The sequence below is a fragment of the Zingiber officinale genome, chromosome 7B, assembly GCF_018446385.1.
Source record: "Zingiber officinale cultivar Zhangliang chromosome 7B, Zo_v1.1, whole genome shotgun sequence".
NCBI lineage: Eukaryota > Viridiplantae > Streptophyta > Magnoliopsida > Zingiberales > Zingiberaceae > Zingiber > Zingiber officinale.
In genome coordinates, this window is record NC_055999.1 from 95913851 (window position 1) to 95983449 (window position 69599).

At 38.1% G+C, this 69599-nt stretch overlaps 6 protein-coding genes and 4 non-coding genes across 11 annotated transcripts; 4 read left to right on the top strand and 6 right to left on the bottom strand.

The window, feature by feature from the left end:
• The first annotated feature begins 223 nt into the window (after positions 1–223).
• LOC122006393 (serine/threonine-protein kinase SMG1-like) lies at positions 224–25005 on the top strand. Of its 2 annotated transcripts, XM_042561882.1 has the most exons (19): positions 224–662; positions 920–5843; positions 5923–6111; positions 6258–6372; positions 8508–9558; positions 11632–12079; positions 12568–12621; positions 12708–15567; positions 15652–15765; positions 15856–15986; positions 20624–20716; positions 20861–20986; positions 21541–21684; positions 22054–22489; positions 22562–22690; positions 23386–23458; positions 23533–23667; positions 23963–24041; positions 24263–25005. In XM_042561882.1, exons 1-17 carry the CDS (start codon positions 346–348, stop codon positions 23630–23632), a joined length of 11304 nt encoding a protein of 3767 aa, XP_042417816.1. In that variant the 5' UTR covers positions 224–345; the 3' UTR covers positions 23633–23667; positions 23963–24041; positions 24263–25005. The 2 variants fall into 2 exon arrangements, with proteins under 2 accessions (XP_042417816.1, XP_042417815.1); XM_042561881.1 differs by lacking the exons at positions 20624–20716; positions 20861–20986 and adding an exon at positions 21178–21270 and having other exon boundaries at positions 225–662; positions 21415–21684; positions 22054–22690.
• A 728-nt stretch (positions 25006–25733) lies between these two features.
• LOC122006394 (serine hydroxymethyltransferase, mitochondrial-like) lies at positions 25734–32426 on the top strand. The gene is made up of 16 exons (XM_042561883.1): positions 25734–25904; positions 26031–26081; positions 26206–26292; positions 26378–26499; positions 26630–26706; positions 27771–27895; positions 28404–28496; positions 28831–28923; positions 29046–29243; positions 29372–29476; positions 29932–29997; positions 30488–30565; positions 30815–30926; positions 31009–31119; positions 31236–31411; positions 32204–32426. The coding sequence occupies exons 1-15, from the start codon at positions 25821–25823 to the stop codon at positions 31385–31387; spliced, it is 1554 nt and encodes a 517-aa protein (XP_042417817.1). The 5' UTR covers positions 25734–25820; the 3' UTR covers positions 31388–31411; positions 32204–32426.
• A 1642-nt stretch (positions 32427–34068) lies between these two features.
• LOC122003945 lies at positions 34069–35539 on the top strand. The gene is made up of 5 exons (XM_042558907.1): positions 34069–34448; positions 34526–34603; positions 34679–34778; positions 34878–35011; positions 35105–35539. Exons 1-5 carry the CDS (start codon positions 34110–34112, stop codon positions 35333–35335), a joined length of 882 nt encoding a protein of 293 aa, XP_042414841.1. The 5' UTR covers positions 34069–34109; the 3' UTR covers positions 35336–35539.
• Positions 35540–35686: 147 nt separating this feature from the next.
• TRNAD-GUC lies at positions 35687–35758 on the bottom strand. Its single transcript has one exon. It is a non-coding gene; the product is annotated as a tRNA-Asp (tRNA).
• A 236-nt stretch (positions 35759–35994) lies between these two features.
• On the bottom strand, positions 35995–36066 carry TRNAD-GUC. Its single transcript has one exon. It is a non-coding gene; the product is annotated as a tRNA-Asp (tRNA).
• Positions 36067–36149: 83 nt separating this feature from the next.
• On the bottom strand, positions 36150–36221 carry TRNAD-GUC. The gene has a single exon. It is a non-coding gene; the product is annotated as a tRNA-Asp (tRNA).
• Positions 36222–36302: 81 nt separating this feature from the next.
• Positions 36303–36374, bottom strand: TRNAD-GUC. The gene has a single exon. It is a non-coding gene; the product is annotated as a tRNA-Asp (tRNA).
• Positions 36375–37055: 681 nt separating this feature from the next.
• LOC122004570 (pathogenesis-related thaumatin-like protein 3.5) lies at positions 37056–38062 on the top strand. Its single transcript, XM_042559435.1, has 2 exons — positions 37056–37086; positions 37159–38062. Exons 1-2 carry the CDS (start codon positions 37056–37058, stop codon positions 37902–37904), a joined length of 777 nt encoding a protein of 258 aa, XP_042415369.1. The 3' UTR covers positions 37905–38062.
• Positions 38063–38153: 91 nt separating this feature from the next.
• LOC122006395 (GTP-binding protein At2g22870-like) lies at positions 38154–42675 on the bottom strand. The gene is made up of 4 exons (XM_042561884.1): positions 42112–42675; positions 41181–41250; positions 38647–38809; positions 38154–38554 (listed from the first exon to the last, which is right to left on the bottom strand). The coding sequence occupies exons 1-4, from the start codon at positions 42641–42643 to the stop codon at positions 38336–38338; spliced, it is 984 nt and encodes a 327-aa protein (XP_042417818.1). The 5' UTR covers positions 42644–42675; the 3' UTR covers positions 38154–38335.
• Positions 42676–42986: 311 nt separating this feature from the next.
• LOC122006396 (growth-regulating factor 6-like) lies at positions 42987–45171 on the bottom strand. Its single transcript, XM_042561885.1, has 4 exons — positions 44700–45171; positions 44409–44633; positions 43980–44316; positions 42987–43887 (listed from the first exon to the last, which is right to left on the bottom strand). The coding sequence occupies exons 1-4, from the start codon at positions 45088–45090 to the stop codon at positions 43230–43232; spliced, it is 1611 nt and encodes a 536-aa protein (XP_042417819.1). The 5' UTR covers positions 45091–45171; the 3' UTR covers positions 42987–43229.
• Positions 45172–69599: the final 24428 nt, after the last annotated feature.

The following is a 69599-nucleotide window of genomic DNA, read 5'->3' on the forward strand; positions in this document are numbered from 1 at the left end:
ACGTATATCATTATTAAAAAAATTGTTTTACTTTGTAATAAGTTTATTTTGTCACTTATATTATCGGATTGATTTGTGCCATTTTTAAATTTTATTTTGATTAATTAAAACTTGAATGAATTTGTGTTAGAAATCGAGTATTGCGCTCTGCGAAGTGAACCGTGGCGAACAAGGTTTCTGATATGTTTCCAAAAACATAATTTGGAACAACACATTTAGCTCACTTTAGATATCTTTGATTATTCTTTTATCGGTGGAAACATTTCTCCTCGAGGCCGAAGCGGCGATGCTCGACCTCGAACGGAAGACGCCCAGCTAGAGAGTCAGAGAGCGCGGTGAGTGGCGATGCAAGGTCACCTCCCTCACCACCACCATCATCACCACCTCCAACAACAGCTAGCCGCTCTACTCTCCGCCGCCCTTCCCCAGTCCTCCTCCTCCTCCTCCGCTGCCGCCCCCGGGGCCGTAAGCGAGGTCGCCGGTTCCTCACCTTCCTCGTCTCAGGCGACGCCTGAAGGGCAGATCGATAGAGCCGGTGACGATTCACGGATTGGTGCAATTGAATCCCTTCAGCGCATCATCCTTTATCCTGCCAATGGGATCGTCATCTCCCACTCATCTCATTTTCTTTCCCAGGGCTTGGGCCAACTTCTTTCTGACAAGTAAGCCCTTTCCCCCTCTCCTACTTCCTCCCCCAAACCGTATAACAGTCATTTAGCTCATCCTTATTCGTTCTGTAATTGGCATAATTGAAGTATTGAAACTGTTGTAATATGGGACGACTCTTTTTCTATGAATTTCTCTATACTTTCTCCGTAAAAATTGTCAAGTATGTTTGTTGTCTATGAAGATATGGAAATAATTATATTTGAACAAATTTCACGTATGTGTATGTTATACTGTCAAAGTTATCTTTCAGGTCTTTCACTGTGAGGCGAGCCGCTGCGATTACCTATGGATCTCTTTGTTCTGTTCTGGTTTCAACTTCAGTTGGTTCAAATAGTGTCCAAAATCATGGTCTGGCATTGGCTGACAGATTCATGGCTTGGGCTCTCCCCCTTCTCGGTGACAACGGTGTTGCGAATGGTTCTGAGCAATTGGCATTGGAGAGTCTCAAAGAGTTCCTTAATGCTGGGGATGCTAATAGCATTGAACCCTTTGTCCCGCTGATCCTCAAAGCATGTCAAGAGCTTCTTGAGGATGAGAGGACCTCCCTTAGCTTACTCCATAAGCTCCTTGGTCTTCTTACTTTGATTTCTTTGAAATTTGGGAACTGCTTCCAGCCACATTTTGCTGACATTGTTGACTTGCTTTTGGGGTGGGCTTTCATGCCTGATCTCTCTAAATCTGGTAGAATGATAATTATGAATAGTTTCTTGCAATTCCAGAAGCACTGGCTGTGCAATTTACCATTTTCGCTAGGGTTGCTATCAAAATTTTTAGGCGACATTGAAGTTCTTATTCAGGATATCAGTACTGAAGTTGGCAGTCAGTTTGGGAGGTTGCTTGCTCTTTTTTCCTGTTTCTCAACAATTCTACAAGTTATATCTTCAGCCAAGACAGAAATTCACACACTTGAGGAGGTGAAAGAAACTTTGGAGAGCATGGCTCCCCGATTACTTAGGTGTATGACAATTTTTGGTAGGAAATTTGGGTTGACAAAATGGATGGGAGAATCTTGGAGATGTTTGATTCTTCTGGCAGAAATTCTTGAAGAAAGGTTCTCTAACTCCTATCCAATCACTGTTGATATTTTTTTCCAAAGTTTGATAAACATTCCATCCTTGCAGGTTAATGCATTGATTAAGACTAATTTGCAACTGTTATCTAGACAAAAGTTGGCATTAGTTCCTTCCTCTGTGAGGACTCTATTAGGATTTTTTTCCCCATTTTCTCAGTTGCGCCTGCATCCAAATCACCTTGTAGTTGCAAGCTGTGCTTCAACTTACCTTTTTTTCCTTCAACATGGGGCTGATGCTGTTGTTATTGAAGCTATTACCTTATTGATTGAAGAGTTAGAGTTGTCAAAAATTATGCTTGGAAAAATTAAAGGGTATTTTGGTGATACCAATGAGCTTTTGTTGAATTTTCTCCCAGACGACCAAGTGAAACTAGAATTAGGTTCTAGCAAGGCCTATTCGGAAACTGAATTGATTTCCTTAATAAAGTTTGATCTAAATGCATTGTTAAGCTCTGTTGCTCGTTGTTCTTCTGAGATTTTGGAAGATCAGGTTGTCATCAACACACATAGATATGAGCGATCAAAGAAGCTAGCGTCTTTGGTTTTAGAGAAGCTCAATCCTTTTGAATCTCCCTTTGAAAGTTTCTCTGAGTTGCAATTCCTTATTATTAAAATATTGAAAAAGTTAAGTGAGGCTGAGATTTCAAGTAAATTTACAATTTTGCAAGCTTCTTCGGAGAAGGAATCTAGTAATTCTGATGAAAATTTTCAAATAAGCCATCAAGCAAAGAAGGATGCTGTTACTGAATATAAAAAGAAATATACTAACTGCATTGTTAGGGCACTTGGCATTAATTTGCCTCTTTCTGTGAAGCTGGAAGCCCTTGACTGGATCAGCTCATTTAGCTGGATGGTTGCAACTATGGATAAGAATTCATGCATATTGTTATCAATATATGATCCGTATGCAAATGATAGTGTTGATAGTGATTTACTTGATGTAATTTTTGATGCAGCATATGTGAGGGAATCTAAGGTGAGATCTCTTGTGGCATCTGTCTTGGAAGTTCTTCTATTGGCAAGGCTAATTGATCATGCATATTTTCACGTTGTCTCAGAGCTTGTGCTGGATAAACTTGGTGATCCAGATGTATCTGTCAAAAATGCATTTGCCAGAATACTTCCTGTTGTGCTACCTTTGACAATATATTCGTGTGGTCTGAATGGTAGAACTAGGTTTTATGATTTGCTAATGAATTCTACCATCAAGAACTATAACTTGGCTTGGAAGAGTGTATTTGCCTTGAAGCATTCTTCAAGAAAACTACATTCGCATCAATTTGTCTCAATTATGAGTTACATATCACAGAGATGGAAGGTGCCTCTATCTTCTTGGATCCAAAGATTAATATTTAGTTGTGACTGTAAAAAAGAGCTACTTTCTAGTAAGGAGGAAAGAGACAGAGAGCCTCTTGATGGTGACACATGGAATCACAGCAAGGCTGAAGAATCTGTATTTGATAAAATATGCCCAGTCAATAACATAGCTGCTGTTTGGTGGGCAATCCATGAAGCTGCTAGACATTGCGTTGCTCTTCGTCTACGAACTAACCTCGGTGGTCCCACCCAGACTTTTGCTGATTTAGAGCGTATGCTTTTAGACATACCTAATGTACTTTTGCTAGATGCAGAACAAAGTGACAGCAAGTACATAGCACAATCCAATGCTCACCTGCTAACAATGCGTTTGCTTCTGGATTTTGTTGAAGCTTTGAAGAAAAATGTTTACAATGCCTATGAAGGTTCTTTCATTTTTCCTCCATGTACTCGGCAAAGTTCCATATTCTTCCGAGCAAATAAGAAAGTTTGTGAGGAATGGTTTTCCCGAATATGTGAACCTATGATGAATTCTGGGCTGGCATTGCATTGCCATGATGCTACTATCCAATACTGCTTCTTGCGGTTGCAGGATCTCAGAAATTTATCTGTGTCAGCCTTGTTGGAGAAACCTCGAGGGTCTTCACTATCTGAAAGTGTTCATATCCGAAACAGAATCACAGGAGATGTCTTGAAGGTTGTCCGTTATGCATCATTGGCCTTGTGTAGGAATTATGAACCAGAGGCTTTGAGTGGCCTCCAGAAATGGGTTGCAGTACAATTTTCTACCTTGTTTAAAGAAGACAAACAGATTATTCAAGGTGTAACTGGAACCTTTGGGTACTTATCATGGATAACTGGACTCGTGTATCAATCTCAAGGTCAGTATGAAAAGGCAGCTGCATTTTTCTCTCACATGCTTCAGTCTGAAGTTGCATTAACTCTTTTAGGTTCTGATGGTATACAGTTTATTATTTCACGTGTAATTGAGTGTTATACATCAGTCTCTGATTGGAATTCTCTAGAAAACTGGCTCACTGAATTACAGTCACTTCGTGCTATGCATGCTGGGAAAGCTTATTCTGGAGCCCTAACTACAGCTGGTAATGAAGTTAATGCTGTTCATGCCTTGGCACGTTTTGATCTTGGAGATTTTCAAGCAGCTTGGTCCTATCTAGATTTGACACCGAAAAGTAGCTGTGAGATTGCTCTTGATCCTAAGATTGCTTTAGAGAGGAGTGAACAGATGCTTCTGAGATCCATGCTTAAAGGGGATGGATCAGTTCATAAATTCAAGGAAGAACTAGAAAAGGCAAAGTTGATGCTGGATGAAGCATTGTCTGTTGTTCCTCTTGATGGATTGCCTCAGGCGGCAGCTTGTGCCATCCAACTTCATTGCATCCATGTTTTTGAAGAAGGTATAAGATCAAATAGCCAAGATCATGAAAAAAAACTGCCATCAGTTTTGGAGTCCTTTCATCAAGTTCTTTCCTCTCCAATCAGCAGAGTTTATCAAGATTGTGGTTTGTGGATCAAAGTTTTTAGAATTTACCGAACTCTGATGCCAACTTCTTTAACTACACTGCTTCTCTGTCAGCAGCTGATTGCTGTGGGTCGAAAGAAGAACAACTTTATGTTAGCAGACCGCATGATTCAATACCTTAAAGATCATATTTGGATGAGTTCTAAAGGGATACATACCGATCTTGCTCTGACTATGCAGTATGAAGATATCTTACTCAATTATGCAAAAGACAATCATGAAATGGCTATGTTGGATATGTGTTCTTTGATCAGCAGTGATGCATTGTCTGCCTCAGCGATATCTTCGGAAACATGTAGGATTCTAAGGGCCAAGGCATGTTTGAAACTCTCAAATTGGCTACGACAAGGTTCCCCTAATCATGATTTCAAAAATGTTCTGAAAATACATCAATTACTGCTTACTAATAGCGAATGCACATTATTTATGCGAACTGATTTGACTGACAGTGGCATAAACCCTGAGTGGGATTATAATAAAGTTATTGATGAGTTAGTTGGTGCAACCAGAAAAATGTCATGTAATATCTGTCCCACTATGGGTAAGGCCTGGCTCTCTTATGCTTCTTGGTGTTTTCAACAAGCTGAGGGTTCCCCTCTGGTCAATGAGACGGTTCTTCAATCCTGTTCTTTGTCTCCTGTTCTTTGTCCAGAAATTTCTCCATATAGATGCAAAATGACTGAAGTGGAAATATGCAAGGTAGAAGCTACAGTTAGGAGGTTTCTCAGTGATATTAATACATATTCTGCTAATGATTTGGATGAAGAAAGATCAAACTTCTCTAATCTCCAAGAAAAAGAAGCTCATATAAGTTCATTGGTTGAGCAAGCCATATATATAATGCAGGCTGCAGCTGGAGCACCTGGATCTGAGTCATATAATGCTGAATGCCCTTCTGCTGCTGTATCTTCTCGGCTGCAAGTGCTTTTTCTTGATAAAAATGGTGGGATGAGGAAACATGATGCCTTGCCTTTGATCAATGAGTTGGTCAGCATTTGGTGGTCTGTGAGGGAAAGGCAGACCTCATTATATGGGCATGCTGCACATTGCTATTTGAAGTACCTTTCATATTCTTCCAAATATTTAGCCTTTTCTCCTAACAATGTTCTAAATAACGAAAAGAAGAAGAGCTGCACCCTTAGGGCAATGCTCTATGTCCTTCACATTGTTATGAATTACGGATATGAATTAAGGGAGACTTTACCACATGACCTTGCTATAGTTCCTCTGTCTCCATTGCAGGTCTCTTGCTTTAAAGTCTTTATTTTTTTCTTTATATCCAATGATTTCTGATAACTTGCAATTATTATTTCATTAATAGGAAGTCATTCCTCAACTCTTTGCTCGTTTAAGTTCTCATCCGAAACAACATGTTCGAAAGCAATTGGAGGGACTTTTAATGATGCTAGCAAAGTCATGTCCTTGGTCTATAGTATACCCCACACTAGTTGATATGAATGCTAATGAAGGACAACCACTGGAGGAGTTGCAACAGATACACGACTGCTTGGTAATTCACCTTTCCTAACAATTATAAGTTTTTTTCACCTTTGTCTTACATGCATATGCATAATTGGAGTTCATTTGCCCAAAATGATTGATGAATGAAGTTTTAGTCCGGTTTCCTACTTTCTGACTAGGTTTCATTGAATGCAGTTTAAGCTTTATCCAAAATTAGTTCAAGACGTTCAGCTAGTAATAAATGAGATGGGGATGATAACTATTTTGTGGGAGGAGCTTTGGTTGAGCACACTTCAGGATCTTCATACAGGTAACACCTATTAATGCTTTTGCAGGCAATTCAATTTCTTTATTGTTTAGCTCATTTATTGTACATTTGATTTCGTTGCTTAATTCTCTGAAAGCATATATCACTGTTTGCTGTCAGACATTTGAATTCATATCTTTGCTTTATCTTTTCTGCTTGCAAAAGATGCTATAGATTTCCTTCGGTCAAACCATGGGCATGAATTTAAATGATGCATCATATGCCAACTAGATAGTGAAAAAACATTAGTATCCTTATTTTCATATCATCAAACAATTTTTGCTATAAATTAACATTTTTGGGGTGTTGTTGCTCTCTTTATGTAGCATTAGTTTTGATAGATATATAAGTTTATTATTATTTTCAGGTTAAATGAGAAAAAAAAAATAGAAAACCTAATTTGGTCTCCTGTCCTGTCTGCCTAGCTACCTGCCCTGCATGAACTGTCCAAACTAACCAATCCAATTGGATCACTCAGCTTGACCGACCAACCATATCACACAACTTGATCGTCACTGGGCTGCTTGGCCTAATCACTCCTCTTGGCTTGATTAACCAGCCTAGAGTGATTAGATTGTTAGTCAGTTTTCCAAATCGATTGACCTACATGAACAAGAATGAAGATTGGAGGACTAAGAGACGTTTATTGATAGTGCAAAGGGCTTGTGGATGAGCAAGAAAAATAATGTTTGCTCTTTTTCAAGGGAATTCATTTTCTTTAAAAAAAAAACCTACAGCCAAAAGAAAAATTTTCATTGACCAAACTGGCTTTTGTTAAGCATGATTTACTATTGCATCAAATGTTGGAAAATCTTAAAAGATATTGTCATCGGAAAATATTTTCTGGAGAACAAACTGAGCCTAAGTTTCTTAGTTGAAAATTTTGTAGAAATGTTTTCATATAAGTAAAATATAATTTGGTTCATTTTCTTATTTGTATTTTAATTTATCTCTTAGATTGATTAATTCCTTCTAGGTATAACATATTTCTTTCTTAGAATATTTTACATGTATTTCTAATTTAGTTAGATTAGAGCATTTAAATGGGGACCCTAATTCCCATTCCCCTGTTAAACACTAAAATGTATTGTTTATTTCTCGTGTTGCACCGAGTGATATAAAATTTCTTTATGATTGTTTAATTTTCGTGTTACATAATTTTTTAATTCATAAGGTATTAAACTTTTAATTTAAACTTTTAATTGAATTTTTCTCAGCATCATTATTTCTCATTAGTTGTTAATGACTTTAAATTAGCATGTTCTTTTCACAAAGTAGAGAATGATTGTAATTTCATTTGAGCCTTAACCTTTGAGGAGCATAATATATTTTATTATATTTTTGCTCGACGGCTTGGTCGCTTGACCATGCCATTGCTTGACTAGGCAGTTGTGAAATTGTGGCCACATGGTTGAGCGGCTGCCTAACTGCAAAATTGAAACCACGTGGTCAAGTGGTTGCTCGGCCGACATTTCGCGGCTAGCTCGTCATGACTGTTTGCTTTCAAAATCACAGCTACGTGGACGAGCGACCACCTGGCCATGATTTTATGGAAATCATGGCTAGCTTGGCCGCTTGGCCACGATTTCACAGTCGCTTGTTCGAGCGACTGCCAATTGGTTTGGTTCAAGTAAGTGGACAAGGCAGTGGAAGGCAGAGGGAGGGTAGAGGGGTATTTTGGAAAACTGGTGCGGATTTTGGAATTTGAAAAGGTCATTTGGGTATTTGGGAAACTCATGTGCATGGTTCAATAAATTGTTGAAGAAATTTTGTAATAACACGTACAACAAGACAACTAGTTACCTAGAAAGCAAACATTATATTGGTTTGGATGAGTTTATCAATTATCTATTATGGAAGAACATGACCTTTGATAACCTTTTGTTGACATTATTTGCATAAATGGTAATTTTAAGTATTAAGAATCTGAGGAGAACCAATTCTTTACTTCATAATCATAAAACACGATGTTGAACTTGAAACTTATGAATATAATAAAATCTAATTCTTGTTTTAGTTTTATTATATCCATAATATATGGATCTGTTCTTCGATACGGTAGTATGATAACAAATCTCAGCTTTCTCATTGCAATTGTAGATATTTAAGAATGTTTCTAATTAGTCCTATAAACCTAGATGTAATACGGCGCATCAATACGTTAAAAGTGGAAGCAGCAAGAGTTGCTGAGAATCCAACACTCAGTGATGCTGAAAAGAACAAGATAAATGCAGCTAAATACTCAGCTATGATGGCTCCAGTCGTTGTGGCACTAGAGCGCCGTTTGACATCAACATCTCGTGAACCAAGAACATCTAACGAGCTTTGGTTCCGCCAAGAGTACTTTGAGCAACTGAAATCAGCCACATTAAATTTCAAAACTCCCCCTAAATCTTCAACAGCTCTAGGTGATGTTTGGCGACCTTTTGATACTATCGCCACATCTTTAGCAACTCATCATCGGAAATCATGTGTATCTTTAATTGATGTGGCTCCGTGTCTGGCATCTCTTATGTCTTCTGATGTTCCAATGCCTGGTTTTGAGAAGCAAATATCAATGTTTGATACCTCAGGAAGCTCTACAATTGACAATGCAGGAATTATTACAATTTGTTCCTTTGGTGAACAGGTAACAATTTTATCAACCAAAACAAAACCTAAGAAGCTGATTTTAAAAGGTTCAGATGGTCAAATGTACACTTATCTTCTTAAAGGGCGTGAGGATCTACGTCTGGATGCCCGAATCATGCAGTTATTACAGGCGATTAATAATTGTTTGTCATCCTGTGATGATACTCGTGGTCGTGAACTCACTATTCGTTATTACTCTGTAACTCCTATTAGTGGCCGTGCAGGATTAATCCAGTGGATAGATAATATAACCAGCATATATAGTGTTTACAAGACATGGCAGATAAACACTCAGATGACTCAGATTTCTGCAGCTGATGCTGTCAATGTAAGCAATTTACCGGCTGTTCCTCGCCCTAGTGATATGTTCTATGGAAAAATTATACCTGCACTCAAAGAAAAAGGAATAAGAAGAGTAATCTCACGAAGGGATTGGCCTCTTGAAGTGAAAAGAAAGGTCTTTTTGGAGCTTACAAAAGAGACTCCAAAACAACTATTATGGCAGGAATTATGGTGTGCCAGTGAGGGTTTCAAAGCATTTAGTACAAAGGCTAAAAGGTACTTTGATACTTGATTCTACAAGATGATGCCAAAATTCTCCTTCCTTCAAGTTTTTGCAGTCATCAATTTCTTGCATGTAATTGTTTAATAGATCATCTAAACTGAGAAGAGTAGATGAAACTTCTTTGTCAATTTCACCTAATATCGAGCAACATTATGCTTACACAATTGGTTAAAAAAATCCAGTACCATGAAATAATGAATGAATATCTTGTGAACTATCAGTCAGGGGCTTAAGAAATTATGAGAGCAGGCTCCAACAATAACTTAACTGAGCTGGTTGCCCATGTGTAAAAATAAATAAACTTAGAACATGTATTTTGTAAATTTTTTGGAAGGACCACGAGTAAAGGCATCTGAGGCAAGTAAGCAATACCTTCACTATTTTTTTTTCCCATTTATCTTTTATTCCATCATTGACTACACTTCAGGGAGGTTCCTGAAGTATTGAAATTCAATTTTTTACCTTCTAGTGACATATAGACTATAGTCCTGTACAATTGTTATCAAATCAACTTTGTTACCCAGTGATTGCAATGAAGGAATATTGATGTAATTAACACGTCATCTTGCTAATATTACCTTGGTATCATTCACATATACCATGGTTAATCTGCAATGAACATCTCTTTTGATTGTATAATTAGCCTTTGAAAATCATTAAGTTATGCTATACACGTGCTTGTGATCAAGGTTTGAAATCTTGTTCAAAGTTGGGGTTTGGATCAATGAGAATGTATCCTGCTGTTCTGGGAATGCTGACATTGTGCTGGAGGCACTAAGGAGAAGGTAGAGAAAAGGAAGAAGATTAAGAAGAAGAGGAAAGGGGAGAAGAGGGGGTGAGCTCGGTCAATGAGACTGATGTGCTGTACTGGGCTTGTCGACACCCTGTGCCTCAGACATCAAGGAGAAGGAAGAGGAGGAAAGGAGTTAAAGTTGTTTACCTTCAAAAACCTTAGTTGAGGGAGGAATAAATTCCAAGTCAAAGTCATGGTGTTGTCACTCACGAAGGAATGAATTTGGAGTAAAGAATCGTGGAGGGTGGAAATAACTTGTCGTTGCTGTTGGTTGTGGTGGAGGAAGAAACTTGATGTGGTTGTCAGTCATTACCTTCTTTGCTGAAGAAACATGGATCGGGAAGCCGTTGAGAAATGAATGGATGTGAATGGGCATGGATTGTGTTTTTATAGGATCTTGCATGCCAGTCAGTAGGGAGACTGATAAATTTTGCTGGTGCTGATCGGCATATAACATTTTTGAGACCGTGCTTGTGATACTTTGCAACTAAAAAGGTGTTGTGGTAAGGGAGCAGATCTCCTGGTCCCTTTTTTGTGGACTAGGGGATGGACCACTCGTAATTGCGGTTGGATTGTGGCCGCGATCCGGCCACAATTGGTTGTGATCCCTTCCTGGGTTCACCGTCCCCTCTAGGTTATAGTTTGATTCAGAGAAGGACGGCCGAAGGCTGCTCGGAGGCCACTGGTGGTGGACATGGCCAGGTTGCTGGACGGTGAGCGGGGGTGGTCTTCGGGCGGTCTGGCCGCCCTCTCCGAATCAAACTATAACCTGAAGGGGACGGTGAACCAGGAAGGGATCGCAACCAATTGCGACCGGATCGCAGTCACGATCCGGCCGCAATTATAAGTGATCCATCCCCTAGTCCACAAAAAAGGGACCAGGAGATCTGCTTTCTTGTGGTAAGTATCATTACCTTTAAGGAACTTTCTTTCAGGTCAATGAGTTAGTTGATTAAGGCAGTAGCACTTTAGGACCAGTTCTCTTATCCTAGTTTTATTTTGACAACTGATGATTGGTGTTCTCTAGATTATCTAAGGTTGAACACATTGTTACATATCATGTGCAAATTGCTAGTAATTTATTGATACCTGATTGACATTTCCCCAATGATGAACTCATGTGGCTTAATTGATTGATGCAATCAACAATAAAGCTTAGCTGATTAGAATGTACTATAACTATGTGCTATTTTCTTTTCAATTTGGTGTCTTAAATCTGTTCATTCAGATGATGACCACTATAATCATGAAATTTATATGCTCTGAGTTGCAGGTTCTCTGGAAGCATTGCAGCCATGAGTATAGTTGGCTACATTCTAGGTCTTGGGGATAGACATTTGGATAATGTTCTTATGGACTTTTCCAGTGGAGAAATTGTCCATATAGATTATAATGTATGTTTCGACAAGGGGAGGAGGTTAAAGGTTCCTGAGATTGTCCCTTTTCGCCTTACTCAGATAATTGAAACTGCTTTAGGGTTGACTGGCACAGAAGGTGCCTTCAGGTCTAACTGTGAGGCTGTCCTGAAGGTTCTCCAGAAGAACAAAGATATAATACTAATGTTACTGGAAGTTTTTATTTGGGACCCATTGGTAGAGTGGACACGGGGAGATATCCATGATGAAGCTGCAATAGGTGGTGAAGAAAAAAAGGGAATGGAGATGGCTGTCAGCCTTAGTCTGTTTGCCTCAAGGGTTCAAGAGATGCGTGTTCCTCTGCAGGTAATCCTCTCAAAAAAGGATAGTAGATGCCTTTATAAAACTTGCTCCAGTGTTTTCAGAAAACTTAAATGTTAACACAAAGATTAATATTTACCTAACTTGTTTGATGATATAATGAAACAGTTGGTTGTATGTATTTTGAAGAACCAAGTATATTCATCTCCTGACATGCCTGTCTTGACAAAAAGAGTACTGTAGAACTTGTCATCAGAAATCCCTATAACCTTGTGACATTGTCCCTGTGCTAGTCATCTTGGCGTTTAAGATGGAAAAATAATATCTCAAATGACCTAAGACTTGCTTATGCTTTATTCTGAAATTATCCCAATGTCTATTTTAGTTTAGTCTAGTATAATCTTTTCATGTTCGTCTCTGCATTTTACTAACCTTATTTTAGGTGGCTTTGTATTAAGTCTAGCATTTAACTTTGTTCCTTCCAACTGAAGACATAGTGAAAATGATCTTAAATGTTTTTCTTAATATTTTAGGAGCATCATGATCATATGGTGGCTACTTTACCATTTGTTGAATCAGCTCTGAAGGTATGATGTTAATTGCTCTTACGTTGTATATGCACATTATGTGTGATTTGCTAGCACATCTCAGAATTCATGTCAAATATACTCAGGCATTCTTGGACTCATTAAATCAATATGAAGTAATATCTACCGTCTTTTATCATGCTGACAAAGAGAGAAAGAGTCTCATGCAGCGTGAGGCATCTACAAAGTTAGTGGTCACTGAAGCCACTTCTATATGTGAAAAATCCAGGACAACTTTTGAAGTCCAGGCCCATGAATTTGCTCAAGCAAAAGCTATGGCTGCTGAGAAAGCCCAAGAGGCATCTCTCTGGATTGATCAGCATGGAGGGGTGCTTGATGCTCTCGGAAGTGGCACGATTCCAGATGCAAACAGTCTATTAATGGTACGTGGCACAGAAGAGTCATTATCTCTTGTTTCTGCTGTTGTCATCTCTGGAGTTCCACTAACAATTGTTCCAGAGCCAACACAAGCACAATGTTTTGATTTGGATAAGGAAGTTTCCCATCTAATCGATGAGTTAGACAGTGGACTTTCTTGTGCAATTGAAGCGCTAAATGAGTATGCATTGGCATTGAAGAAAGTTCTCCCTCTTAGCTACATTGCAAGCAGCCCAGTGCATGGTTGGGCACAAGTGCTGCAGTTGTCAGTAAACAGCCTGTCATCTGAAGCCCTTTTACTTTCTAATAATCACGCGGCTGAGCTTATTGCCAAGAGCAAAGGGGAAGGGTTTGATTCTGTTAGACAGCAGCATCAAGAACTCCTTCATAAAGTGGAAATATATGCTATAGAGATAGAAAAAAATGCTGCTGAGCGTTCAGTACTCATGGAATCAATTGGGGCAGATACTGCAGCAAATTCAAAGGAGCGCCTTCTGTCGTCCTTCACAAAGTTTATGCAGGCTGTCAGTTTCCAAAGGAATGAAGATGATAAGTTCAAAACTCTTCCAGGACAAAGCAAATGTGATGGATCAAAAGTTGCTAAATCTCAGGAGGATCTTGATGAGAAGAAAATGAAGGCATTTTCTGTTCTATGTGTGGCTGTGATTGATTTATATAAGGATATCAAAACAAATATGACTTATTTCTCTGATAGATTCACTGAAAGGAGAACTGCAGAAATTGGTTCACAAGCTGACACTGGAACTGCTTTTATCAGATTCGAGGAGCAGATTGAGAAAAGCGTACTGGTAGCAGGCTTTGTTAGTGAAGTTCAAGAACTCATTCAAATTGTTTTACCATTTACTGATATTACCGTGGAAAACACAACTGTAGCATTTTCACAAAACTGGGCTTCTATTTTTCAGGCCTGTGTGCGATCAAGTAATCAGTTGCTTGAACAAATTACCGGAACTCTTCTTCCAGAGATTATTAGATCTGCTGTCACCTACAATTCAGAAACAATGGAGGCTTTTGGATTACTTTCTCAGATCCGTGGTTCCATTGATACATCACTAGAGAAGCTTCTTGAGGTTGAACTGGAGAGGGCATCCTTGTTGGAGCTAGAAAAGAGTTATTTTATGAAGGTTGGACTAATTACAGAGCAGCAGTTAGCTCTTGGAGAGGCAGCTCTAAGTGGGCGTGATAATTTGTCCTGGGAAGAAGCTGAAGAGATAGCCTCTCAGGAAGAAGCTTGTAGGTCACAGTTAGACCAACTTCATCAAAGTTGGAACCAAAAAGATACACAGAGTTCCTCTCTTAAAAGGCGGGAAGTCAATATTATAAATTCCTTGAGTTCTTCCCAGCAGTACTTTACATCTTTGATGAACACTGAAGAGGAAGGTTATCTGCATGCTAGAAGAAGCAAAGCTCTTTTGGCTGCACTTGAAAAGCCCTTTGCTGAGCTTGAATCAGTCAATCATGATCTGGTTTCACATGGTACAATTCCCATAAATTCAGATGGTTCCACCTACAAGCTAACTGATTCTGTGACATCTGGCTCGGCAATATCTGAATCGGTGTGGGATTTTACATTCTTGTTGAGGGATCATGCTTTTTTTATTTGGAAAATTAGTATTATGGACTCAATTCTGGACATGTGCTTTCATGAGATTTCATCTTCACTCGACAGTAATGTTGGTTTTGATCAACTTTATAAATCTCTAAAAAAGAAGCTAGAGATTCATTTGCAGGATCGTATTTATCGTTATCTAATTGGAAGAGTTGCACCTGCTTTTGTGACAGAATTAACTAAACAGACTGAACATTTGCAGCACATGGTGGAAGCAAGAAGAGAATTTGTGTTTGATCAAGCAAAGAAAGATTCAGGATCTGTAAGAAAAATTAGCCTCATGCTCGAGCAATACTGCGACGCACATGAGACTACTAGGGCTGCCCAGTCAGCAGTTTCTCTCATGACAAGACAGGAGAATGAGCTAACTGAGGCTCTTGCAGAGACTGTTCTTGAAATTGTACAAATGGAATGGCTTCATGATTTGTCATCACCATATCTATTGAAAACCAAGGTTTCTTCTGAAAAGTTTCTTGGTGCTGATAAATTGTATCCATTAGTTTTAGATATTAACCGGCCAAAATTATTGGAAAAGCTACAGTCTTCTATGTCCTTAGTAGCACGATCAGTAGAATGCTTACAAGCTTGTGAAAGGACATCAGCATCTGCTGAAGGGCAGCTGGAGAGAGCCATGGCATGGGCTTGTGCTGGTTCAACAGCTGTTGGAACTGGCTCTACGTCCAAGATTTCAGGAATTCCTGCAGAGTTCCATGATCATCTAATACGCAGAAGACAATTGCTTTGGGCGGTTCAAGAACAGGCAAGTGATATTATAAAGATCTGCAATTCTGTGATGGAGTTTGAAGCATCAAGAGATGGACTTTTCTGGATACCCGGTGAAAAAACTTCTGGGCGGACAACTGCAGATGGAAGGACCTGGCAGCAAGCTTACTTGAATACGCTGACCAGATTAGATGTTTGTTACCATTCTTTTAACTGTGAGTTTGCATCCATTGCCCTTTGCCTAATATACAAATTATAGATCTCATGGTATAAGCATTTGGTTATTATTTTCCAATCAGGTGCCGAACAAGAATGGAAGATGGCTGAAAGTAACATGGAAGCTTCTGCTAATGCCTTGTTTGCTGCAACCAGTGAGCTCCACATTACCTCTGTAAAGGCAAATTCTGCTTCAGGTGCGTGAAGATTTATTGTGGAAGTTGAACTATGATATTGGTCTTGCACTGATTTCAAAGAAATTCTCAAATACTCTCCTATATTAATAGATGACCTGCATAAGATTGTTGCTGTTATGATTGAGCACGCAATTGGGGCAAATGCAGCTTTATCTTCGTTTATCCATATTTCCAGAAGCCATACTGCTTTGACATCTGAATGTGGTTCCATGTTGGAGGAGGTATGAGATCTGAGAGCAACAGAGTAAATTTTGTCTCGTTGAATGAAATGGGTTGTTTGATTATACTGAGTTGGTAATTTCTTCTGTTTTCTTGCTTTCTAGGTTTAACTGATATTAGTGAAATAAGTTCAAACATGAGCAAGTCTGTTGAAGACAATCCTTCTAAAAAACTTGATGTGCTAAGTTTTTCAGTCAAATAAACTTTAATTTCCTATGTTAGATTGGTCTTATTACTATATAAGGGGAGTTCTATTCAATAGGATCAATTCCCATTATCTTCTCCCACAAGGTATTGCAGCCACCCTAACCCTTTCTCTTGTCGTTACTATTCCCAATGTTGATGCCCTTCCGCTGTGCTTCCATGTTGCCAAACCCTTCTCCTCCATTTTGTACTCTCCACCCAGCCTTCTGTACCTTTGCATCACCATGTGCCACAAGTTCTTCCACTGTTCCCACCATATTGGATGTTTGTTATTGTGTCTCTTGCCTAGTGTGAGCCCCTCATATCCATGTACACATATTGTTGTGCGAACTAACCAAACTCATGCTTTTCACATCCACATTTTGCTGCTGAGCCAGCCTAGACAGTGCCTGTGGCATCTGCCTCTTGCTGTGCAAGCCAATCTAGAACCATGCTTCTTTGCTTGACATCCACACATGTGTCTCCAATACGTCTTTAGTTGGCACTGATAGCTTCTATGACTTAATATGTGTTAGTTCCAAGAGATTTCTTTGATTATATTCTTCCAACAACAATCACCTCAAATTCTTTCAACAAAATGATGATCTTGTTTTTGAGCACTAATGTTCTTTCAAAACCTTATTTTGTCTTGATGGTGCAACATTCCCATAGCTTGTGCTGGTAGCAATTTAAGTCTTTTGTGCCCACATGCCTTATATTTTTACAAGTGGGTTGTCAACTCTCCCCCTCTTGTTCCCTGTATTTTTAAAAATGATCATTGTTTCCACATTTCTTACAACTATATCCAAATCTGAGCCAATCATTAGCCGTTTGGGTCAAAAAAGCTCACAACAGTAAGCGTCATTTTTTGTATTACTTCTCTGCACTTGATTGCACCACAACAATTTGCCTTCCGTTTTCCAAATATGATAAGAATATAATAACATTGTATGGCTCATTTATCTTGTCGGAGCATGTTGATTTTCTATATAATTTAAAGGTTGCCTCAATTATTATATAGCCACATAGGACATCCTTGCTTGAGGGAGCCTTGAGATATTGAAGAGTTATTAGACTTATAAGCTTGACATATAAACTGAAGAAATTAGCTAACCACACTTACAATAATGAGATGTAAGGTCTAGTAATTGTTAGATTATCAACTTATGGAGCTACAATTTGTGATATTTCTCTAGATTAGGTGATCGACTCCTTTGACCTCATATTAGTTTGATATTTGAGTATCAATAACCTATAACCTACCTTTGACCTTATATTAGTTTGATATTTGAGTATCAATAACCTAGAACCTACCATGTCAACTTCTTTAAGCATATCAAGAACATGGAGATGTAGATGTTTTTGCTTGACCGAGCCACCTTAATGCCTAGAAAATACCTTAAAGGGCGGCTCGGTGGGGAAGGGTCAGATTGCATTGGGTCTATTATACGTAGTCTTACCTTACATTTTGCAAGAGACTGATTTTGGGACTCGAACTCGTGACCTCAATATCACACGACAACACCTTTACTGATGCTAAGGCTCCCGTCACCTAGAAAATACCTTAAATAACCAAATCATTTGTTTGAAAATGTTGATGGACATTGGCTTTCAACTTCCCTATTGCTACAATTTCATCTCCAGTAATGATAATAATATCTTTATAAATAATGAGAAAATTATGCTTCTTACACTGAGAGGTAATATGATAAATTAAGTAGTTCAATACTAACAAACACTAAGTACAATCCAACTCAATGAAGAGGGAAAATGTAATTAATTGAAAGATTATGATATATTAGATTATTACCCTTTTTATATACTCATAATACGTGTTCTTTGTATAAACACAACCTAGTTGAATTTGACTGTGTTTATTTATCTAATTGAGTTTGTTAAAACTTGTTTATTAAAAATCTTACTCAAGCTTTTTATTGGGCTTAACTATGTTTATAATTTAGTTCAAATGTTGATTTAATAAATAAGGTATATTATTTTCTTCATTTTAAAAATATATTATAAATAATATATAGGGGAGCTTTGGCGCAATAGTAAAGCTGTTGTCATATGTCTTGGTGATTATGGGTTAAGTCGTGGAAATAGCCTTTTGCAATGTAGGGCAAGACTGCGTACGATAAATTCTTCCCCGGGACTCCGTATTTGCGGGAGTTTCATGTACCAAACTGCCTTTTATATTATAAATAATATAAAAGCATAAAATTTACAAGATATTCATCACATTTTTATATATCTGAATATAAAATTTTGAAAAATAAGCTTATATCAAATTAATAATTACGATAGGAGATGATGAGTTGTCTGGAACTAAGAACTTTAAGTATTTATGATCTTCTTGCAAAAGGATGGAGGGATTGAGATATGTGTCTTATATAGAATACAAACAAGATGGTTGACATGGAGGAGAGCGTCGGGTGTTCTATGTGATCGTAAGGTACCTTCAAAACTTAAAAGGAAGTTCTACAAAACGACGGTTAGACCTGCTATGTTATATGAAGTTGAATACTGGGCTATGACTCGAGCACATGGGTAGAAGATGAGAATTACAGAGATGAGGATGTTAAGGATGTTAGAGAGAGTCGGGGTTGCATCTGTTAAGGGAAAATTCCGAGAGACACGTTTAAGATGATACAAACATGTATTAGACGATCAATAAATGCTCTAATTAGGCGACATAGAACTATAACAAATATGCATATCAAACAAGAAAGAGGAAAATAAAAAATATGGTTAACAACAATAACATTTGATAAAATTTATTTAAATATAGATGATGATATAGTAGGTGATAAAATCCAATAACGTAGAAGGATTCATATAGTCGATCCTATGTAGTGGGATAAGACTTGGTTGTCATTGTTATATCAAATTAATAATTAAGTTCATTCATAATTATTGACAAGCTTTTTTCATGAATGCTAATAAGCTGAGCTCACTAGAGTTTTTATTTACTTTATTTTTAAATATGAAAGAAATATAAAAGAGCTCTTCCCAATCCAAGTATTGAGTTTGTTCATGTTCATTACAATTTCTTATGCCAAAAATGTCTAAGAATCTTTTTAAATAACTTTTAAAAATAATTAAATTTAAACATCTAAAATTTTGAAATGGAATTTTAAAGAGTTTATAAAACCCGTCGCCATTACAAAGACACTCCTTGTCATACCAAAATGGATAAAACTAGAATTGAACTATCCATGCTACAGTGTTGAGGTTATTCACTTCTTATCATACCAAATGGATAAAAGTAGAGTTGAACTTACTATCCATGCTACAGTGCTATGGTGATTCATTTCTTATCGTACCAAAATGGATAAAAGTAGAGTTGAACTTACTATCCATGCTATGGTGATTGTTTTGATCTTGACTTTTGTCGGTTTACATGTAAAGTCATGCTTCTTTGACTAAATGAACCAAGGAGGTTTTTCCATAAACACTTCATCATGATTTCTGTTAGGAAAAACTTTCTTGGTATCTAGTTGACATAATAGCCATTGAAATAGCGGTCAATGTGAGGAAAAAACAATTAAAGCAAATCTTAATCACAAAAGAAATGTGCCCATGTAATCAGAAAAATATATCTGATAGTACAATTTTGGGTTTTAAGCTTGTCCCTAGTTCAATAAGAGATATTCCATTAGTGTACTTAAATTTGAAGGAAGAATGTTTAGTTCTTACTTATCATTAGGGTGAAATACTTTAATTTCATTTATCATTGCCTATCTGTAACCCCAGATTAGATATAACATATGAGATAGTACTGAGAGAGAATTGAACCCAAATTCAAGAAATAAATGAAATCAGAATACTAAGATGACAAAGTGGAATAAAAGAAGTTATAAAAAAGAGGATGTCAGACAATGCAGTTGTGAGTACATATTCACTTAGCAATAAGAAAGTCATAATGGAGGTAGAATCTGAGGTCATGGAGGGTTGTGTAAGGAAGCGGATCCTTGAGGGATGCTGCAACTGTGGGATGTGAGGTTGAGCAGGCAACAGTTCAACCAATAATTTTAGAAGCGATGCTCATGCTACACAAATCAAGTGATGATGCAGGTGGGAGGAATCATAAGGTTGAAGAACATAAGTAGAAGTGGAGAAGAAGTCCAAATGTCTATCCGCGGTGGTGATGCAAGAGAGAATGCTGCCAATAGTGCTGACAGAAGCGAGGTTTTTGGTAGTGGCAATGCAGAAGAATCACCTGATTCCACATAAAAAAATCATTAATCTACATATTCCCCTTCTGTCTATATATATTATATCAGATAAATATATTTATATAGAGAGCCTTGGATGAGTGTCAGGGAGTCAATGATTTTTCATAATCTTAAAATAAAGAAAAGTTTGTATCTACTGGCAATATATTTTTAAATTGTTATGATCCATATGCACCATATCTTCTAGTTATTTTTTACATTCTGTAGTAATTATATTACAGGTCTTGGCTATAACTGAAGGTTTGGAGGATGTTTATATCTTGGGGAAGGAGGCGGCTACAGCACACGGTGCTCTTATGGCAGATCTTTCTAAGGTTTTTCTCTTCTGATTGATGTTTCTGAAAAACAATGTTATTAATGAAATGATATATCTCTCATATTCTCTGCATTAAGAGTTTTTTATGGCTGTCTGCTTGGTATGAAACTATGAAGCCAGTGTCATATATCTTTTTTTTCAGGCACACTCAATCATTTTTCCTCTTGAAGCTTCACTTTCAGCTGATTTGGCTGCTGTGGCCGATACATCATTCAAAGATAAGGACAATAATAAAGAGATATCTCTTGTTCGTGGGCAATCACTGTACCAAACTTATATTTTCAGACTTCGTGAAGCTTATCAAAGAGCCTTGGATGAGTGTCAGGGAGTCAATGATTTTTCATAATCTTAAAATAAAGAAAAGTTTGTATCTACTGGCACTATATTTTTAAATTGTTATGATCCATATGCACCATATCTTCTAGTTATTTTTTACATTCTGTAGTAATTATATTACAGGTCTTGGCTATTACTGAAGGTTTGGAGGATGTTTATATCTTGGGGAAGGAGGCGGCTACAGCACACGGTGCTCTTATGGCAGATCTTTCTAAGGTTTTTCTCTTCTGATTGATGTATCTGAAAAACAATGTTATTTATGAAATGATATATCTCTCATATTCTCTCCATTAAGAGTTTTTTACGGCTGTCTGCTTGGTATGAAACTATGAAGCCAGTGTCATATATCTTTTTTTTCAGGCACACTCAATCATTTTTCCTCTTGAAGCTTCACTTTCAGCTGATTTGGCTGCTGTGGCTGATACATCATTCAAAGATAAGGAAAATAATAAAGAGATATCTCTTGTTCGTGGGCAATCACTGTACCAAACTTATATTTTCAGACTTCGTGAAGCTTATCAATCTTTGGCTCCTTTGGTTCTTTCATTAACCAACTATGTAAAGGAGCTTCATTCCACACTAACCAAACTTGCACGTGTTTCCAATCTTCATGCAGGAAATCTTCATCAAGTAATTCTCAAGTTATAACTTCTTTGTGCTTAAGAATGTTGTTGGCCAACTTTGGTCGTTCTTTCCTCTTGATTTTGAAGTCATCCAAATTTCATTTATAAATACCAGAATTTCTGCTTTTACTTGATCATTTAGCTTGATATAGTTCTCTAAAGTTTGAATGAGCAAATCATTCTGTTCAATCATGGTAATTGTGGTTTTTATTGCAATATTGAGAAAACCAATGGACATACATTTGCATAAACATAGATGTGCTACTGGTCCTATACCAATTTCTTAGAATAATGTTCTAAAACAACCAACTAGATCATTTATAATATAGATACTCTTGTGCAAAAAAATTACTCTTGTGAATTATTTTTTTTGTAGGCTCTTGAAGGTCTTGGAGAGAGTCAAATCTCAAGATCTCAAAATCTTGCTATATCTGGTTCTGAACCCTCAAATAATGTGATTTTATTAAATGAGAGTGGAGGGTTTCTTGAGAGTAGTGGAGAAATTGTTGAGAACTTAGTTACAAATGTCGGATTCCTCCATGATGAAGGATGGATATCTGCGCCAGATCACACATACACCAGTAGCGAAGGCTCCACTATCATCTTAAGTGGAAGTAGCACCTTTGAGAAGTCAGACCATGTGGAACAGTGCTTTGGTAGCAATACTACTGGAGAGGATACCAGCATTAGTATCTCTGATAAAATTACTGAGGGATTTGAAACCATATCTGTTGATTCTGAGAATCAACAGTCTAAATATATATCACAGGATGTTGCCATTGGTTTGTCTTCAATAGCACCATCAGACCTAGGTGAAAGCATACAAACCCTGTCTTTATCTACTAAAACAGTACTTGAGAACTTGCGAATTTCATCTGAGATAGGGAAGGGAAAATCTGAAGTAGTGAAAGATTTGATGGGTGATAATGAAGATTACTCCAAGCTGGTCGATGAACGAGGTGAAATTCTTGTTGATTCTTCATGCCCTGATGTTGCAAACCAGAAAACAAGGGGTAAAAATCGTGACCATTTGAATGTGTTTTAGTTGCCTTTAGTTCATTGTAATATTAGACTTAGTTCTGCCACATGATGTTTTGCCATTTTCTCTTATCTACATCTACTAATGTGCATTATTTCTTAACTTTTTCACTTCAAGCTTAAAATCTGTATTTTTTATTACAAGATTGTCATAAATGTTATTCACTCAAAATTGAGACGTTTAGTGAATAAATATGCTAGTTCACCAACCAAATTTACAAAGGCTATTTGATTTTTATGAATAACCTGCTTCTCTTTGACAGAGTAGGATGGATTCAAAGCTATATGAAATGTAACCTGACCACTACAAATTGATTGCATCTGTTGGTAATTTTGTGTAACTGAACTCCATCTAATATTTTGTGGAAAACAACTTTGTGCAAATTTGATTTGACAGCCTCAGTTAAAAATTTGTACTTTCACAAGAAATGTGGTTACCTTAACTATTCCCAAATCATGATATTCTGGGGAATCTATTTTTACGAGTAGTTATCACTTGACATTTTTTGGTTGTTCATTTCGTTATTCACCTTTCTTTCTTGGCATGTTCTGTTCTTCCCTCCTTTTTGTATAGGATCTTGTGTGATTTTGAGGCTATTCATCTAACTTCATTGGCCAGAGAATGCCATAGTTCACTACACTGAGATTGTGCTTGACTTTCTGCTTTTAGGTAAGAACGCTTATGCTCTGACAGTCTTGAAGCAAGTTGAATTAAAAATAGATGGAAGGAGTATTGATGACAGGTATCTGCTTTTCATGACTGTCTTCTGATAGATTTAATAACTTGCTTTCTGATGAATCTTGAATTGTTTTGCAGGTCTTCAGAAGTTTCAGAACAAGTAGATTACCTTATTAAGCAAGCAACAAGCATTGACAACTTGTGTAACATGTATGAAGGTTGGACACCATGGATATGATCATCTGAGCATGTTATTTGATTATATACTAAGAGGTAACATGTCATTCATATGAATATCTTCAAACTTGTTCTTCGACATATCATCCTGGAAAAAATATCATCTTGTACCAAAGGAAATATATTTTGCCAATTCCTGTTATTTTTTGTAATAAGGAATTATGATATTGTTCTCAGCATGTATGCTGCATTAGGAGGTTATTTACTGGCTATTAATATATAAACTGTGATATCTGAGCCTTGAGAGTAGACAAATGAATGCAAAAATATATATTTATTATGTGCTTAGCCTCAAATGGGCTGCTCATGCATTTCATTGTTATTGGAACAGTCGTCTTCCTGTAATAGCAAGGAGAAAAGGCCAATAAACTGAAGAGCATAATTTTCTGCTAACTTTCTGGTCAGCTAAGGTGACTTCTTTTGCATAGTTTATGACGTAATATACAAATTTAATTTCTCTAAGATGGTTTTAATTTGTTGCAATGGAATGATCAGCCTTCTCATTCCAAAAAATTTCAAGTTTGCTAAATATAAATCTTATTTTTGTTGTTTCTCTTGTTACTGTGATGTTGCCTGGATTTCTGTAGTTTGGAAACTTCATGGATAACGAGGAAAATCTGCACTCTTGTAGGGGCTATTCAATTTCAAGGTTCCATGCTTAAATGGCCAAGCAATTGGGATTCAACCATCGCCCTTTCAAGGTTCCATGCTGAAACTAAGAGGTACCACGTCACAACCTTTCAGTGTGCCATTTAAAATGCAATATGCAAACGCACAAAAAAGGTTCCTACAAGTTGCTGAATCCCAAGTACCCTTATCCGATGAACCTGCTATGAAAACTGATAAGCTTCAACTCTCTTGGAGGGACCTCTCTACTGCATTATGTGATGCCTGTGTTCGTGCTGTGGTCTCCACTGGTTATCTAGAGCTGAGTCCTAGCACGGATGGTTGAATTAGCAGTGCTGTAAAAGAAAGTTCTTGTCGCATTTTCAAAGAAGTTTCAACCCAGCTAGATGCAGCAAACCGTGAAAACTGAATCTTTTCAGTTTGATGAAGTTAAATCAGGCATGACGGGTTACATTCAACCGTCTTTGCTTGTGTCTTGAACTGAGGCTGCTGTTTTCCAAATTTGGTGTCTGTTTCAGTTCTCAGTTTGGAGTGGGTGATTAAGCATACCGATGAGCATCCATGTTAAACAATTAAAAGGATAAATTTATGTAGTTGTCATGATAGGAATTGGATTGTCTAGTTTCAAATAATGTTTGTCAATTGCGATATCACCAAATTTTGAACCTATGTTCATGTATCGAATGCCGAATTCAAGAAAAGTATGTCTCTCTCATGAAGATACCTCATTAATCAATTGCTTATTCTATGTCATAGAGGCTTGCTACATGTCTTAATTATGCGTGATTTGATAGAAAGAATGGTCATTGTTAGAATTTTATCAGGAAATTATCAAATCATTTCTTTATCCATGGTGTCACAATTAAAATTACCATAATTAATTAAAATACATAATTCACTTTTTTATTCTTTATGTATTAATTCACTTTGATTAGAATACTCAATTAATTCGAATACATGGACACATCTTGGATCAACAAATTATTGTTAGAAATTTATTTTTTATTGAAATAGGCACTCAAATTTTCTTATCCATGCCTTGTACAAGGATAGCTTGCTAGTTACTTGATCCATTTGTGAAATTGTTTGTGGCTATGGACAAGATAGGGCACGAGTGGAGCAGCCTCCCTTTGGATCAAACACGCTCATCCCAAACAATCCTCACCTTAATTTTTTTTTTTGTTCCCAATGGATTAGAATTTTGTGTCAAATTGCGAGAAATTTTCAATTTAAATGGAAATTTTACATTGTTGTGTAATAGATTTTCTTATTCACAGAGGAATTTTTTTTTCGATATAATAAAAATGATAAAAATAGATCAAGAAAAAAAACTAATTTTAGTTTTCTAAAAAAAAATAAATATTTATGTTGCTTTTTAAAATACGTTTCAACATTTGGCAGTTATTTAAAAAGTTATTTATTTATTTTTATTGTTATGAATTTTGGTGTATTTTTCATTATAATTATTTATCTTTGGCTCCTTTCCTTCGCCTGTCAAACTAACGCAAACCCACTCGCTTCTCCGAAAACTCCATTCCGACGCGAGAGCTCGAGCGAGCAAGATGGCAATGGCGTCGGCGCTCCGTAGACTCTCTTCCTCCTCCTCGAAATCGCAGCCTTTCCTGTGGAACTCTCTGTATTACATGGTCCTTTCTCCGCCCTTTTTTCATACGTTTAAAGATCCGTTTTTTACTCTCAAAATCTCGCTCTTTTTTTAAATTTTTTTTTTTTTATCTGTAACCTCTTGGTTTTGTTCGTTCTTTCGGTTTTAGTCTTCCCTACCGAGCGAGGCCGTCTACGAGAAGGAAAAATCTCGCGTCACGGTGCGTATGTTTTGATGGAATTTAGTAGCGAAGTTCGGAATTTTGGTTTTTTGGATTCCAAATCTCACTAGCTTTCGAGAATTCCATTTTTCATTCTTCTCCGATGCGTATCTACGGATTGCAGTGGCCGAAACAGCTGAACGCTCCGTTAGCGGTCGTCGATCCGGAGATTGCGGATATCATCGAGCTCGAGAAGGCTCGACAATGGAAGGTAGAACGGGGTGTTGGATTTTGTAGTGAGTATTCCTAGATTTAGTTGATTGCGACTTCTCACTTTGTTGTGACTGTGATGGAAGGGACTCGAGCTCATTCCTTCGGAGAATTTCACTTCGGTGTCGGTGATGCAAGCAGTAGGATCTATCATGACCAACAAATACAGTGAAGGTTATCCTGGTGCAAGATACTATGGTGGCAATGAGTAAGAATTGATTCATTCTCTTGTGTGCATGTGTGAAGGATTTAGAAAGCCAAATTTTGTAACCTCATCTTCTATCTATAAGATTTGGTGAATACTGATGAGACTAATAATTGCTTCTGTCTTGCATCAGATATATTGACATGGCAGAAACATTGTGTCAGAAACGTGCGCTAGAAGCATTCCATCTAGATCCTGAAAAATGGGGAGGTAAGACTGTACAATGGACAACTTTATTTTCTGTGGGAAATTTTAATTCAACTTTTAGCTTTTTGTATGGTTGTGAAAAATCTGGTAACTTACTAGATTTTAATCATATGTGACAAATAAGGTTGTATTGTAATTAAATTATGGGACAATTTTTATTTCCTCATTGATTGGAGTTTTTGGCTTTGCATTTATTTATGTAGTTCCCATATCTTCTTATTGCACAAACTATCCCTTTCAGTTTCATAGTAATGAATGCTTGATTTTTGTCCTGATTCTGTATTTTGCGTATTTTTAGTAAAATCATAATTATTTAAACTTTGTTTCTTCCATGAAATTCAAGGATAGTAAAGAATAAAGTGAAATATGGAAATAGCAAGCTGATATTGTTACAATTTAGTTGATTTTTGAAGTTTGTTTAACTTCTCTAAAGTTGGTTCCTAGCTTTACCTGAGGAACAATCTCCTTTTTCTATTGGAAAACTATTGCTAGAAAGTGAGGTGTGATTACCATAATTTCATTTTCATAATCATACACTGAAGTCTGAACAGTCTCTTCCTGGCTAGAAGCTGAGGTGTGATTATTGTAATTTCATTTTCATCATTATCCTAACTTTTCCCTTGTCCATCTAAGTGCAAGATTTCTTTATATCTTTCAATTCAAAGTGTGTGTATATATATATATATATATATATATATATTCATTTTTTAGCCTTTAATCATCTTTAAGCAACTAGATATTATCTTGTAACTTACAAAAATGTGTTATAAGTATGGAAATAATTGAATTTGGTGTTACTAATTAGAAGGTCTGACTGTTATAATTTATGAATGGAAAACAATCTACAATTCCAAAATGGAAAGTGGTAGCTGTAAACAAATTCTGAACAGTGTAATGGCTGCTTTAGTGAAACATATGTTGAGTAATCAAATATTTGTTATCTCTTCAATTCAGATGCAATTCTTGTGAAATATATAGTGTAACTATAATGTGAATATTGACTATGTTCTGAGTTTATATCCGTCCCTACTTGTTTTGGTTTTAAATTGTGTCAATACTTCCCACAGTGAATGTGCAGTCTCTATCAGGATCACCTTCTAATTTTCAAGTATATACGGCACTCTTAAAACCGCATGAAAGAATAATGGCTCTTGATTTGCCTCATGGTGGACATCTTTCTCATGGCTACCAGGTCAGGATGATTAAAAAAATGCCAGAAGTTAATACTACTATCAGTGAATCATCTTATTCAAAAATGTGTTATGTTTTTTTTCAGAATATTGCAAAACCTGTCACTGGCATGAAAATTATTTATTAGCAGATTTCTCATGATTAACAAAATTAGCTTTCGATAATGATCTATCGCAGGAACCCAGTTCATACCATGGTAATCTTTATCTAGCTAAATGTTTAAGAAACTTAATGTATTTCTCCACGAGACTAGACCTGCAATAGATCCACATAAAGTTATGTAGATCTTTCAAAAATCCCGACATTAAACCCAGAAGGTTTGAGTTCAAAGTAAATCATAGACTTTCACGCCATTAATTATACTGACAACGATCTAACTTAAATGCTTAGGCAAATTCAGAAAAACGATTTTCTTGTATTGTATGTGAAGTTCAGTTTCTTGTTTGTTTACTTGATGCTAGTGTTTAGGTCGATATCTCATGATTCTATGTTTTATCAAACTTTTGCAGACTGATACCAAGAAGATCTCTGCAGTGTCCATATTCTTTGAAACAATGCCTTACAGGCTTGATGAGAGTACTGGGTATATTGATTACGATCAGGTGGCATTTTTTAAAAAAAATTTAAGAATATGAATATTCGTCTTAGTTGCTATTACCCCAATTTCTTCAAAATATCTATCAAATGATATAACTTCTTTCGGACCAAAAAATCATATATACCTTCAATGCATTCCATATATATAAATTATGAACTAAAACATTACATCATATTCTGGATTTCATACCCATACTTTCATGAGAAAAAAACTTCACTTTGCAATATAAATAACACTGTTTTAATCTGTGGTCATCCTAGTGACGGTTTCTTTTATTGATTTGTGTTGGCATGAAAATCTCATTATCATGCTCAAGCTGACCTTATTTTTCTACACAGCTGGAGAAAAGTGCTACACTCTTCAGGCCAAAATTAATAGTGGCTGGTGCTAGTGCCTATTCTCGCCTCTATGACTATGCTCGTATTAGGAAGGTAGACTTGTTTCCATGCCATTAAGCCAGCTATTCTTGTCCCTTTATAATTTGATTTTCATCATGGCTTGTACAGTGATTGACTGATTCTTTCTTAAAATTTGATATTCTGGTGTAAAACAGGTATGTGACAAACACAAAGCTATCCTTCTAGCAGATATGGCTCATATAAGTGGACTTGTTGCTGGTGGTGTCATTCCATCTCCATTCGAGTATGCAGATATCGTCACAACTACAACTCATAAGTCACTCCGTGGACCACGAGGGGCCATGATATTCTTCAGGAAAGGAGTGAAGGAGATCAACAAACAAGGGAAAGAGGTTAATTAAAAAACTTAAATCATTATCAGGGAGCTCTTCCTTAACCTCTAATTGTAATGGGAAGACAACATTAGAACATGTCTTGTCACAGGATGCTGTTAATAAGAGTTCTATTTACCAATTTTTAGGTTTTGTACGACTTTGAAGACAAGATCAATCAAGCAGTCTTCCCTGGACTCCAAGGTGGCCCACACAACCACACCATTTCTGGTTTAGCTGTTGCTCTCAAACAGGTATGCCTTGTCAATCCATTTCTATTCTGCTAGCTTCTTTTCTCCGTGCTTCCTCGCCATGCAAACAAGCTTTATAAAGATGGGAAAGAACATAGCTATCTAAGTTGGGTTAAATTTAGTTGTGGCCCCTTGTAGGCCAAGAAAACATCAAACTAGTTGATACACGAATGAATGTTTAGTCATAGTTTCTTTAATAAGTTATATACTGGTTCATATGTTGGATCATAAGATCTACATGCTAAACCATTGCCATTATCACTTGAATTTATTTTACTGTTCTCATTATTCCATATGGTTAACTGTGTAGTGTAGCAATGCGCATGCAATAGTAGCGTCCAAGAAAGAAGGGAAATAAATAAATATTTGTATATGTTGTTTTACTTGCTGATGAATTTTAGCACTGCAATTTTTTATGGCATATTATCTGAAACTTCTTTCATTTGAATACCTGCTAGGCCACCACCCCTGAGTACAAAGCCTATCAAGAGCAAGTACTCCGCAACTGTGCAAGATTTGCTCAGGTATAATTCAATATTAGATCTACCACCTCAAATAATTGAAACTAACATGGGTTTTGATGTAGATGTTGTGTGGTTTGTTATTACCTTTTCTTCAGTGTTGATTTCTTGCAAGTTCTGTTACATATATATATTAAAAATGATATGAGTGAACAAAGGCATTCACTTAAAATTCATCAAGTCTAGATTTTCTGAGTTCCAGGTACATTAGTTAGAAACTAATTCTGGAATAATGTATATTTCCCTTTTTGTTTGACTAGAATTATGCTGGCTCTTGGTTTGTTTGTTTATTCATGTATAAGTTCTCAAATTTCATTACCTACCAAGAAAGCCAGTCTGATTTACAAGTCTTCAATATTCAAATATTAATTCTGTATACAAAAATAAAACCGCAAAGTCCACAGGTTGGATTAGAGCCATAAGTTGGGTAAATTCTAAATAGTAAAGCTGATTGTTTAAGCAAGGTTAAATCTTAAAGTTGTTTGCATTGCAGACTTTGGTTGCAAAAGGCTATGAGCTTGTTTCAGGTGGGACAGAGAACCATTTAGTATTGGTGAATCTTAAGAACAAGGTAACATGAAAAACTATGCCCATTTAGTATCAGTTCCCACTTCCCAGCATATTTTAAACTCTGATCAAATATGTCAAAAATACTGGAAGCATTTCAGTATTCTCTGTAATGGTTCATTAAGATTTCTTCTAAAAAATGCTAATGGTGGTAGTTTTTATAGAATTAGGAGTTAGAGCACTAGAATAGTTTGGTGTTCTTGTAGGTCAACATCAAGAGTTGTCAATAGTTTGGTGTTCAATCCATGTACAGGGAATTGATGGGTCTAGAGTTGAAAAGGTGCTTGAATTAGTTCACATTGCAGCTAACAAAAACACTGTACCTGGTGATGTTTCTGCCATGGTTCCTGGAGGCATCAGGATGGGTACATACTTTTCATATCAGCTAAGCAACGACAACACGTTGGAAATTAAGTTTTCATTACATGCCCTTTTCTGTTGGTTCAGGAACCCCAGCCCTTACATCGAGAGGATTTGTTGAAGAAGACTTTGCTAAAGTTGCTGACTTCTTTGACACTGCCGTGAATTTGTCATTGAAGATCAAGACTGAAACAAAAGGTTTATATTTATCTTTTCTTCTTTTGGCTGTTTAATACATGGATTATCATGATATCATTTTGTTGAAAAATTAACCAACGTTGTCATTTTTCCCCCTTTTTTCTAATGTGAATTAGCTGGAACAAAGCTGAAGGATTTTCTAACCACCATTCAGACAGATGCTAATATTCAATCTGAGATCAAGAAGCTCCGCCAGGACGTGGAAGAATATGCAAAACAGTTCCCTACTATTGGCTTTGAAAAGGAAACTATGAAATACAAAGACTGAAGAGGAACAAGCTGTCGAAACAAGGTACGATTCTCCTCAAAATGCTTAGGACAATATTTCACCTATCAAATTTTTCTACATTTGAGATGAATGCTCAATTTTTATCTTCCCATTTAGTAGAATCATTAACTTTTTGTCATCGTTGAAGAGGATCCAATTTTCCTCTCACCTTGTCTTTAGATCTAAATGTCTCCATAGCTCAAAAGGTAAATCCTTGTATGCTCCATCTCACTATTATAATTCATGATGTCTTAAAGTTCCTTTTGAGCAAAAGGTCTTGCAAAATTAACTTGTAATACTTACTATACATAGCCATGCCTGGCAAGTAGAATGATCATATTTTCCAGATGCATCTACAGCATCAGCAAGTACCCAGATCAGAAAAAGCCAAGTTCAATGCCTCCTATCTGAAAATGCCATATTCACTCCCCTCATCCCATTGTAATATTGTACCAAAATACCCTCCTCTAGCCATGGACTGAAAATTTGCCCAACAAAGCATTTGTATCAAAGGTGTGCCAAAAATTGAAAGTATTGGTATCATCTAGGTAAACAGTGGCATAATTTTGATTCATATTGTCAGCCGATTAAATTGTTTCATCCACAGTTTGGTCAGTCAATTCGATATTCAAAGGAGGTTTCTTTTTTTTTTTCGAGATGGAGCCTAGCTTGGGAATTTCAAATGGGGGTTAGAACTAAAAAAAAATTCATTGTCTGGAGGTGTATTTGCTCCTGCAGCATGCCCTAGTTTTCCACTAAAAGCTCTTGTCACAGCATTCTCTAATACTTTTAAGCTATTTGTTTTTCGTTTTGTAGCAAAGAGGAAGGTGTAGCTCTGGGGATGCCAAAGAATTGTCATCTATGAATGTCATACTCGTTTCATATGTACGAGAAGAGCAAATCACATCTAAATAAAATAGCTTATGCCTTGTATTGACTCTTGAAGTTGAGATGTACAGATAAGCTAATGCTTTAATCTGAACATTGCCTTTCAGCTTCTACTGATTAACATGAAATCCAATAGCCACCATGTTTTCCATGTGATATGTGGGTGAACTGTATTATTGGCAGGGAAAAGAAAATTATACTTTATCAACACTTTAAATGGATGCTGGATGTTCATATTTATCATGTATAAGAGCATCCACATCGCTGTTAATACTTTAACGTTAATGCCTACGTGGAGGTGCTGTAGATGCACTGTAGCATTAACGTGTTCAATTCCTTGAACGCGTTAATACTTACAGATTGGAAAAAAAAACATATATATATAATAATATATTGCCATTAACGCGTGATGCGTTAATGACATGGTAGATGCTCTAAGGGCTCGTTTACCTAGGATGATGGGAGCGGAGAGATGGAAAGTGACTCCTTCCACTATGTTTTTTTAATATAAATTGAAATGAGTTGTCTATTTTTTTTTAATTCAAGAAAATAAAATTATTGGGCTGAAATCTTGTGTGCTTGTCTTGAGAATTTTTTTTGTACACCAAAATTTCAGAATAATTGTGGTCATTTTAAAATCTATCAAGCTTTCTTCAGCTTCCCATTATATTCCATCTTCCTAACTCAATTGCCTACGTCTTATTTGCTTGGAGTCATCCGGAAATAGCTATTTGCAGTGGACAAGTTTTCTATGCATTGCTATGAAAATTCTATGTTGGCACTTTTGTTTTTTCCATCAAGAAAAAAAAATTGGAAAAAGAATTCCTATTCCTCTTTAATAATAACAAATAAAAAAGATGCATATTTAAAATAATGAATCAATGTAGAGTGATCCTAGTATAAGTGTTTAGGCTCAAATCATGATATGAGACTGAGATAAAGACGGAGTCTAAGTAGATTTAAATACTTAGAGTTGGGCATCTTGTCGATTGATGAATTTTCTATTTTACGAAGAAAAGATTGATGATATTATCGGTGCGACCAAAAGCGAGCCCATCTCAACTGAAACTACAAGGGCAAGGATCATGGTTTTGTCGATCGGGTTAGACCCATCAAATATGAACACTTTTTTAGGAAGAAAGTTCATGTAGAATTTGTATTTCGCTCTAAACAGCTCCAAGTCGGCATATTCCTCATGAAATTTGTTTTTTTCTTTAAATTTCACTGTTAGAATTTTTTAAACCAAAAAAAAAAAAAGAAGAAAAACTGAAAAAAATCTAAAGCTCATTGCCTTCTTTCTTTTTAACTTTTCCCTACAGATACAAAGAACAATCTACGTCTTCCAATCTTCCAAAACCACTAAAATTCTTGTGGTGAAGAAAATATCGTTATATATATGATTTTAGAATGTAAAAAACTATAGTCGTAGGATCGGGTTGATTCAATCTCAACCGTTAAAGTTTTGATTGAATTCAAACGGAACCCTCCATTAAAATGGCGCTCTCACTTCTTATTAGGTAAGCGTTCTCGGCCGTCCGTCGTCGGCGCCAGCGCCGCTACTGGCCACACACGCTTCTCACCTTCCTCCGGAGGTTTGACGAATTAACGAGCGGCCTCCATTTCCCGCGCTTTACTCCACGTTGGAAATCAAATGGCCTTTCTTTGCCGTAAAGTTTCTCCTAAAAAATACTAGGAAGCAGGAACTTTTCCATGCATTATTCCTCGAATCTTCCCTTACAATCAACCTTCCTATGCTTATAAATACAAAGAGACAATTAGTTTGTGTCACTAAGATCCAGCTTTTCATCGTACGGACTCTAAGAAGAAGAAAAAAATGGCAGGAGCAAGTAGTCTACTGAGTGCCACTAGAGCTCTTCAGTACTCAGATCATCTTACTTCTTGTTCTTCTTCTTCTTCCTCAGCCGCTGCTGCCTTATCTTCTTCTTGCCCTCTCCAATTTCCATGGAGTGGAGGGGCAAAGCCATGCAGAGTCCAGTTGAGGAAGAGAATGGCAGTCTCTTTGGCCACCACCGTCGGCTTGCCGGACACCAAGCAGAAGCCTCTCCTGCGAGAAGGCGTCGTGAAGGTGGCCGGCACTCTCCTCCGACTCCTCAACCCTCCGAAATTGAACCCAAAACAATGGAGAACTCGCGCGGAGATGCTCGTCGAAAAGGTAGTTAGTCCTCCTCTCTTCCTAATTTATCCATCTCCTGTTCTTGGCTGATCCCAGTGGTTCCATATCAACTGCAGGGCGTCACCGGTTGCAGATCCTTCACTCTGATCGCAGTTGCAGGATCGATCATCGGTTCGATCTTGTGTTTCGTCGAGGTAATTAACTAAAGAGTAATCTTTAGAGCAAGAAAGTTTCTGATTTCTGAAGTTGCTGATGGTGCTTTACTGCAGGGTTGCTTCTTTGTTCTTGAAGCTTTTTACCAATATTTCCAAACAGTTTCTTCAAGCACAAATCAAGGAAGGATCACCCAATCGCTTGTCGAATCGATAGGTACATACATATCTATCATTCAACCTCACAAATTCCCTGATGTTTAATGAGTGGTTTAAAATTTAATAGAATCTGAAAATGCTCTTCTGCACTGCACAGACATGTTCCTGGTAGGAACTGCTCTTCTCTCTTTCGGAATCAGCCTCTACGTCATGTTCGTGAGCTCAGACGACATGAAGCAGAAGAAAAGAAGGCAGATTGCTGAATCTACGTTTGGGCCCTTCAATCTCAAGGTGAGTTTTCCTTGACATATTAGAGACTCACTCACTGATGCCGTTCTCTGTATGATCAACAACTATTTGAATTGTTTGTCCCAACTATTTCAGAAGCTGGCCAAAAGCATGGGAATGCAGTCGATATCGGACGCGAAGTCGAGGCTCGGCCACTCGATCCTGCTGATTCTGCAGGCAGGAATGGTGGAAAAGTTGAAGGAGGTGGAGTTGGTGAGTGGAATGGACTTGGCTTGCTTTGCAGGAGCTGTCTTCGTCTCCTCTGCTTGTGTTTTCGTACTCTCCAAACTCTCAATTCCAAGGGGAACTAACGCGTTCAGTACTTGAAGCCATTTGCTGGAACTGAGTTGGTTCATCAATTTAGTTCGTAGGCAGAGATTGTGAAAAGATTCTTTTGAATTCTTTTTGCTCTTGTGATAGATAGATACATACATAAATGGATAGAAAAAAATTATTATATATATAGAGAGAGAGAATGATCTTTCTATGTTGTGAATAAGTTTCTTAGTGTTGAGGTTCCATAAATAACAGTTAATATTAACAGAAGGTTGAATCGTAGCAACGTGGTGATCACTTGTCCTGAAAGTTTACGTTGCTAAGCAAGAACCCTAATTGTTGAAATTTCGTAAAGAACAAGTGGAAGAAAACTGGGAGAAAGAAGGTTTAAAAACCAAGTAACGCCGTTGCCGGGGATCAAACCCGGGTCACCCGCGTGACAGGCGGGAATACTCACCACTATACTACAACGACCTTAAACGACAAATGAAAGCTATAAAATATTATAAAGTAAATACACTTTCTTCTCTCATAGCTAAAAAGGGAAAAATAGTTAACGCCGTTGCCGGGGATCGAACCCCGGTCACCCGCGTGACAGGCGGGAATACTCACCACAATACTACAACGACCGTAAATGACAAATGTAATCTATAAAATATTATAAATTAAATACACCTTCTTCTCTCAAAGCTAAAAAGGGCAAAATATAACGCCGTTGCCGGGGATCGAACCCGGGTCACCCGCGTGACAGGCGGGAATACTCACCACTATACTACAACGACCTTAAATGACAAATGAAAGCTATAAAATATTATAAAGTAAATACACTTTCTTCTCTCATAGCTAAAAAGGGAAAAATAGTTAACGCCGTTGCCGGGGATCGAACCCGGGTCACCCGCGTGACAGGCGGGAATACTCACCACTATACTACAACGACCGTAAATGACAAATGTAATCTATAAAATATTATAAATTAAATACACCTTCTTCTCTCATAGAGAAAAAGGGCAAAATATAACGCCGTTGCCGGGGATCGAACCCGGGTCACCCGCGTGACAGGCGGGAATACTCACCACTATAGTACAACGACTTGGTTGATTTTGAGGAGTTTAATTTTTAATTATACAAATAAGTTATGGATAATATTACTCTATTACCTTTTTCATCCATGGATGTAGATTAATATTGACTACCCTAATTAACAGAATTAACAACGGTCACACCAATTAACTTTTTCTATTAAATAACAAAGCTTATATTCACAGAATTAACTCCTTGACATAATTACATGATTTATTATTCAAGCTTAGATTATTTTTTATTTTTTAAAAATATTAATTAAAGTGTTAATCAAGCCTTTTGAAAATTCTAATAGTTTTACTTCTACTTTTTCATAAGTAATAATACTTAATAAGGTGAGCTAAATGCAAGTCAGAGTTAAAGGACATTTTCTTATTAAAATAAATGGAAGAGCATATTTTTTGTGATCCATCTACTACAAAATTTAGGACAAAAATGACTTATATATCTCCTTAATAACCGTACGATCTACCATTGATTTAATCTCATCAGTTCATTTAAATTTTTTTCCACCCACTTATTTGTTCTTGTCGAGTTTGTTCATCAAATTCTCGTTCCTTCTGCATGAGTCACCTTAATTAATTAGCTTGCAATTAACTAGTGTGATTAGCACTATAAATAAGCCTCATTTCCCATCATACTTCACCAATTTCCGGATTTAATTCTCCTCTAATCACTTGGAAAAGCTTCCATGGAGAGCCTTTTCTTCTTCGTCGCCGCCGGTAGGCGCTTCTCCGTTTCCTACTAATTAAGCTTCATTAATTGTGCATTAGTGACCTTTAATGGTGTTACAGTTGTTTTATTCTGGGGTCCGGCGCCAGCGATCGCTGCCACTGCCTTCACATTCCACAACAAGTGCCGGTATACCGTCTGGCCCGCCACATTGTCAGGTAACACCGCAACTCGCCTTGGAGGCGGCGGCTTCGAGCTCCGCCCCAATGCCACCGCTTCCTTCTCCGCCCCGCCGAGCTGGTCTGGCCGCTTCTGGGCTCGCACCGGCTGCTCCTTCGACCCCACTGGAACTGCCCCAGGCCACTGCGACACAGGAGACTGCGGCGGCGCTCTCCTCTGCTCCGTCGGCGGTGCGCCGCCTGTCACCCTGGCGGAGTTCACCCTCGCCGGACCGTCTACCGGCGACAAGGACTTCTACGACGTGAGCCTCGTCGACGGCTACAACGTTGGCATCGGGGTGCGCCCCGCATCCGGAGGACAAAGGGGTGACAACAGGTGCCAGTACACGGGATGCGTGGCAGACGTGAACAAGCGGTGCCCGACGGAGCTGCGGGTGGCGGGGGCGGCGGGCCACACGGTGGCGTGCCGGAGCGCGTGCGAGGCCTTCGGGGCTTCGGAGTACTGCTGCACGGGAGCCCACGGATCACCAGCGTCATGCGGGCCCAGCCGCTACTCTCAGGTCTTCAAATCAGCATGCCCGGCGGCGTACAGCTACGCATACGACGACGCCACAAGCACCTTCACCTGCGCCTCCGGCACGCAGGGGTACCGCATCACCTTCTGCCCCACCGCCGGCGACAGGATTTAGACGCTTCGGTTTCTCTGCCTCGTGCTGATTAATTTAGTAGGCAATTATAAGCTTGAAGTTTAATTATGCTTCTTAATCTGTCCTTAACGTAGTATGATTAAGTCAAGTTGGTGGCTGTAACGGTCAAATTGTAGGGCAAATTGGTAATTTAAAACAGACACCCAGAATCTATGACACAAAATAATCTCGATAAAGGTAGAAGCACTCGTTATAACTTCAAAGTGACTTGATCTGGTCAAGATCTATGTATGCACATAATTTGTGGTTCCAATTTAATGCTAATATTGTCAAATATAACATAGTAATATGCTTTAGGTTAATTAAGGTTAGGCACTTACATGGTCTAACTAACCAGAATGGCGAAACTGATAACAAAGAGGAAAACATTCAAACGTTGGCACAATCACCTTTTCGATGAATGCATTCAGCCATCAAACTGACTCATCTTCATTGTCCCAGTAATTCCTCAGCTGAGACATATGGCAGAGGAGCTCGTCTCGACCTAAGCCAGTAACACTGCTTGTCATGATCCATGGAGGCGGCGATTTCCTGTAGTACTCACTGAAAAGATCCTGAAAATGCTTGATCTTGTCATTGGGTTGCTTTCCTTTGATTTTGTCGCACTTGGTGAACACAAAAGTCAAGCCGATCTGAGGGCAATCAAGTTCATGGTTATCGTTTATCACAAAAAGAAAAAGTTGTTGATTCAAAAGTAAAAGATGTGGTAGTAGGATGGGCATACATTGTTACGTCCGAGCCAGTTAGCACAGTCGAAATCTACTTGCTGGGGTGGAATACTGGCATCAATGAGGAGCAAGACACCAACCAAGGTCTCCCGGTTCAAAAAGTACCCCTTGGTAAATCTCGACCAGTCGGTTCGAGAAGATTGAGATGCATTTGCAAACCTGAAAGCAACTAGAGGGTTGCAAAATCAAAAGGTACAACAAGGACTAGCACAAGTAAGAATTCAAACACATCAAGCTTTAAAGGGTTCAAAGACCTTTGTTTAGTTTTTGTAGGTTTTCAAATCATATTTACAGTGAAATTGATGTTGGTACAAAATTAGAAGAAAATATTGTGCAAGAAGCTCATGGTTAAATTCAAAATTATCAAATAAATAATGACGTATGGTGCCCGTTGACTCTCTGCTAGTACTATTAATAAAACCCAAATCTTTCAAATTCTCACATCTTAAACTCGGTTATGTTAATATTCATTCAGGCAGCTGCATCCATTATGATGCGTGAGGTGCATCCACGATAGAGCATGGTTGGTAAAATTGTGCAATATTTTGTAGTGGTCTATTCTTGTTCCAATAAATTAATTGTTATTTCAAAGGAAATAAATCTTTATTGATAATTAGAGTTTGCACCATCTCCTCTATGTTCATCAAAATGGAAAAAAAAAATATATTTTTGCCTACTTATCTCAGATTGTGACGTATATTGATCAAAGAATTTGATGCTGCAGTACTTTCTGCATGCTTCAATTAGTGATCTCTCAAGTTGCAATACAGGGGAATAGAGGAAAAACAAGGAAATAAAAGAATTTCATGCAACAATGGAGAAATATCTGAAATAAATAGTTTTCAGCAATTACCTAAAGGGTGCACATAAAGATCAGAATTGGCCAAAAGAGGTCACAAACTTTAAAAATACCCAAAAAGCACATCTATTTCCCATTTTACCCCTCAGTCAAATCTGACTTTTTCACTTTTCTCTCTCTTATGCATACAACCTCGCTTCTCTTTTGCATGCATACATAGTGCTGATTTTTTAAAATCAGCACCACAGATAATTACATTATCTTTCAACACTACCACGGGTCTGATTTCTCAGAAACTAGGACCACATTTTAGTTGATTCTTTCAAAACATTTTAACGCATCTAGAGAAGTCGAAATAAGCAATAGAGAGCACCGTTGGACTCCTTGCATCCTCAGAATCCACAAGACTTGAAATGAGTTCAATCGGACTTGTCTAGGTCCATTTTCAGTGAAGCCCGCTAATGGACCTAGACAGGTCCGATTGGATCCATTTCAAGTCCTATATATTTTTGAGACTATAGGGCTGCAAGGAGTTCAACAATATTTCAATTGCTTATTTCAGCTTCTCCGAAAGTGTTAAAATGTTATTGGAAGAATCAATTAAAATATGATCTTGGTCTCCAAGAAACCAAGCCCGTGGTAGTACCGAAAGATAATGTAATTATCTATGATGATGATTTTTAAACATCATCACCACAATAGTTATGTATGCATGCAAAAGAGAGAGGAAAGACAAGAGAGAGATTGCATGCATAAGAGAAAAGAAAAAGAAGAGAGGAGAAAAAATAAGGGGTAAAACAGGAAAGAGGTGCATCTTTTGGGCATTTTCAAAGTTTGGAACATCTTTTGGTCCATTCCAAACTTTAGGTGCGCCTTTTGGGCAATTGCCGAATAGTTGTACACCTCTTTATGGGCTTTTGCAGCTCAACAACAGAGCAAGTCTAATTATGACAATAAAAAAATTACAATATAGAAGCAAAAACAAAATAAGACCAAAACATGTTCCAGGTTCAAGAATAGGCTAGACCTCTGAACTGATTAATTATACATCATTCTCTCCCATCAGGAAAAATTGGAATTTGGCAAGTGAGTAGACTGATAATCAAGGTTTTTCATATTAACTCAGTGGCTTTATTTGATTTGGATTGGAGGCATACTATAAATGACTAGAATATCAGTGTTGCACTCTAGGATACATTAAAACTAAATATCCTTGATATATTACATATAGTATAGGTAGAGGGTGACTAGGGGTTTGATTTTTCTTTTTTAATTCCTACCCATGAATTCAGATACAACCATATTCTAAATCAGAATTTTGGGATTGACTATAACATCCACTGCATTCTATTTTATTTATTCTGAAGTTTATATCCTTGTTGATACCATTTCTGTTTCTGATTCATATTTAATAAAAGAAGAAAAAATCAACAACTTCAAAGATCATCTCCAGAAAGAATATACAGAAGCAAATAAAATACAATAACTCTACAGAAATTGATTGTAAAGAAACAAATTCATGAAATACTACACATTGACAACTAGATCAGTACAACTTTATCAAATGCATAACTCTTAAAACAAGACAAACAAATCATAAGTCCAATGTGATGAGGGATTCTAGTCTACCTATAAGCAATGCCAGAATCAAGAGATCCTTGGTCCTTAAGAAACAAATCACTAAGATACTGAGCAGACATTCAACTGCAAACTAAAATTGAGTGTGCTTACCCATAGCCTGGCAAATCCACAATGTACCAGCTGTTGTTAACCAAAAAGTGATTTATAAGTCGTGTTTTCCCTGTAAAAATAAATATTTTACAGCATGCCAGGACTAGCAAATCATTCAGAAATAAAAATATATCCAGAGCAAAGGAAAGAAACTATTGGATTGATCACAATAAATCAATAACAAACTTGATTTCTAACTTGAGAAAAGCAGGCTTATGACTATTTTATAGTTTATAGTGGAGGTCAAGGTGTAAATCTGAGCAAGGTGCAAATGAATCAAACAAAGCAAGCCTCGTCAACACTCATCGCAAGGAAACTATTTTCTACCATTGAGCTACACTGGCAAGTCAAAACAAATAACATATTCAGAGTTCTTGAGTAGTATTCTGTCTTAAATTGTCCACGGGGTTGTCAATTGAGTATATTCTAATAGGGGTACTACACCAACGGGCTTGGACTACAGTCAAACCAAACCAAATATTGAGTCAAGTTCTCAGCTTCATCATCAATTGTGTTTCTCACAATATCTATCCCTCAAGCCTATTACGTAATGAATGAACAATTAGTTTCCTTTGGAATTAAGGATGAATATTTCGTCAATTTTGAAAATTGCTAGCATCCTTTCATTAGATACTTGCAAAACCCCAACATGGATGTGAAGCCCTAGTTATCCTGTCCTAGAGCAACCATTGTGCCCAAAACAAGGTTCTCAGTTCTTTCTTTGTCTCTTTATTTGTCAATCTAAAGATTTCTCTCTGACTATGCATGTCAGGTATCAGGTATCCAAACTAAGACTTGAGAATTTCATGTGTCCACGTTCATGTTTAGACACATTCATACCTGTTGTACAAACATCATTGTGTTCATCAACAATTTGGGCAATTGGCTTTAACGCAGCAAAACAAGATGAATTTAGTACGAAAGAAGGAACCTGGCTTCTTGGAAGTGAGGGCGAACTCCCTCTTGCGGGCGAGCTTATTTATGAGGGAGGACTTGCCGACGTTGGACCTTCCGAGGATGGCGAACTCCGGGCGACCATCCTTAGGGCAATCGCCCGCCCTCGCACTGCTCTTCACGAACTCAATCTTCTTCACCTCCGCGTCGCCAGCGTAGGGCCCCACGACGATGTTAGAACCCGGAAGCAGCATCTCGGCAGTCGCGTCCTTCCGCTCCACCCCCGGCGGCACGAAGAGTTCGCTCCGCAACAGACCTGGGGCAGCGACATCCGGAACGGAGGAGCCCTTGACGGTAGACCCGGAAGGGCTAGGGGAGTCTGTGCTAGGCGTCAGATGCGCGGAGAGGGATAAGGGCCAGAAGGATACGGCGGCCAGAGCAGGAGGAGAGGCGAGGGGCCTGTGGAGGTTGAGGAGGAGGAGGCGGTGGCGGAGAAGCATATCGGCTGTGGATCGACGATTTCGGAGCGGCGAAGTGTACGACCAACGTGTTTGCTCATATGCCTGCATCTCCTCTACAATTCAACTGCGGAAACTTAAGACCAATCGCTAAGTACATGCAGGGCGTCTTCTTTACCGTCGGATCGATCAGGTCGATGTATCACAAGCGTTGATTTGATTGGGGAGGAGTTGTGAAAATGGGATTATACTAAATTTTTGAAAATATTATTCTACGAATTCTAAAATAAAGATAATGTAAAAGAATGGTACACAGACATCTTATAGAACTTATAGAAATTTGGTCATTCAAGTGCAAGCCCAGTGTTTAATTCTGCAGTTGATCAATAAATTGCCTCCCCATTCGCAGAATAACTTCAACTGCTGTGTTTCATTCGTAGCACAAAGCAAAAGATTACAAGCATCTGCGATCCATTTTCTTTGAATTAAACTTCAGGTTACACATTGCAGCATCCACACAATATAGATTAGATTCAAATCGAATACAACGCACTTGGGAAATGGCTCCAATTTTGTATATAAAAAAAGACCATCTCGATCCAAATCGAATATAACATGTAGCTACAGAACCATATTGGAAATTTTCAAGCGTATAATCATCAGCTTCCATGATGCATTGAGGTAGAGAATGTATAAGCTAATGCATGGTTGGATGACCTACAATGGTTGGGCCAAGGAGATCGTTGCACAAGCTTCCAGTGCTCTCGTTGGCCTTGTTCTCTGTCCTCGGGCTACTCACTGTGCTGCTTGTAAGAGAGCCCACCCGCGGTATTGAGTCCCAGCAGTCGGGCAGGAGGTAGAGTGATGTTGATGTTGAGCAGGTCTTGCTCTGAACCTTGGTCGCGTTATTAGTGTTTTTAAGGGCCTCGCCAAGAGGATCACCCATGGAGATCTCCCAGGAGATGGGAATCCAACTCGCTCGTCTTTGGTCTGCTTCAAGAGACAGACTAAGGGGTAAGTCTGTATCACTTTCTCGGTTTGGAGCAGTGAAGGATGAGAATTCAGAGGAAGCCAGGGGTTTCGACATGGAAAGTTGAGCTCTTTCAGATCGCATGTCTTCAATCTCGGGCCAGGTAATGGTTGAGCCATCGGATTGGGTTTTGGGCCAGTCGTCGATGAAGTGACGAAGAGGATTGGATTGGGATTGCATGTCATCCAGCTTCAGTGTGGGTAAAAAATTGATATCGGATAAAGAACTCGCACTCTGTTTTCTTGAAACGGACTTCGATGTCATGGCTTCCGAGTTCGCAGCATCTTGCACTTGGTCATTTGTGTTTTCCTTGCTCAGCGACATCCTGCACAAGTTGATCAGAAACAGTGGTGAGAGAACCAGAAAACAATGCATCAGATGATCCGTAAAGATGGCTAGCAGATAAGATGACTGTACGTGTCGAACGGCGCCGGCCGAGGATCGCCGGCGGCGGACTTGACAGTTTTAGTCTGTGATTGTGAAGCTCTGATATTACTAGGCGGTCGACTGCCGGAAACTGGTGAGGCTGACTGTGACGGGGATGCAACAGGCATCGCTTTCGCGGCATGGTCAGACTGGCCTTCCACATGCTTTCTTGAACGGCGGCGGCCCCGGTTTATGTGACGCTCACAGTACTTCTGGTCAGCGACTGCATCCCTCGAGCACCGCCATTTTTTCCCATCAGTTCGACGGCATCTACCCGGCTCCGGATCAACATTCCCAGAGCATCCCAAGTAGAACGATCCCCAACCAACTACGACAAAGTGAAAAATTTTAAGAAACAAATTCAGGATTTATTACTCGCCATAAATGTATGCAGCATAGCTAAAGAGATGAAAGTCATACAAGCACTCGAACCAAAAGATCCAGCTGAGAAGCGAGAGATCCCTGAAGAGACCAGGCTTCTCTGGATGGGGGCGAGAAGATTAGGTGGTATTGGTACTTTTGCAACAATATACTTGTAAACCAAGGCCTGGTGCTCTAGCTCCAGCCACTGAGATGGTGTGAATGGCCCCTTCACCCTTGCCAAAACACCATTGGCATTCACATCGTGGCAGCCGGAATACAACCCTGTAACAACGAAAAGGAGGTTAAGGTATGAGAAGAAGAAGAGGAGGAGGAGCAGAGGCAAGTTACCTGCGTTCCAAAGATAAGATTTTGGGGAAGATGATGGAGGAGAAGGGTGATAAGAAGGGAGAGCTCCATCACAGGCTAACGCAAAGCTATCTTCCTTGGAAGTTGCAGAGAAGCTCAGCATTTGCTCCCCATCGGAGAGGACCGAGTCGAAGGGAGGCACCGTTGCCTCTGTCCGGGCCATCTTGAGCGATCTGCAATCACAGCCATCAAGCTCAGCAGTCCTCTGAAAGGCACAACCGAGGAGCCCCTGCCCCTTTGGCTTGCAGCGGGCCTCGGTCGTACTACTGGAGGTGGTCAGACAGCAGGATAGAAGGCTGCCACCTTCTGATGAACCAGAACCACCAACTACTGCTGACCCATCCACCATGCGCACCGCACCTCGAAGCTCCATGAAGGCTCATGAGATGCCAAGGGAGGGGATGGAACCAGCGATCGAATTCATGGTTACGAAGCTACAAGGAAAAGATGGGAGCTCAGAAAACCAGGCTGGTCTTCTTTTCAAGGAGCGGCAGTGGTGGCCACAGTAAATTATTGGATTCGAACATGCAAACAAAAGATTTGGTGGCCTCTTTAACAATTTTCTGGATGCATGCACATCGCCATTCTTGTTTAGGAGGCGAGAAGTGACCTCCATTGATGGAAGCGACCAAGAGCAGTCTTATCCCAGCAGTTGACAATTTGACATTAAAATGGAGAAGCAATTTGCTTTTGCCTGCAAAAAGCTTAGGCTCAGCTGCTCTAACAATAACAACAGCAATAATAAAAATCAATTCCATTTTTTTTTCTATTTTTACCTTGTCATAATTTTTTCAGTTAACTTAACTAAACCCAGATCTTCATGCAGCTTTGTGATGCTCAAGTCAAATTACTCACAGAGTGATGCAGATTGCCACGGGAACATAGATCCAATCGAGGAGAATAATATTTAATCCCATTTTAAAACGGAGAAAATGATTTACTGAACAGGTGGTTCTTATCTTGATGGAGTGAAAACTCTTCACTGAAAAAATGACTCGGAATTACACTGTCAAAATGAGTGTTAACAATTAGGTCAGGAAAGGGCCCTGGTACGGGTATTTCGATACTCAAATGATTCAATTGAGGATGATAAACATTAGAATGAATAGTGACTATGGACATGTGAAATTGCATACTATCGTGTAATGTAAGCGTATATGTAGTTATAAATAGAGATGCTTTTATAATGTGACTATTAGTTTATGTACAAATCTCAAAATATTTACAAAAAAGACAAATTATAAAGATGATTTGACAATTTTCTCACAATCAACTTGTAATCTCTGTATTTGTCATAAAAGAAATTTTTAATATACAACTTACATATGAAATGTTCTTGTAGACTTAGACATAAGATATCAAATTTATATATGACTTAACTTAACTTAGTTAACCACATCAAAATTATCACAAGGTACTTACAAAAATCACGTGGCACTAGAAGTTAATAGTCATGTTGAAGTGACGGTCAAAGTCAATAGAGAGTTATTTCCTGATTCTATAACGCCCTGACTTTTGGAATGACCCAGACTCCCTCCCTGAAAGATTCCTCGATTTCTAAGAATCCCACTTGAAAGTGAAGGTTAACCATTGCTTGCGAAAGTTGTCATTTAGCTCAAAGTGGTGGATAATGTCTTTATTTATTTTAAGAGACGTAAGTAACGTTAACAAGAATTTCAAAACACATAGAGAATATAGGAATACAGCCGCTACTCTATTAAAGGTAGGCCAATACTAAGGGCACAAGTACGTGTACACACATATCTAAAATCCTAAGTTGCTATTCTTTATTCTCCCTCTTCCATTAGAAACTAACTTGAACGTGAGAGTGGTTATGTCAGAACTTTTGGTTGTCATTTTAACCCTCCCTTTCTTGTGGTTTTTTATCCAAACTCTAACGGATTTCTATACCAATTCTTACTATTGATAGGCAACTGATGGCCCATTGAATATTCACATCTGTTCACCAGTGGTTTGTTTGTCAACATTTTAAAAAAGGGTTCATCAGAATTCTATATGATTGTTTTTGGTAGTCTCTAATATGTCACGTTAAAAATATAAAAATCTATCATTTTTTCTTAAAAAATATCTCCTCATCATTTTTCTATGCACCCTATATTAATAACAAAATTTATATATCATTAATTATCGGTCTTATTTGTATTATTAATTATAAGATAAAAGAATAAATGTTAGTCATGAAATTTCGATTAAGTGACCAACCCGCTCAGCATAGCAGTACACTCCTTCTGATATTCATCGACATCTTTTTGGGAGTGTGTGTTGCCGACACCGGGAATGGACAGCCAGAAGATCGTAGACGGAAGCTTCCACTGTCACTTCAGAGATATGCTCTGCTCATTAAGGTATTGTATCAGGGATACTTTACTGACGAGTATTTTCAGGGAAAACTTCGAGAATCATACTCGCTTTGGAAAGTGTGCGCGCGCACTACAGGAACTCTATATAAAAGGGGTCCAAGCATCGACGGAGGTACGCAATATGTGATATTCACTGTTGGTGCTATAGTATTCTTGTTGCTCCGCCTTATACTTCCTGACCAGTGACTAATTTGAACGTCGGAGGGCCAATGTCGAGAACTCCTTCCCTGACTCGGCATTGACGTCATCTGTATTGTAGGTTCGAGTAGAGTCTACAGATGGTGAAACGTCACATCTCTGACTTTTCATCTCTTCAACTTTCAGATAGGATCAACAATAATATTTAAACTAAAGTTATTCTTAAAACAAAATATACAATGAATTTTTATAAAAAAGAGTTTTTTTTAAGTTTTTATAAAAAGAGTTCATAAAATTGTTTCACCCTCGACTGTAGAAGCAGTAAGTAATCTAACAAGTCCTCTTAGGACTGTACCATGATTAAGACATGAGAAATTATTATATAAAATTTTGTGATAAAAATTTAATATATTTGAGTATATCTCTCTTTATATCTTGCCACTTACACTAATAGTTTGTAGCTATACATGATTTACATCATTCATGTTGACATAGAGACGGATTGACACTCGCGGTAGAATATTTAGGTTGTTGCCCAGACACTCGCGATTTGATTTTCAATTATGACGTATTTATAGAAATTTTTTCTCCAAATGAAGAGCACGATCAAAAGTATGCTAGGCTTCTGCACTGGTCATTACGTGCGCTTTCCGATTTATCCTAATGATCAATGAAAATTTTTTATTAGACTGAATCGATCATCCATCTATATACAACGAGACTTATTATTATTATTATTATTAATATTAATAAGTAACTGACAATCTTAATCAGAGCTTTTAAAATTAATCAAAATTAATCACACCGGAAAATGCCTTTACTGAGATTTGCTTAAGATGTTTTTATAGGTGTCATTAATAATTATTGCTTTATCGCTGGTGCTGGAGCCGGATCGCATGGTTCATTAAACAAGTCTCCTCGGATGGATTTAATGACTAACACATAAAGTGTTATCATCATGAGATTTGTGATTCGAATTTTGACAAAGTCGAGATAAATGCTTTCTTTTTGTGCTAGTTATTATTCCAAAGGCTAATAATCGTTCATAATTTATCATCTTTGTGTTGATCCTAGAACGAATTGATGGGAACGCGAGGGACAAATATACTCGTGCCACCATTAAAAAAAAAATGAAGAGATAAATTATTTATTATTGTAATCAGATTATGACTGTGATATGGTGATAATTGATTGTGATTTTTTTTGAATTTATTATTTTTTAAAATTATAATTTAGAGCGAGATGAATGATTAAAAATTATTCGGAGACTCTCACTGGGTGCGAAATTAATTGATCATTTATTTATTGTCGGTGACTTGTAGATGACTCCGATCATCCGTCCGATTAGAATGTTAAATTCAAAAATATATATATATAATTAATTATAATTATATTACGTCTAGATCCGATCATCATTATAAATATCTATCTCTCCATCCATGTTTATAATGAATCGGAGGATGTGCCCCGGAGCGGGTATCCATTTCATGAATCTTTAACGTGGGGCGTCTGTTTTTTATTTTATCTATTTTGTTTACCTTCAAAAAGAAAAAAAAAAATTGCGTTATTATTTTGGGCGGGGACTCGCCTCCTCGTGACCGACATAATTCGAGGGGCCCACGTGCAAAAATCCACCGGCCGCCGGCCTCAATAATTGACTTTGTTGCACTGGACAGTCTTTTCCTTGTCTCCAATTATTGACTTATATTGATCTTATGCTTTATAGATTTCTTTCATGATTAATAATCTCTTATAATAAAAAATATATATATTTTTTTCCTTTATATTGTTTGTCAAAATGTAGCAGTACTTAGCTCGGAGCATTCTCACAGTGGATGGTTGAATGCTTCCAAAGAAGCCTCCATTATTGTTGGCACTTTGTGGAGTGCAAAAACACTGCATGGCTGCGTGGCCTTGGAGACATTATGCCTGTCGCTGTAGGCCAATTCATGATCCCTAGCTACCAGAATAGCTCAGTGCAGAGCTTAGCATGAGAATCATGATGAAGAAACTTGCATGCATGCACCTGCATGAGAAGATGCGCCAAGGAGGATAACGTAGGACTAGAAGCAACAAACTTAAGAACCCTGTTCTTCTTCTTTATCATCATGATCGTTATCTTTCTAGGCAAAAGATAAATATTTACTCGTAGGATACATTTGATTTAATTTAAGTTATCATATATAATTTTAATTATGTGATTATCAGATAATCACATAATTAAAATTATAAGAAATAAAACATAATTAAATATTGTTTGATTCAATCTAAGTAATGTAATAAAAATTTAATTGTTTAAAGGTTTTAATGAATACCTTAGTTTAATATTTTATTGTATTACCCTCAGTTATAAAATCAACTATTTTTACCGTTTTAGTTTAATTATTATTATTATTATTATTTATTTATTTATGTTTTTTTTACTTTTCTTTTTCTTGAATAATTTTTTACTTTTTATGTGTTTTTTATTTTTTTTAATGTTTTTATATTTTTTATATTATTTATATTTATTTTTTTACATTTTTAAAAATTTAATTTTTATTTATTTTTTAATTTTTTTTAAATTTTTTTTTAAAATTAAATTTTTTATTTTTAAAATTTATATATTTTTATTTTTATTTTTTTAAAATTATTTATTTTTAAAAAAATTTTAAACATTTTTGTTATTTTTTTTAATTTTTTAATATTTTTTTTACATTTTTTCTCTTTTTTCCATATCTTTTTTATCGGAAGGTATTTTTGGTAAAAAAAAATCGTTAACCCCGGAATCAAGAAAAACCTTAGTTTTATGAGGTTTTCCGATTCCGGGCTGCATGACCCTTTTGCTGACATGTCGAGCATGGAACATTACTCAGGAATCATCGAATACTTAAATCAAACAAAATTTTTATTGATAGCCTTAAAAGAATAACCAAAATTATTAAAAATAATCTCAAATTAAACACACCCTTAATAGTTCTTTCAGTTCATCTTAAATTAATATAGAGAAAATAAATAACGATATATAATTGAAAAAGTAAGTGGTAAATGGGATAAGCTTACACGGATTATTCACTGTCAATTCTGAGATTCGATCATAAAACCTTATATGACAATTAATCTACCATTTAACAACTCAACTAAATTCGTAGGGACAAATTGCCCACAAATAACGTGAACAAAAAAAAATAATACCAAAACAACTTTTTAATTTTGTTACCTTTCTAGGTTCATTGTGGCAACCTTTCTAGGTTCATGCACGACTTGTAGGAGGGTACGTATCCTAAAGTGATGCATATGCATACATGTAACTTCTTGTCTTTTTAACTGATATAATATATTACACATAGGGTCGGTCCTTATTATTTAAAGGTCTAGATGAAATTATTAGTTATGTTTTAATTTTATCTTTCTATTCAACTAAATAATAATTATTTAAATTTATAAAATTTTATTTTTAGAAATGAAATAAGAAAACAATATTTTTTACCGTTATTTTTTTAAACTAAAAAGAATATGTCATTATTTGAAAAAAAGTTCATACTAAAAGGGAGCCAAACCTAATCTTCTAGTAAAATTTATTATAAGACACTAACTACTTTACAATAAGCTCAAAAGAAAAGCAAACCAACTCTACTTGCTTTACGAATATGGAATATTAGGAAACCATTCCTCACCCATTTACAAAATCCAAAATCATCATAGTCTAAACATTTAGAAAATTCTGCACAAACATGCCAAAATGAGATTATATTTAAACTCCTCAAATCTCTCCATCATTTGGATGAAACATTGGAATCTCCACATTCTATACAAGATATCAGAATATACATATAAAAATTAAAAACATCCAGCAAAAGACTCAAGAAAGTTCCCAATCCATAAAAAAATTGCTCTACATAAACATACTTCAAAAAATCTTCAAAAATCTGCACTACTCGACCTTCATCAGAAACCATAACACAAAACTTCAAGTTCTTCAACGAAGTCTCACAATCAGAAGTCCCCCCATGCCACATTATAAAATCAAAACAATCACAATATGTCATAGAATAACGAAAATATGTAGCAAATTCAAACACAACTCCACCACCCTCCATTCTTACACCACTACCTCAAATTCTGACAGGGATAAACAGAGCCAAACAAAACAATCAAAACCATACCAAAAATCTCAAAATCCATCCCTTCAAAAGCTAGACATGCACCCTTGAGGTTTCCCATGAAATATTCATATCAACAATTTGAAACCCATATCAAAACAAAGCCATCAAACTTCAGAAACCCATATCAGTGAAACCATATCAGAGAAACCAATCTTCATGAAACATCAAATATCCATTGATCCTATCCGGAAGTTAAGTTAGACGAAGACCGGCGAAGGTGGTGTCGGTGTTGATGGAGCGGCAACTTTGACACACCCTGTATGTGTGCGTCGGACACTTGGACCCCCGCGTGGAACCAAAGGCCTGTGATAATGGAACTGGTAGTGCTTGGGTCTTGCACACACCCAGACAAGCACACGGAGCGCTAGAAACAAAAAACCAAGGAAGAGGTCCCTGGCGCAGACCCTCCGACGCTCAAGTCATGTCATTTTTTCGGTGAAGCAGTGTACGAAGGAATGAAGAAAAAAAACTGATGAAGATGCATGTGGATGTGTGCGTACCTGACCAATGAATAGGACCCCCCCCCCCACACACACATTTTTATACGACTCTGCTCGCCTCTTAAGTCTGCACGCTGCCAGAGAATGTTGGGTGTCAGGGTGTATCAAGTGAGGGAGAATGTCTGACAGCCTCTCATTGGTAGGAGGTGTTGGGACCGATGTGTGATGAGCTATCTAAATAGATGTCACAAATAAACTCCCAAATTAATATTATGATCGAAAACCCACAACTACACAAGAAATGTTTTAGTATAAGGCCCGAGTCGAATTTTCGAGGATTATGCTAGAACGTGCTTGTTTTGGATTAAGAACACACTTTTTGGGTTTTCTAGTTATAAAATGGGGATTTGGTATTCAAAATAAAATCATAGAACTAGAATTGAATTCAAGAACTTAAATTACCCTACTGCAAAATTAATTCTAAGAACTAAAAGAAACAAAACTTCAACTATTGCTGCACTAATCTATAAAATTGCAAAGATGCAAATCTGCAGAAGTAAGCTTATGCTAAATAAAACTCAACCTGTTGTGATTATTAAAACCTGCACATTCCAGATTCATCTTGATTAAACTAGATCACTAATCTCAAACTACCAGCAATTAAAGAGAAACTAAATCTGCTTAGCTAACCTAATTTACCTAATGTAGAATCAAAATGCAACTTACTTATAAACTAATGAATAGCTTAAACAAAACACAGCAGAACCTATTGTACTAAACAGAACACGAAAACAAGTTGCAGAATTCAAGTTGTCCTAACTACAGAACCAAAACATGCAAGAGCTAAACATCACATCTAATTCATCTCACTACAAATTCTCTACTCTTTAACTCCAACTAAAGTATCAATGGATAAAAGGTTAAAACAGAAATGCTAATTTCAGACAAAGAAGATAGAACTGCAGCAATTCTGCTGCACGAACAGAACTAGACAGCACACAAAAATAGAACTAAGCATATCAGATTCATGTAGAAAATGAAACTACAACTAAATCCAGACTATAAACTATCAGATTCAGAAACAAATCTGCAGGAATAAGAAAATCTAAACAGAGAAATAACTATAGTAAATCTAAACATCCCTACACCAAATCTTAAACCAAACTTGTCTTCTCCTTGCCGTCACACAAGGAATCTGCAGAGAACACTCCAACAGAAATCGATCTGGTGTTCTCAAGCTTCAAGACGATTCAGATTTCCTTGCATTAGCTCACAAAATTTCAGGAAGGTCAGTTCTGAAATGGTTCTCTGCTGCGTTTTCTGGAAATGGCGTCGCGAGCTGATGAAGAAAGCTGGGAACGTTGAAATGCTGTCGGAAATGGTTCAGAATCACTGGAGGACCACCGCCAATGATCTCGTGAAGGAATGGAAACTCAGACCAGAAGAACGCCGCTGGTCTGAGCTGAAAATCGCAGCTCGCCGTTACAGTTTGCCGCACGCCAAATCAGCTCGTTGATGAGAACCGATGGTCGGAATCTGATCGTCGGAGGTTGAGGAACTCCACGTCGGTGAGGACAAGCTTGTTCGAAGCTCTGGAAGAAGGGAGGGAGCTGCGTCGCGCCGTCGAAAGAGAAACGACACGATGAACAGTAGCGAGCTCACTGTTCACCGTGCCAAAAATTCCCTTTTATACCTAGGGTTTGGTCCAGCTGGGGTTTGACTCGAATCCAAGCTCAATTTGGGGTCAGTTAGGGTTTTGGGCTTCATTTGGTTAAGTGAACCATGCCTCCACTTGAATCATGAACCCATTAGTGCCCTACAAGACCAAATTCACATAATGAGAAATAAATCATGCATAAGATGGAAAAATATCATAAAGCTCATAAAAACCTTGTTTGGGGAAACATGATCAAAATTGGAATTAAACATGTGCAAATATATAAAGAACACCAAATATTAGCCCAAAATTAATGTGTCAATTCATAGCTTATCAAATCCCCCACACTTATTCTTGCACGCCTCGTGCAAGTGAGCCCACTAAAATATCAACTAAGATGGTACCTCCTTCTCCTAACTATTCTTGATCATATCTAAAAGAAAGTAAAATGAAGTTACAAGTAAGTATCAAGTTTCATAGACTCACACATTCATGACCTCTATTTTCACCTTGGTTCGATACTTAGTAAGTTTCATCCATCATGAATAAAATGAAAATGATAACATTTCTAATTCTCCCAAGGTAATTAGAGGTGACTCTCTATTAATCTCAAATCTTGCAAAGGTGGAGGGCACTCAAGCTACTCATAGCAAATCCACTATCATAAGCTTGCTTTTCATCTAATTCAACCTCCATCACAGATATTAAGATGCATAATCATGAAAATTTACCACCATTGGGAAAGAGATCGAAATCAGATGTAAATGAAAGAATTACTGCTAATGGAGCAAATAAAAAGATAAAGTTCAACTCAAGGTGGAAGACATGGAACTAGAATGCTATGTGATGTTCAATTTTGACCAAACATGAATTTCTGCATTTCTCCTTTCCACTGTTTTTTTTTATACTGATTTGGCTTTGTAGCACACCAACCTGCACTCTACCTTTGACTCCACTCATTTCTAGTGCAGATTATATAGTTTCTCATCCTCAAGTTTCGGATTCTGAAAATAGAAACTAAACTCTGTTTTTGCTAATTCTTAGCTGCACATTCTTCAAAATTCCCAATTGAATCTGAATTCTTTGATTTGATTCATCACATGCTCTGAGTTCAACATTTATGATCAGAAATGTCTAAGTTCTGATAAAGTTTTTTTTTTTTAACTTCTACACAGCAAGATTATGAATCTGTTCCTTAATTTACTATTTTTCGTTCCAATACATTTCAGCCAATTCTCCCCAGCTAGTAAATCTTGGAAGACGTCACATTTAGCAATGAATCAAGATAGCTCAAATTCCATTCACTTCAGATCTGGATAGCAAGGAAACTTGGCACAATTCAACAAATTGTCTTTGGCACAAAACTGGTTTGCCTTTACTCAGCAGATCCGGATGCAATTCTTTTGCAGATGTTCACTTTTTTTTTTCTATTAACACTCTCTTCTGCATTTGACAGGCAGTAAAGCTTACTTTCTTTCCCTGCAATAGCACAAAAATTTCAGCTTGGATTTACTTTTTCTCACTGCAGTAACAGTCCAGATTTCAGGCTGCACTTATGATTCAGTTTCCAGCTCCAGCTTTGTTCTCTGTTAGGTATTAGATTTCTTGTCCAAAGTCTTGTAAACCCTGGAGAAGAAAGTTATCCATTCATCACCACTAAGTAACAGCTGGATTCCAGATTTTTCCATATTCCAGTAACCCTTGAACTCATTTCTGCACAGCCAATACTGATTTCAGTTTGTCTTCAATGCTGATTTTGTACCAACTTGCCCCTGTTAAGCCTTAAGAATTTCCAACACTTCTTCATCTTGCCTCTTCAAAACCTTTACAATGCATATCCAAAGACCTTCCATTTTTCAGCAGCCCTGGCTCATCACAATTCTCATTCCAAATTGGCACAAAACTGCAAAACTGCATCTTCTGATTTTCCATTTCCTGCAAAACTGCATTTTGCATTGCTGAATTCAGTTTATCTTCAAATGCTGCCCTTTGTATCAATCTATCAAGGTTTCAACATCTCCCAATGGTTCAAATTCATCTCCCAATAATCATAAAACTGTCATTTCTGCACACACTGTACTTGCTGAAAATTCTACACTATACTCCCTTCAAGTATCCTTCTCTTTGTTTTGGTGTTAATGAATCTCAATAGAAGCTATTAATGCCAATATCCCTTTTGTTACTTCATGTTTCAGTACTTCATCTGAGCTTCTTTTCTCCTTGGGACCATTGCTTAATTCTTGATACTTCAACAGCTCTCAACTTCCTTCTTCACAGATTTCCACAATTCCCTTCACAATTCTCTGAATTTTTCAGCTTAATATTTACTATCCTCAACTGATGTTGCTGCTCGCACTCCAATCTTCCTCAATTCACTGATCTTTATAGTCATTTGCGTCAAAGGATAGCTTTTTTTTTTTTATTTAATTTCAGCTAACAACATCCTTAGAAGTTGCTGAAAACTCTTAATGTACCAACTGTTCTTGCCTTCTTTTATCATTTCTTGTTTTGCATACCATTTGTTTCAACATCTTCTCAAATTCCCCATAAACATCCTTCACTTTGAATCCTGCATTCTTGTTTTTGATACAAAACTGATACAAATTCAGCACTTCACTTCAAAATTCTGTTCTTTAAACTGTCCATGCATCCGAATTCCAATCTATTCACTAACATTAACACTTAACCTCTTCTCTTGCTGCCCTTGCAATGGCACAAAATTTCCACATTTCTCTTCAAAATCTGCCATGCTTGAATTCTGCACTTATTCATTTCTGTCATTCCATCATCATCCTTCACTGCTTCCTCAAACACATAATTCCAGCACCTATTCGAACTAAACACCTCCCCCACACTTACTCTTTTGTCCGTCCCGGCCAAAATGAAATCATCACATATCATCCAAGATAACCACATCCAAAGAAATAAAACATGAAAAAAAGAATAAAGATACGATGATTTATGACAAGAGAAATAGCAAAAATAGGTGAGGGCAATGTGACAATGGAGTAACCTTCATGAAAATGACTTAATATTGTTCTAGTGGTATTAAATAGATTTAGAGCAAGTTCTAGAGTGAAATAAGCTACAAGTGCATCACACAAATAGGCTCAAACCTCACTAGGTAAATACAAGTTATCATACCATTTCATCAATCAAGAATCCATCACTAGTATCAACCCCTTGCAATCCTAGAGTTCAATCATGCAATATAGTCTTTAAACTTGATAATCAAATTTAACATTCCTTTTCAAATCCCTAAAAATAATACAAAGAAATGTCAAAAGAAGGAAGTACCATTTATTCCTAAAACAAAGACTAACAAACTCAAAGAAATGGTAACTATCATAAAACCTAAATTTCTAAACTATAACTATGCAAAAATAAAAAACTACTAATGTAACTCAAAATTTATTGATGCAAGAAAATTCTAATGAAACCGAAACTTGTCCTAACATATAAGAAAAACTACTAAAATCTAAAATTTATTCATTTGCAAGGAAACAAAAGATAAAGTAAAACTCCCCTCTAGCTCGGGTAGATAGCATCAACATGTTCCATTTCCTCCACCACCAAGCCCTTCACTTCTTCATGAAACTTTTTAAGCCTTTGTCCATTAACTTTAAAAATCCGGCCAGTAGACATATCCTGGATCTCAACCACTCCATAAAAGAAGACATTAGTAACACAATAAGGTCCTTCCCATCTAGATCTCAACTTACCTTTAATCAATTTGAGACGAGATCGATATAGAAGTACTTTGTCACCAATTTGAAACTCTTTCACTTCAATTTGTTTGTCATGAAATCTCTTGGACTTTTCTTTGTAAATCCGTGAGTTCTCAAAGGCTTCTAATCTAATCTCTTCAAGTTCTTGCAATTGCAATTTTCTTTCTTCTCCAACCGTGTCACTATCAATGTTGCATGCTTTAACCGCCCAATACGCCCTATGTTCAATCTCCACAGGCAAATGACATGCTTTTCCATACACAATCCTGTAAGGGGACATTCCATTAGGGGTTTTGAAAGCTGTCCTATATGCCCAAAGTGCATCTTCAAGTCTTTTGCTCCAATCTTTCCTATCCGGTCTCACAGTCTTTTCAAGAATTGATTTCACCTCCCTGTTAGACACTTCTGCTTGCCCATTTGTTTGCTGGTGATAGGATGTAGAAACTTTATGTGTAACCCCGTACTTATGTAGCAAAGCCTTCATGTGTCTGTTACAAAAATGAGACCCTTGATCACTTATGATCGCCCTGGGTATTCTAAACCTGCAAAATATGTGAGACCTGACAAAACTAACAACAACAGAAGAGTCATCAGTCCGAGTGGGAATGGCCTCCACTCATTTGGAAACATAATCAACTGCCAATAAAATGTAAACAAAACCAAAAGAGGCAGGAAATGGACCCATAAAGTCAATACCCCAAACATCAAAAATCTCACAAAATAATATGAATTGTTGAGGCATTTCATTTCTAAGTCCTATGTTCCCAGTTCGTTGACACCTATCACATGATCGATAAAAAGCATAAGCATCACGAAAAAGGGTAGGTCAATACAAACCACATTCTAATATTTTCCTAGCAGTTCTTTGTGGTCCAAAATGTCCTCCACACTCAAAAGAATGACAAAAAGTAAGTACAGACTGAAACTCAGAGTCAGGTATGCATCTCCTAATGATCTGATCACTACAAAACTTCCACAAATAAGGATCATCCCAAACATAGAATTTTGAATCACTTTTTAATTTATCTCTTTGAGCTTTCGAAAATTGTTTGGGATAAACATGTGCAACTAAGAAATTCACTAAATCCGCATACCATGGAGACTCACCCTGCAGCTGTAGAAGCTGCTCATCCCTGAAATCATCATCAATGGCCGAATGGTCCAAGTCTCCTTCAATCCTGCTCAAGTGATCTGCAACCAAGTTCTCCTTCCCGCTCCTATCACGTATCTCTACGTCGAATTCTTGAAGCAGAAGCATCCATCTGATTAATCTAGGCTTTGCATCAGGCTTCTTGAGGAGATACTTCAAAGCTGCATGATCAGAAAAAATAATCACATGAGAACAAAGAAGATATGATCTGAACTTATCTAAAGCAAAAACAATAGAAAGAAGCTCTTTTTCTGTTGTTGTGTAGTTTGCTTGAGCTGAGTCCAAAGTCTTGGAAGCATAGCAAATAACATGGGGTGCTCCATCCACTCTCTGTGCCAGTACAGCTCCCACTGCATAATCTGAAGCATCACACATCAACTCAAAAGGTAAGGACCAGTCTGGGGGTCTGATAATAGGTGCTGAAGTAAGAGCCTGGTTCCTCACCAGGACTTTCCAAATGCCTAACCTCCAGTTAGGACTTTCCCAATCAATTCTCCTGTCAACCTTGACCTACTTAACTTGTATTCTCATCAACCTGGTTAATCCTTTAACCATCTCCATAACCGGAGGATTGCTCCAGCAATCTCCTTATATTGTCAAACATCAAACTCAAATTCCGACTCAAGTTTGACTCAACTCAAGCTTAGTCAAACTGGTCAAACTTGACATAGGGAAATTATCCCAACAATCTCCCCCTTTTTGATGTTTGACAATACCTCTAAGTTAAGCTAAATCTCATAGCCTTAACATCTTCTTTATCACAAGGCTAAATCTCATAACCTTAACCCTTTCATGACAAGGCATGAATGAAGGTTTTCTTCATTCTCTCCCTTTCCTAGAGGGCAAACTCTCCCAGCTTGGGATGAAGGCCTAACGTAACCTTCCATTCTCCCCATTTGTCACATATCAAAACCAGAAAACAAACTATTCTCCATAAGATTTAACTCTACATTGTTTACAATCTCATATGTTATTAACAACCCCACAATGAAGATCTCATATTCTTCATTGCCGCCAAAGATCCCCTTTGAGCTCTACTTCACTTTACAATACTCATCATAGAGCATGCATCAACTTCCCAATGAAACCCCCATTCATTGTATTTAATGCTCCCCCATGAGCAGTAATGTTCTTCACAATGCTCATCCGAGAGCATTTATCGTTTTAGCAATGAAGATAACCAATATTCCATTATTCCCCAATACTCGACCCTGAGTATTATCCATCACGAAGGTTTAACCCTCTTCTAAGGTCCTTGGAAGTAAATTTTCATGCATTCAAGGAGTAACTCTCCCTAAAAACATGGTCAAACTTTTGTCATTGCACTAACAATAACTTGGAGTTTCTAAACAGTTAGGAAATCCAAAACTTGAAGTTTTGAGGTTCAAAATTCAATAATGAAACTAAACCCTAACCTAAACTTCACCTAAGTTTACCTTAACCAATCCATACTTGCTTTAATCATGAAAACTCCTCCTAAATATATACAAGTGTATTCCAAAGGGTTAAGAATGGTTAATGACCCTTGAAAACCAAAACTTGAAGTTTTGAGGTTTCAAAGTTTGAAATTGAAATTAAACCTCATCCTAAACTTCACTTTGATTTATCTTAACCAATCCATACATGTTTTCATCAAGAAAACTCCCCCTAAATGTATACAAATGTATTCCAAGGGATTTGGAATAGTTATTGGAACTTGAAGTAGCTTAAAGTGCTGAAATCAGACTTTTCAGGCCAAAATCAGACTTCCCAATCGATTGAAGTTGGGACTCAATTGATTGAAGCTACTTCAATTGATCCACTAATCGATTCTGTAAGTTTCTGCTCACAGATATTCCCTCTGAATCGATCAACTAATCGATCCAGCCTGGGTCAATCGATCGGTTGATCGATTCACTGACCTTCTGTTCGTGGGAATAACCTTTCCAATCGATTGACTGATCGATTTCTTTTAAATGCAATTTCAGCAGACTTCAGAAACTCCCTAAAAATTCTACAAACCTCTAAAAATCATGAAAACTTAGGTAGACATTATTTAGGGTATATTCTATCAAGAAAAAATAATTTCCTATGAAAATACTTCCTATTTTCAAATATTGACACAAATTTGAAAACTTCAATGTTTTCTCCTAGTTTGTGTTTAACTTTTCAATGATGAATACTATCAAAAGATAGTCTTCACTAAGTTTTTCAAAAGCGTTTTAAACACATTTTAAAACCAATATCCAACCATGTTCTTTGGGCTCAATGCACATGACTTATACATTTGCTTTCCCAATGATTGGAAAACACATAACTATGTGTTTTGATGAACCTAAAACTCAACAAGATGCACTAAATCAACATCTTGAGTTTTGTTCACCATCTTTGTTAGTGCAACCTTAGGTCAAGGTTGACTTGGTTGACCTGACTCGAGTTGACCTGACTCGAGTTGTGTTTTGATGTTTGACGATGTTTGACGAGAAGAGAGTTGTATTCTTGATGTTTGACAAGAATAGGTGTTCGGGAGATTGTAGGTGCAACCTTAGGTCAAGGTTGACCTGGTTGACCTGATTCGGGAAAAGTCCAAGCAGGGAGCTTGGCACGCGAAAAGTCCGAGCAGGAAGCTTGGCATTGGAAAAGTCCAAGTATGGAGACTTGGCACTGGAAAAGTCCAAGCAGGGAGCTTGGCACGCGAAAAGTCCAAGCAGGGAGCTTGGCATTGGAAAAGTCCAAGTATGGAGACTTGGCACTGGAAAAGTCCAAGCAGGAGCTTGGCGCGCGAAAAGTCCAAGTATGGAGACTTGGCAGGGAAACCTGATGAGTGAAGCCGGGCGGTGAAAGTCCTAGCTGGGATGTTAGGCGGTTGGAAAGTCCCGGTGAGTAAAGCGGAGCAGTCCTAACTGGGATGTTAGGCGGTTGGAAAGACACAGTGAGTGAAGCGAGCGGTGGAAAAGTCCTAGCGGGATGTTAGCGGTGAGAAAGTCTAAGCGGGATGATAGGCGGTGTGGAAATCACGGTGAGTGAAGCGGTGAAAGTCCCGTGAGTGAAGCCGAGCAAGGAAAATCCAGATGGATCGGGGATGATCGGACTTCCGGTGTTGGAAAGTCCAAGTAGGTCAAAGGATTGACGGACACTTGGCGGGAGTTCTAGCAGTCAAGGGTGACCGGATGCTTGGGATGAAGTACCAATAGGTCAAGGTTGACCGGATATTGGTTTGGAAGTCTTGGAACTTGGTTTGGGCAAAACCAAGCTCGGATCGGTCACCGACCGATCGGTGATACTGTTGCTCGATCGGTGCGGTGACCGATCGATCATCGAAACTCTACGATCGGTTCGATCGATCGGTGACCGATCGCCAAACAGAGGCGAAAGCGGTGATCGGTCCACGGGCCGATCGAGGCCATCTGATCGGTGCGGGGACCGATCGAGACGATGTCGCGAGCGGATCGGTGCGTGGACCGATCCGGTAACTGATCGATCCGCCGTCGATGCACGCGAAGGTTACGTGCACTAACGTCGATGCGGGGACCGATCAGCCTGATGATCGGTCCGTAGACCAATCAGGGTTCTAGCCGTTGCGACGCAACGGCTAGTTTCTTCACTGTCTTCTTCGCAGGTATAAAGGGGTCGAGGGCTGCTGCGCGACAACTTCTTCCTCTTCTCTTCTGCTACAGAGCTGCTGTTCTGGTGCTTGAGCTTTGTTGAGCTCTTCTTCGCAAGCTTCGCGTGAGCTTCTCGACTGGGATATCCTGCTGTTGTAGGTGTTCTGAGGAGCTGCTGCTTCAACGAATCCAGTCGGCAAGGAGGCAAGAAAACCTGTGTTTTTACATTCATTGTTCTTGTCTTCTTGTATCTCTTGTTGTATTCCTTTCTTGCTGTTGCAAGAATATTGTGGCGAGGTTTCTCCACCCATAAGGAGTTTGTATTAGCCGGTTCTCCGGGGACTCATCCACCGACGGATTGACTGGACTCGTCCACCTTACGGACACGCCGAGGAGTAGGAGCCCTAATCTCCGAACCTCGTTACATCGGTTTGTTTGAGGTTTGTATTCTTCCTTTCGTTTCTAGTTTATTTTTCCACTGCGCTAACGAATTGTAGGAAGAAACGAGCGATTTGGGGCGGCTATTCACACCCCCCCTCTCTAGCCGAGTACGAAGAGATCCCAACAAGTGGTATCAGAGCGAGGCCGCTCTTCGACGGATCAACACCGGGGGAGCACGGGCTAGAGGATGGATCTACTCGGAGAAGACATCACCATTCCACCCTTCTACGAATGCGGCGACTTCGCGTATTGGAAGGTAAGGATGAAGTACTTTCTTATGACTAACATAATGAATTGGTTTTGTGTACAAGAAGGTTTTACTCCTCCGGTGGATAAGGAAGGAAAACCACTTGAGAAGGAGGAGTGGACAAGAGAACAAATTCACAAATCCGAAATCAACGAAGAGGTAACGAGAATAATTGAATTTTCATTGCCTACTAACATCTTGTGTAAGATAGGTTACAACAATGCCAAGGAATTATGGGATAACTTGGCCAAGTACCATGAGGAGAGCTCCACTTCAAGCCATGAAGAGGAGCCTAGTGAGCCAAGTAGCTCACATCATGGAGGGAGCGAATTGGGAGTTGAGGGCTACTCAACATCCAAGGAAGAAGAGGAGGAGAGTTCCTCTTGTTCAAGATCGGATCAAGAAGAAGATTCTACCTCCGGAAGGGATGAAGGAGAGAGTCATCCATCCCAAACCCTAGGTAACTCAAGCATTTTAGTTTCAAATAAATTACATATATTATGCTTTGAGTGTAGGGAGTATGGACATTACAAGAGCAAATGTCCAAAGAGAGTTAGGAAGACTCCACCGGCGCCAAAGGTCAAGGTAGCCGGAGTCCCAACACGCAAAGGCAAGAAGCACGTGGTGTGCTTTCAATGCAAGCAACGGGGACACTATAGGAGCCATTGTCCGAGGGGGAGGCAACCTCACAAGGGCAAGAGACCGGGCACATCGATAGGGGGAGCTAAGGCAAACCCTAAGGTATCTTTTAAGGCTCATTCGTGCAAGTCTAGTAGGATACATGCTAGTAATTTTATTGCATTAGTCAATAATGATAAGCATGTTAACACTAGAAATCAATACATGTGCTTAGGTGCTAAACATGTCAACCTAGATAGGGATACTACTAGGAATGCTAACCCTAGGATTAACACTTCTAAGGTTAAGGAAAACCTAGGTAGAAACCCCAAATCAACTAGACACATGCCTAGGAATGCCTCAAAGAAGAATGACAAATCAAAAATTGAGGTATTAGAGAAGGAGAATCAAGTCTTGAGGTCAAGACTTGATACTTTGGAAAAGGCTCTTAAAAACTTGGAGAAGTCATCTCTAGGGTTTAAGGGTCAAAAACCAATGTCCAAGGACAAAAAGGGTTTGGGTCACAAACCTAAGTCCCAAATGGTCAAGCCCACCTATCATAATGTTCCATTCGATTATGGAACAAAACCTAAGGCTAGGAAGACCATTACCAAGGTCACAAGGGGAGTCACCCCTATAGTTGACCTTGATGAGACCCAAATGACCAAGGCTTTAAAGCCTAAGAGGGTCATTAGGAGGGTTGCTAGGGAAGTTATCCCTAGTGAATTTTTAGTGAACCCAATGAGCTCAAGTAGGTATTGGGTTCCTAGGAGCATTTTCTCTACCCCATAGATGGGTTAGAGAGTGTCAACTCCAATAAGAAGGGTAGTTAACCCAACTTTGAGGAAATTGACACTCAAGGAGCATTTTCAAGGTTTTGGGAACCTTTGAAAATGAAATGGAATAATCTTTATCATTCACTCCTTGGAAGAGTAAAGTGTGCCAAAGTGAGAATATATTAATCTTACTTTAAATTGACACAATGTGGAAAAACCTAGAGAAATATCAAATTGGGATTTTTGATATTCTCTTAGGTAATCAAGGCAATCCAGGCCTTAATTTAGAAGTGCTACTCTTGTAAAATTTTTAAAATGGTATAAATCAAACAAGAGATCAAGAAATGCCAATTTGGGTTTTGACATTTTCTTGGAGCACTTTGGGCAATCTAGGATTAGAATTTAAGTTAACTAAGTGATTAAGGATACTTAGATAGGTAATCTAGGTATTTTATTTGTGTTAACTTACCATGGTTGTTTGCCATATGACATGTCATGACATCATGTTTAGTTTTATCATCATTTGAAATGTCATGATAGTGCTTAGGCTAGTTTATATGTCATGCTCTATTTAAGTTTTCATACTTTATGCCATGACATCATGACATTGGCACATGTTTTCCATTTATGATATCATTTATGCCATGTCATCATCTCTTGCATTAATAATCAATTGAATTGATTTAAGGATGAAGAACACATCTTGATATTGAGATCAAATTTGTGTTTAGAAAATGCATGAGACCTTAGCCTAAGTTGACCTTAACCCATATCTCACATCAAATTGACTTGAATGTGGTTTGATACACCTTAGATGTGTGTGAGATATTAGGATCATGAGTTAGGATCAAGGTGCATAGTCATTGTACCTAGATGACCCTAATTCAAGAAATTAAGGATCATAGGGAAAGCTTGTGTACAAGTCATGTACATCTAGCCCTAAGATATGGTCCTAAATTCAAATGGTTTTAAAAACATTTTAAAATTGATTTGAAAAACCTTGATGAAGCTTTCCTAGTGATAGCATTCTTCATTGAGCAAGATGATACAAAGATGACTTAAACTTGAACTATTTCAAAGTTTTTGAACTTTGTATCAAGATTGAAAAATGGAAACTATTTTCATAGAAAACTATTTTTCCTTGATAGTATATGGTATGAGGAGTGTATCCTCAAAATTTTACGATTTTTGGAATTTTCTGGAATTTATTAGGAGTTTCTGAATTTCCGGGAAGGGAAATCAGAAATCTCGATTTCAGAGTGGATTGGTCACGATCCGATGAAGGCCTGATCGGTCCGGTGACCGATCGGTGACGATCCAGTGCGATCGTTGAGCGTGGATCGGTCGGGGACCGATCCAGGGGGATTCCGATCGGTCCGGGGACCGATCAGTGCGCAGTTTCGATTTTCAGCTTTGGTCTGAAATTTCAGCTGGAAGTTGGGTTTTGTGGATTTCTAAAGGTTTGAAACTCGCCAAGACATTGTTGGTGCAATGGTCAAGGGGGAGTTGACCTTTAGGGGAAGTTTTACCTAATTGTCAAGGGGGAGTTGACTTTTAGGGAGAATTTTTACTCCAAAAGACTTTTAAGGATTAGTGATATGGGATTATCACTAAGTTAATTGTTGAGTTTAGTATCAAGGGGGAAATTAAGAGTTTCAAATGAAAGGTATGGGACTTTCATTAGGAAGAAACTCTTGACCTTGATACCCTCCTTTTTCTTTTTGATGTGTGTCAAAAAGGGGGAGAATTATTGGGGAACTCAAGTTAGGTTATCGGGTTAACCTAAGTTTGGGGGAGAAACGTTCAAGGGAGAATATTGGAGTTTGGAAAGAATGTTCAAGGAAGAACATTGGAAAACCTGAGTTAAGGTTATCGGTTTAACCTAACTTGATTTTGGATTTTGTCAAACATCAAAAAGGGGGAGATTGTTGGTGCAACCTTAGGTCAAGGTTGACTTGGTTGACCTGACTCGAGTTGACCTGACTCGAGTTGTGTTTTGATGTTTGACGATGTTTGACGAGAAGAGAGTTGTATTCTTGATGTTTGACAAGAATAGGTGTTCGGGAGATTGTAGGTGCAACCTTAGGTCAAGGTTGACCTGGTTGACCTGATTCGGGAAAAGTCCAAGCAGGGAGCTTGGCACGCGAAAAGTCCGAGCAGGGAGCTTGGCATTGGAAAAGTCCAAGTATGGAGACTTGGCACTGGAAAAGTCCAAGCAGGGAGCTTGGCACGCGAAAAGTCCAAGCAGGGAGCTTGGCATTGGAAAAGTCCAAGTATGGAGACTTGGCACTGGAAAAGTCCAAGCAGGGAGCTTGGCACGCGAAAAGTCCAAGTATGGAGACTTGGCACGGGAAAAGTCCTGATGAGTGAAGCCGGGCAGTGAGAAAGTCCTAACTGGGATGTTAGGCAGTTGGAAAGTCCTGGTGAGTGAAGCCAGGCAGTGGGAAAGTCCTAACTGGGATGTTAGGCAGTTGGAAAGTCCTGGTGAGTGAAGCCAGGCAGTGGAAAAGTCCTAACTGGGATGTTAGGCAGTGAGAAAGTCCTAACTGGGATGTTAGGCAGTGTGGAAATCCTGGTGAGTGAAGCCAGGTGAAAGTCCTGGTGAGTGAAGCCAGGCAAGGGAAAATCCAGATGGATCAGGGATGATCGGACTTCTGGTGTTGGAAAGTCCAAGTAGGTCAAAGGGATTGACCGGACACTTGGCAGGGAGTTCTAGCAGGTCAAGGGAGTGACCAGATGCTTGGGATGAAGTACCAATAGGTCAAGGTTGACCGGATATTGGTTTGGAAGTCTTGGAACTTGGTTTGGGCAAAAACCAAGCTCTGGATCGGTCACCAGACCGATCCAGTGATACCTTGTTTGCTCGATCGGTGGTGACCGATCGGATCAACAAACTCTACGATCGGTTCGATCGATCGGTGGTGACCGATCGCCAACAGCGAAAAGAAGCGGTGATCGGTCCACGCCGATCGGGCCATCTGATCGATGCGGGGACCGATCAGAGACGATGTCGAGCGGATCGGTGCGTGGACCGATCCGGTGTGCTGATCGATCCGCAGGCCGAAGGTTACGTGCACTAACTGTCGATGCGGGGACCGATCGGCCTGATCGGTCCGTAGACCGATCGGGGTTCTGCTGCTCTGCTAGTAGTTTCTTCGCTGTCTTCTTCGCAGGTATAAAGGGGTCGAGGGCTGCTGCTGCACAACTTCTTCTTCTTCGCTAAAGAGCTGCTGTTCTGGTGCTTGAGCTTTGTTGAGCTCTTCTTCGCAAGCTTCGCGTGAGCTTCTCGACTGGGATATCCTGCTGTTGTAGGTGTTCTGAGGAGCTGCTGCTTCAACGAATCCAGTCGGCAAGGAGGCAAGAAAACCTGTGTTTTTACATTCATTGTTCTTGTCTTCTTGTATCTCTTGTTGTATTCCTTTCTTGCTGTTGCAAGAATATTGTGGCGAGGTTTCTCCACCCATAAGGAGTTTGTATTAGCCGGTTCTCCGGGGACTCATCCACCGACGGATTGACTGGACTCGTCCACCTTACGGACACGCCGAGGAGTAGGAGCCCTAATCTCCGAACCTCGTTACATCGGTTTGTTTGAGGTTTGTATTCTTCCTTTCGTTTCTAGTTTATTTTTCCGCTGCGCTAACGAATTGTAGGAAGAAACGAGCGATTTGGGGCGGCTATTCACACCCCCCCTCTCTAGCCGAGTACGAAGAGATCCCAACAATCTTAACATCTCACTTGTATCTAATGTGTACTAAAACACATACAAGGCATCTTATGGTTCTTTGTGAGATGTATATTTATTTGTGCCATAAATTAAGGGATCATGCATAACTATCTAGGCATTATGAAACTTGTAATCATCCACCTGGATGTCACTTGGTGTCATCCCACTTGTTGAGATCTTTACCATGCATGATAAATACCTTTTGTCCTTAATTACAAGGAAATTAACATAATGCATGATGTTACATGACATGCATCAAAATGAGCAATTTTCAAAGCGAAAAGCAAGATATAGCTACATGATGTATGTATGGCGTGACATGGTATTTTTGTGTTTTTCATAATAAAAATGAATGCGACACATGATGTCATGACATATGATAGGCAATCAATCATGGCATTTTTAGCATAAGTAAAATATACCTAGATAATCTATCTAAGTATCCTTAATTCTTAGCTAAACTTTAAAATTAACATAGATTGAATATTTCTTAAGGAAATGTCAAAACCCAACTTGACATTTCTTCTACCCTTTTTATTTGTGCCAATTGAAATTAAAAATTAAATCCTCACATTTTATTTGACACATTTTACTCTCTTTAAGGATCAAACATTTAGATTGAGACTTAAGACTTAGATTTGCTCTTAGTTCTTAAAGAAGTTATCCAAGTCCTAACTTGGCATTTCTTTTTCTTTCCCAAGTGTGCCAATTTAACCTAATTTCAAATCCTCAAAACTTGGCACCTTTTTGCTCTTCAAGGCTTAATCATATTTGATTAAAGTATGGATTTTCTCTTAATTCCTTAAGAAAGTATCAAAATTCTAACTTGATTTTTCTTATACTTTTCTTAAGTGTGCTAATTTAGATTAAGTTCAACTCGTCAAATTTTGACACATATATATTACTCTTTCAAAGAGTGTCACTAATAATCCTTTTCATTTTCAAAGGTTAACAATAATCTTGAAAATGCTCTCAAGTGTCAACTTCACCAGGGTTGGGTTAACTACCTTTCCAATTGAAGTTAACACTCTCTAAACCCATCTAGGGTGTAGAGAATATGTTCCTAGGAACCCAAAACCTATTGGTACTCCTTGGATGCTCTAGGTACTCACTAGGGATGACTTCCCTAGATACCTTCCTAAGAACCTTTCTAGGCATCTTAGAAGCCTTGGTCATCTCTACTAGATCACTCCTAGGGATAACTTCCCTTGTAACATTCTTTATGACTTTGTTAGACTTCTTGGAAGTCTTAGTCACATTGGTCTTGTCAAAAGAACATTTAGGGATTCCTTCCCTAGTATCCTTGACTTGACCTCTACACCTAGGGTTGGTCCCATAGCTATATGGAACCCTATGAAAAGAAGTCACATCCTTCTTGACTTTAGGTTTGTATCCCAAACCCCTATAGCCATTGGATGACTCTTGTCTAGCTTTTCCTAGGTTATGCTCATTTTGACCCCTACGCATGCTTTCCATTCTTGCTAGAGTCATTTCTAAATTATCAAGTCATGACCTCAAGACTTGGTTCTCCATCATTAAATCCATAGATTTGGATTTTTCTTGACCCCTATGAGCATTTCTATATTTAGGCATATATCTATAATCCTTAGAATTATTGCTTAAGTTGCTATCTACCTTCCTAAACTTAGATATGGTATATCTAGCATGAGGAGGAATATATTCATCCTTAGTGCCATCATGCTTCCTACTTTCATGATAATTCGCATTAAAATGATAAGAATTATTTCTAATATGCATTTTATCATGACTAAGAGGAATTGCACTATTTAAGTTTACCTTGGGTTTGCTCTTAAAAGCTCCCCCTTGATTTATGCTTCCTCCTTTGACTTTAG

What these genes read in the sequence shown, in the direction of transcription:
- LOC122003945 (XM_042558907.1), top strand. Translation starts at nt 34,110, where the DNA reads ATGGCAGGAGCAAGTAGTCTACTGAGTGCCACTAGAGCTCTTCAGTAC. An exon ending in CGATCTTGTGTTTCGTCGAG is followed by an intron (nt 34,604 to 34,678) that starts GTAATTAACTAA and finishes GCTTTACTGCAG; the next exon opens with GGTTGCTTCTTTGTTCTTGA. An exon ending in ATCGCTTGTCGAATCGATAG is followed by an intron (nt 34,779 to 34,877) that starts GTACATACATAT and finishes TGCACTGCACAG; the next exon opens with ACATGTTCCTGGTAGGAACT.
- LOC122004570 (XM_042559435.1), top strand. Translation starts at nt 37,056, where the DNA reads ATGGAGAGCCTTTTCTTCTTCGTCGCCGCCG. An exon ending in TTTCTTCTTCGTCGCCGCCG is followed by an intron (nt 37,087 to 37,158) that starts GTAGGCGCTTCT and finishes ATGGTGTTACAG; the next exon opens with TTGTTTTATTCTGGGGTCCG.
- LOC122006395 (XM_042561884.1), bottom strand. Translation starts at nt 42,643, where the DNA reads ATGCAGGCATATGAGCAAACACGTTGGTCGTACACTTCGCCGCTCCGA. An exon ending in GTGGATTTGCCAGGCTATGG is followed by an intron (nt 38,810 to 41,180) that starts GTAAGCACACTC and finishes AGTTGCTTTCAG; the next exon opens with GTTTGCAAATGCATCTCAAT. An exon ending in ACTGGCTCGGACGTAACAAT is followed by an intron (nt 38,555 to 38,646) that starts GTATGCCCATCC and finishes GATTGCCCTCAG; the next exon opens with ATCGGCTTGACTTTTGTGTT.
- LOC122006396 (XM_042561885.1), bottom strand. Translation starts at nt 45,090, where the DNA reads ATGGAGCTTCGAGGTGCGGTGCGCATGGTGGATGGGTCAGCAGTAGTT. An exon ending in ATCTTTTGGTTCGAGTGCTT is followed by an intron (nt 44,317 to 44,408) that starts GTATGACTTTCA and finishes ACTTTGTCGTAG; the next exon opens with TTGGTTGGGGATCGTTCTAC. An exon ending in CGGCCGGCGCCGTTCGACAC is followed by an intron (nt 43,888 to 43,979) that starts GTACAGTCATCT and finishes CAACTTGTGCAG; the next exon opens with GATGTCGCTGAGCAAGGAAA.
- LOC122006393 (XM_042561881.1), top strand. Translation starts at nt 346, where the DNA reads ATGCAAGGTCACCTCCCTCACCACCACCATCATCACCACCTCCAACAA. An exon ending in AACAGATACACGACTGCTTG is followed by an intron (nt 6,112 to 6,257) that starts GTAATTCACCTT and finishes CATTGAATGCAG; the next exon opens with TTTAAGCTTTATCCAAAATT. An exon ending in TTATGGCAGATCTTTCTAAG is followed by an intron (nt 21,271 to 21,414) that starts GTTTTTCTCTTC and finishes CTTTTTTTTCAG; the next exon opens with GCACACTCAATCATTTTTCC.
- LOC122006394 (XM_042561883.1), top strand. Translation starts at nt 25,821, where the DNA reads ATGGCAATGGCGTCGGCGCTCCGTAGACTCTCTTCCTCCTCCTCGAAA. An exon ending in GGAACTCTCTGTATTACATG is followed by an intron (nt 25,905 to 26,030) that starts GTCCTTTCTCCG and finishes TTTCGGTTTTAG; the next exon opens with TCTTCCCTACCGAGCGAGGC. An exon ending in GATCAAGACTGAAACAAAAG is followed by an intron (nt 31,120 to 31,235) that starts GTTTATATTTAT and finishes AATGTGAATTAG; the next exon opens with CTGGAACAAAGCTGAAGGAT.